The sequence below is a fragment of the Eleutherodactylus coqui genome, chromosome 10 (assembly GCF_035609145.1).
Source record: "Eleutherodactylus coqui strain aEleCoq1 chromosome 10, aEleCoq1.hap1, whole genome shotgun sequence".
Classification (NCBI taxonomy): Eukaryota; Metazoa; Chordata; class Amphibia; order Anura; family Eleutherodactylidae; genus Eleutherodactylus; species Eleutherodactylus coqui.
The window spans coordinates 58,684,462-58,756,550 of NC_089846.1; the positions used below are offsets into that span (position 1 = coordinate 58,684,462).

The 72,089-nt window shown below is 44.8% G+C and overlaps 1 protein-coding gene across 1 annotated transcript; it reads right to left on the reverse strand.

Annotated features, from left to right (window-relative positions):
- Positions 1-24,844: 24,844 nt before the first annotated feature.
- Positions 24,845-28,715, reverse strand: LOC136580494 (tumor necrosis factor-like). The gene is made up of 4 exons (XM_066581096.1): positions 28,228-28,715; positions 27,703-27,748; positions 26,736-26,792; positions 24,845-26,628 (listed from the first exon to the last, which is right to left on the reverse strand). Exons 1-4 carry the CDS (start codon positions 28,390-28,392, stop codon positions 26,240-26,242), a joined length of 657 nt encoding a protein of 218 aa, XP_066437193.1. The 5' UTR covers positions 28,393-28,715; the 3' UTR covers positions 24,845-26,239.
- Between the last annotated feature and the right edge of the window lie 43,374 nt (positions 28,716-72,089).

Here is a 72,089-nt window from a genome sequence, read left to right on the forward strand (position 1 = left end):
GGGTAAAATGTCATTTTTGGCCTCATGGCTGCGGGCTGGGTGGAATCCGCCCATGGATATGAGGCCTAATACTTGCCTAATCCAGCAGGCTGCACTCCTCTGTATGGCTTCCTCATGGTCTTTACTTACGTCCAGGTCCAGCAGTCACATGTGATTGATGCAGCCAGTCATCAACTTCAGTGGGTACTGAGGCCAGTGACTGGCTGCAGTGGTCTTATACTTAGACAGGCACATGACCATTGAATCTGGAAGTGGATGGATACCGCCGGGACAAAGTGTCCGTGGCACACAACAAGTGACTATAACTTCTTTCATTATTTTTTATGCTCTTTAATCCCTTTCAATTGAATCCAAAGCTTAAAGATGGGGATACAGTTAAAAGTGGTTCTGCTGCCAGGGGGCCTGGTGCACTGTTTGTCCTGTGGTTAAAGCCACTCTGATTTCTTCTAATAGGTCTTCACTGGCTCCAAATTCACCGTTCTGTCAGTTGCAAGCCAAGAGTGGATTGACTCTTTAACTCTGCCATATTTCCACTCCTGTGTCCACAGCTTGAAAGTGTTCCCTTGCACTTCTTAGACATTCCCTCTGAACCCCAATACTACAACTTTCCCCTTAGAGGTTGAAGCCTGGTTTTTACTTCTATTATGGTCTTGTCAGAAAATTTTTCCCTATATGGTTTTAAGTCCCCGTTGTCTGAGATGAAAGCCGTCTAGCAGAGGTTAGAGACGATTCACAATTATCAGGGTCGACAAATTAGTGGAGGCCTGTGAATGGATGAGTATAGATTCACTCCAACTCCAACAATCCATCGTTCAACTAGATAGACAAAACCGAGCAGAAGACCCGGTTGTTGAATGTGATAGAGTGGGATCTTCCCTTCATACTTCCCTTTGCTTAGCCAACACAACTTTATACTGACCAAAATATAAATTCTTTCCTAAGGCCTCTAAGATCCACATCATCTCCACTGGTATATCATCTGCACCTTTACAATTGACATATAATGACTAGAAATATCATAATGTGTCCCTGAACTTATACCAGTTTGGACTATGATGGGACCTCCCTTTCTTCTAGAGCTCTCAACTTTGAGGTTGCAAACTTGAAAGCTTGCCGGGATCTCATAAATGAGGTTTCTCTAGAGATGAGCGAACGTACTCGTCCGAGCTTGATACTCGTTCGAGTATTAGCGTGTTCGAGATGCTCGTTACTCGAGACGAGTACCATGCGATGTTCGAGTTACTTTCACTTTCATCTCTGAGACGTTAGCGCGCTTTTCTGGCCAATAGAAAGACAGGGAAGGCATTACAACTTCCCCCTGCGACGTTCAAGCCCTATACCACCCCCCTGCAGTGAGTGGCTGGCGAGATCAGGTGTCACCCGAGTATAAAAATCGGCCCCTCCCGCGGCTCGACACAGATTTATTCTGACATAGAGAAGGGAAAGTGCTGTTGGTGCCGGAGCTGCTATAGGGAGAGTGTTAGGAGTATTTTAGGCTTCAAGAACCCCAACGGTCCTTCTTAGGGCCACATCTAACCGTGTGCAGTAGTGTGGAGGCTGCTTTTTGCAGTGTTGCACTTTTTTTTTTTTTTGTGTATCGGCCGTGCAGAGCATTGCGCCCTGCAGTAATTATACATACTCCAGGGCCAGTAGTGGTGGTGAGGCAGGGACAGAAGACATATATTTATTGAATATAGGCAGTGGGCCTTTCCAAAAACATTTGGGAAAAAAAATCTATTTGGGCTGCCTGTGACTGTCCTCAGTGTACTGGGTCTGTGCTGAGTGTAGTTGTCCTCCTAATTCATACGCAGCCAGCTAAGTGTTACAGCAGGCTTGCGCAAAATTATTTCCTGGCTCTGTGTTGGCTGTTACATCACCGCTGTATTCCTGTCCACAGTGCAACAGTCTGCAGTTATTTTACATACTCCAGGGCCAGTAGCGGTGAGGCAGGGACAGAAGACATATATTTATTGAATATAGGCAGTGGGCCTTTCCAAAAACATTTGGGAAAAAAAAATCTATTTGGGCTGCCTGTGACTGTCCTCAGTGTACTGGGTCTGTGCTAGGTGTAGTTGTCCTCCTAAATGTTACAGCAGGCTTGCGCAAAATTATTTCCTGGCGTTCCGTAAGCGAAGTCAGCCTCCAACCACAGGCCAATAAGCGGCACATTTAATTACAGCATTCTGTTTCTGCACTACTGGTAATACACCATGCTGAGGGGTAGGGGTAGGCCTAGAGGAGGTGGACGCGGGCGAGGACGCAGAGGCCCACGTCAGGGTGTGGGCACAGGCCGAGCTCCTGATCCAGGTGTATTGCAGCCGACTGCTGCGGGATTAGGAGAGAGGCACGTTTCTGGCATCTCCACATTCATCTCACAATTAATGGGTCCACGCGGTAGACCTTTATTAGAAAATGAGCAGTGTGAGCAGGTCCTGTCGTGGATGGCAGAAAGTGCATCCAGCAATCTATCGAACACCCAGAGTTCTGCGCCGTCCACTGCTGCAACTGTGAATCCTCTGGCTGCTGCTCCTCCTTCCTCCCAGCCTCCTCACTCCATTACAATGACACATTCTGAGGAGCAGGCAGACTCCCAGGAACTGTTCCCGGGCCCCTGCCCAGAATGGGCAGCAAGGGTTCCGAATCCTCTCCCACTGGAGGAGTTTGTCGTGACCGATGCCCAACCTTTGGAAAGTTCCCGGGGTCCGGGGGATGAGGCTGGGGACTTCCGGCAACTGTCTCAAGATCTTTCAGTGGGTGAGGAGGACGATGACGATGAGACACAGTTGTCTATCAGTGAGGTAGTAGTAAGGGCAGTAAGTCCGAGGGAGGAGCGCACAGAGGATTCGGAGGAGGAGCAGCAGGACGATGAGGTGACTGACCCCCCCTGGTTTGCTATGCCTACTGAGGACAGGTCTTCAGAGGGGGAGGCAAGGGCAGCAGCAGGGCAGGTTGCAAGAGGCAGTGCGGTGTCCAGGGGTAGAGGCAGGGCCAGACCGAATAATCCACCAACTATTTCCCAAAGCGCCCCCTCGCGCCATGCCACCCTGCAGAGGCCGAGGTGCTCAAAGGTCTGGCAGTTTTTCACTGAGAGTGCAGACGACCGACGAACAGTGGTGTGCAACCTTTGTCGAGCCAAGATCAGCCAGGGAGCCACCACCACCAGCCTCACCACCACCAGCATGCGCAGACATATGATGGCCAAGCACCCCACAAGGTGGGACGAAGGCCGTTCACCGCCTCCGGTTTGCACCGCTGCCTCTCCCCCTGTGCCCCAACCTGCCACTGAGATCCAACCCCCCTTTCAGGACACAGGCACTACCGTTTCCTGGCCTGCACCCACACCCTCACCTCCGCTGTCCTCAGCCCCATCCACCAATGTCTGTCAGCGCACCGTCCAGCCGTCGCTAGCGCAAGTGTTGGAGCGCAAGCGCAAGTACGCCGCCATGCACCCGCACGCTCAAGCGTTAAACGTGCACATAGCCAAATTTATCAGCCTGGAGATGCTGCCGTATAGGGTTGTGGAAACGGAGTCTTTCAAAAATATGATGGCGGCGGCGGCCCCGCGCTACTCGGTTCCCAGTCGCCACTACTTTTCCTGATGTGCCGTCCCAGCCCTGCGCGACCACGTCTCCCGCAACATTGTACGCGCCCTCACCAACGCGGTTACTGCCAAGGTCCACTTAACAACAGACACGTGGACAAGCACAGGCGGGCAGGGCCACTATATCTCCCTGACGGCACATTGGGTGAATTTAGTGGAGGCTGGGACAGAGTCAGAGCCTGGGACCGCTCACGTCCTACACACCCCCAGAATTGCAGGCCCCAGCTCGGTGGTGGTATCTGCGGCGGTGTATGCTTCCTCCACTAAACCACCCTCCTCCTCCTCCTCTGCAACCTCTGTCTCGCAATCAAGATGTGTCAACAGCAGCACGTCGCAGCAGTCGGTGTCGCGCGGCGTGGCAGCACAGCGGTGGGCAAGCGTCAGCAGGCCGTGCTGAAACTACTCAGCTTAGGAGGCACACGGCCCACGAACTGCTGCAGGGTCTGACAGAGCAGACCGACTGCTGGCTTGCGCCGCTGAGCCTCCAACCGGGCATGGTCGTGTGTGACAACGGCCGTAACCTGGTGGCGGCTCTGCAGCTCGGCAGCCTCACGCACATGCCATGCCTGGCCCACGTCTTTAATTTGGTGGTTCAGCACTTTCTGAAAAGCTACCCACGCTTGTCAGACCTGCTCGGAAAGGTGCGCCGGCTCTGCGCACATTTCCGCAAGTCCCACACGGATGCTGCCACCCTGCGCACCCTGCAACATCGGTTTGATCTGCCAGTGCACCGACTGCTTTGCGACGTGCCCACACGGTGGAACTCTACGCTCCACATGTTGGCCAGGCTCTATGAGCAGCGTGGAGCTATAGTGGAATACCAACTCAAACATGGCGCAGTGGGAGTCAGCCTCCTCAATTCTTTACAGAAGAGTGGGCTTGGTTGGCAGACATCTGCCAGGTCCTTGGAAACTTTGAGGAGTCTACCCAGATGGTGAGCGGTGATGCTGCAATCATTAGCGTCACTATTCCTCTGCTATGCCTCTTGAGAAGTTCCCTGCAAAGCATAAAGGCAGACGCTTTGCGCTCGGAAACAGAGGCGGGGGAAGACAGTATGTCGCTGGATAGTCAGAGCACCCTCCTGTCTATATCTCAGCGCGTTGAGGAGGAGGAGGAGGAGCATGAGGAGGATGAGGAGGAGGGGGAAGAGACAGCTTGGCCCACAGCTGACGGTACCCATGCTGCTTGCCTGTCATCCTTTCAGCGTGTATGGCCTGAGGAGGAGGAGGAGGATCCTGAAAGTGATCTTCCTAGTGCGGACAGCCATGTGTTGCATACAGGTACCCTGGCACACATGGCTGACTTCATGTTAGGATGCCTTTCTCATGACCCTCGCGTTACACGCATTCTGGCCACTACAGATTACTGGGTGTACACACTGCTCGACCCACGGTATAAGGAGAACCTTTCCACTCTTATACCCGAAGAGGAAAGGGGTTCGAGAGTGATGCTATACCACAGGACCCTGGCGGACAAACTGATGGTAAAATTCCCATCCGACAGCGCTAGTGGCCGAAGGCGCAGTGCCGAGGGCCAGGTAGCAGGGGAGGCGCAGAGATCAGGCAGCATGTACAGCACAGGCAGGGGAACACTCTCTAAGGCCTTTAACAGCTTTCTGGCTCCCCAGCAAGACTGTGTCACCACTCCCCAGTCAAGGCTGAGTCGGCGGGAGCACTGTAAAAGGATGGTGAGGGAGTACGTAGCCGATCGCACGACCGTTCTCCGTGACGCCTCCGCCCCCTACAACTACTGGGTGTCGAAGCTGGACACGTGGCCTGAACTCGCACTGTATGCCCTGGAGGTGCTTGCTTGTCCTGCGGCTAGCGTCTTGTCGGAGGGGGTGTTTAGTGCGGTTGGGGGAATCATCACAGATAAGCGTACCCGCCTGTCAACCGACAGTGCCGACAGGATTACACTCATCAAGATGAACAAAGCCTGGATTTCCCCAGACTTCTCTTGTCCACCAGCGGACAGCAGCGATACCTAAACAATACGTAGGCTGCACCCGCGGATGGAAGCATTGTTCTCTATCACCATCAAAAACGTGGACCTTTTAGCTTCATCAATCTGTGTATAATATTCATCCTCCTCCTCCTGCTCGTCCTCCTGAAACCTGACGTAATCACGCCGAACGGGCAATTTTTCTTAGGCCCACAAGGCTCAGTCATATAATTTTTGTAAACAATTTTTATACGTTTCAATGCTCATTAAAGCGTTGAAACTTTCACCTGAACCAATTTTTATTTTAACTAGGCTGCCTCCAGGCCTAGTTACAAATTAAGCCACATTAACCAAAGCGATAAATGGGTTTCACCTGCCCTCTTGGTTGGGCATGGGCAATTTTTCTGAGGTACATTAGTACTGTTGGTACACCAATTTTTTTGGGCCCTCGCCTACAGTGTAATCCAATTAATTTTTGCCCACCTGCATAAAAGCTGACGTTACATCAGCTGTCTTGGGCACTGCAATGGGATATATTTATGTACCGCCGGTGGGTTCCAGGGAGCCACCCATGCCGTGGCTCCACACGGAATTCCCATTGCGGAGTTGTACCTGCCTGTGACTATTTATAAAAAAACGCGGTCTGACTGGGGCATGCAGACACCTTGACAGAATGAATAGTGTGTGGCACATAGTTTCCCCATTGCTATGCCGACGTGTGCAGCTATTGATGGCGGTGGCACAGGATTATATTTCTCATTGCTTCTGTACAGCATTGTGGGCTATCGCCCCGTCCCTTTTAAAGAGGGTCGCTGCCTAGCCGTGCCAACCCTCTGCAGTGTGTGCCTGCTGTTCCTCCTCATGGCAGACGCACTTATAAATAGACATGAGTGTGGCGTGGCATGAGGGCAGCTGAAGGCTGTGCAGGGACAGTTTGGTGTGCACTGTGGACACTGGGTCGTGCGGGGGGGGGGGGGGAGGGGTTGGGCAGCATGTAACCCAGGAGAAGTGGCAGCGGAGTGTCATGCAGGCAGTGATTGTGCTTTGTTGGAGGTAGTGTGGTGCTTAGCTAAGGTATGCATTGCTAATGAGGGCTTTTCAGAAGTAAAAGTTGTTGGGGGGGGCCCACTCTTGCCGCTATTGTGGCTTAATAGTGGGACCTGTGAACTTGAGATGCAGCCCAACATGTAGCCCCTCGCCTACCCTATCCGTTGCTGTGTCGTTCCCATCACTTTCTTGAATTGCCCCGATTTTCACAAATGGAAACCTTAGCGAGCATCGGCGATATACAAAAATGCTCGAGTCGCCCATTGACTTCAATGGGGTTCGTTACTCGAAACGAACCCTCGAGCATCGCGATAATTTCGTCCCGAGTAACGAGCACCCGAGCATTTTGGTGCTCGCTCATCTCTAGGTTTCTCTCTGTGTTCAGTTTGTACAGGAGCAAATCACCTCTTACTGAGAAACCCCTCTATTGTCCTCTTGTTTGTAAGGGAACTCCAACAGTCTCGAGTTGTCCTTCGGAGTGGATCTTGCTAAATATTCTAATACCCCCTACCACATGCTCAAAGGTTTACAGATAGAGCTTCTCTGGTGAGTTTAGGGTGTCTTCTTGAAACTTGTTCCTTATTGTACTACATCTACTTTAATTGCCCTCACCAATACACATAGCTACAGGTTCTATAAGACTTTTTGGACACTAGATACTTTTGAGAGATGAGCTGGTACGAAGGTAATGTCGAAGACCGAGGCAGTTCCCTTTTAGTTACTGGTTAGAACTCATCTAATATGCAAGGTGCATTTGCCAATGTGATGTGCATTTGCCAATGTGATGTGGTCCTTCTCCTCACTTCTCATTTCTTCTTGTCATTGATGGCACTTTGACATCAGGGCCCCTGGCAATTTGAGTAAAGATACATATTGGGTTGACAGAAGCCAACATAGACTGCCGGTATATTGACCAACTTTACACTTTTTCCGAGGCTGCTTTTACCCATAACTAAAGAAAAACATTACACCAACTTTATGGGTAAGTGGGGTAGGCCACAGCTTTATTTATTAACTTTATTTAAAACAAATGTTTAATGTATCCTTGATATACTCCTTCAACAATTGAAGTGTAACTATTTTTATCCACAGAAAAACCTGTCCAAAAGCCTCGCCTTTTACAGTGGACTTGAGGACCTTCCGTTTTAAACATCCCAGTCATGAACCAAAACTCTGCCTTGCAGGAAATAACAGCTGTAACGACTTGACACTCGAGTCTGTAATGATAAGATAACAGCCAAACCAAAAATGGGGACGGGCGGGCAGGCAACTTCTCACCTCACTGGCAGAAGGTGACTACTTATCTCTCTATCTATCTCTTATATCCCCAGCTAACTCTCCTTTTCCTTAACCCCTCAGCTCCTTGCACAAGATTGACCAACAGGCTCAGCCTCCCCATTTAAAGGAGCAGCACCTGTAGTCACTGGCCATTTCATTCATTATTTTACGGTCTTTCATAGAATCATAAAATGGTAGAGTTGGAATTGACCTCGAGGGTCATTGGGTTCAACTCCCTGCTCAGTGCAGGATTCACTAAATCATCCCAGACAGATATTTGTCCAGCCTTTGTTTGAACACTTCAATTAAAGGAGAACTCAGCACCTCCCCTGGTAACCTGTTCCACTCACAGATCACCCTATCAGAAAGTTTTTTTCTAATATCTAATTTGTGTCTCCTCCCTTTGAGTTTCATGCCATTGCTTCTAGTCTTCCCTTGTGCAAATGAGAATAGAGCTGATCCCTGTGCACTATGACAGTCCTTCAGATATTTGTAGACAGCTATTAAGTCTCCTCTCAGCCTTCGTTTTTGCAAGCTAAACATTCACAGATCCTTTAACCGTTCCTCATAAGACATGATTTGCAGACCGCTCACCATCTTGGTAACTCTTCTCTGAACTTGCTCAAGTTTGTCTATGTCTTTTTTAAAATGGGGTGCCCAGAACTGGACACAGTATTCTAGATGAGGTCTGACTAAGCAAGAGTAGAGGGGGATAATTACCTTGAGTGATCTAGACTCTATTCTTCTCATAATACATCCCAGAATTGTGTTTGCCTTTTTGGCTGCTGTCTCACATTGTTGACTCATGTTCAGTCTATGATCTATTAGTATACCCAAGTCTTTTTCACATGTACTGCTGCTTAGCCCCATTTCTCCCATTTTGTATGTACTTTTTTCAGATGTAGGAATTTGCATTTCTCCTTGTTAAATTCCATTCTGTTAGTTGCCACCCACTGTTCAAACTTTTCTAGGTTTTCCTGAATACTCTCTCTTCCTTAATGTTAGCTATCCCTCCTAGCTTTATGTCATTGGCAAATATGATCAGTTTCCCATCAATTCCCTCCTCCAGATCATTTATAAAAATGTTAAACAACACTGGGCGTAGGACAGAGTCTTGTGGTATCCCACTTGATACATTCTTCTACTTGGATGTGCAGCCATTTATGACCACTCTTTGAGTACGATCACTCAGTCAGTTATGTATCCACCTAGCAGTTGCCTTGTCAATCCCATATTTGGTTATTTTTTTAATAAGTATGGTATGAGATACTTTGTCAAATACTTTACTAAGGTCAAGATATACTATATCCACCGCATTTCCCTGATCAACCCAGTCAGTGATTCTGTCATAGAAGGAAATTAGATTCGTCTGGCATGACTTGTTTATTACAAACCCATGCTGGCTCTGGTTAATTACTCAATTTTTTCCCAAGTACTTGCATACATGCTGTTTAATAATTTGTTCAAAGATCTTTCCCAGGTATAGAAGTCAGGCTTACAGGCCTGTAGTTTCCTGGATCAACCTTCTTCCCTTTTTTGAAGACAGGGACATTTGCCCTTTTCCAATCTTCTGGGACTTCTCCTGTTCTCTAGGAATTTTCAAAGAATATGGCGAGTGGTTGAGCAATTAACTCCACTGCTTCCTTTAGTATCCTAGGATGTAATTCATCTGGACCTTGAGGTTTGAATTCATTTAAGTTAGCTAAGTGTTCCCTCACCATCTCTCTGCTTATAGATAGCCTGCATTTTTTTATTTTCCCAATACCACAGGGAAGATCAGTTGATGTTCCATCTACTTTCTGAGAGAAAACAGACACAAAATAGGAATTTAAAAGTTCAGTCTACTCAACACTATTTTTAACCAATTCCCCATTTTCATCTTGTAAGCATCCAATAGCATCTTTGACTTTTCTTTTGCTTTTGACATAATTGTTTTTATTGTTTTTGGCCTCTGTTGCAAGCCTCAATTCATTATTAGCTTTAGCTTTTCTGACACTTGCCCTACAGTTTCTGCAGACGGCATTATATTCTTCTTTAGATATTCCCACCCTTTTTTCATTTGATAAACATATTTTTCTTCATTTTTAACATGTGTGCAAGTTCTGTGTTCATCCATCCTGGTTTCTTTAAGTGCTTCCCATTATTCTTTCTTTTAGGGATTGTTAACGATTGTGTTTTGAAAATCTAATTTCACAATATTTCCCAACCTTCTTGGGAATTTTTGTCCTTAAGAACATCCAGCCATTGGATTCTTCCTTTCCTCTTTCTGAGTTCATTAAAATCTGTCTTTCTAAAATCCAACCTTGAGGTCTGAGTTTTCTCAGGTCTTCCTCCCCTTTTTATCCAAAATTCAGGGATAGCATGAACACTGCATCATAAGGTCCCAGCCACCCTTACTTCCTCACCCATTCCCTCCCTGTTGGTAAGATTTAGGTCCAAGATAGCAGATCCCCTTGTTTTTTCTTATACCTTTTGGAAGATAAAGTTGTTAGTATGAGCGAATAAGAATTTGTTGGATCCATTACTTTTACCTGAGAGAGATTCCCAACAAATGTCTGGATAGTTAAAATCTCCCATAATCACTATGTCATGCTTTTTTGAGAGCTTGGCCATCTGATGTAGAAAAAGTTCATCCATATCCTCTGCTTGTCCAGGTGGCTTATAGTAAATGCCTACAATGATGTCCTTTCTGTTGTTCTCTCCTTGTATTCTTACCCAAACAGTTTCTACAGAACTACCATGCTCTGAAGCTTGAATCTCTAGGGACATTAATGTTTTCCTAACATACAATGCACTACCTCCTCCCCTTTTCTTTAGGCCTGTTTCTTATAAATAAGTTGTGTCCATGCCTTGTATTCCAATCATGTGTATCATTCCACCATGTTTCCGTGATGCCTATGACATCATATTTCTCTTCCTGGATTAGGAGCTCCACTTCTCCTTGTTTGTTTCCCATGCTCTGGGCATTTGTGTAAAACATTTTAGTTTGTGGTCGGTGTCTCTTGCTCCTTTACTTTCTTTCTGATTTTTTTGTCTTTGTTCTTTCTTTTTTACTTTTAATAGCAAGGTTCTTAAATGTATTAATTAGCTGTATATTTTTTACCTCGCCTTTTACTTCCCTTCCCATATTGTTCTAAAGCCGGCCCTGTACTGATGACTACCTAAGAGGCAGTGGTGTTGCTAGCACCTGGCATCAAAGTCATGTGCCTTAATTGTTTGGTCCAATGCCATTAATTTCCTGACATAAATGATCACCACATTCAGCTATATCTATGTCTGAATCCCCCACTAGTTCCGCAAGGTGCCTGGGGATCTTCAGAGTCTACCAACATCACTTCTAAGAGAAATCACAGAGGAAAAGAAAGCAAGCACATATAACAAAAGCAAGCACATATACCAATCAGCGACTACCTGACCCAGCACAGTTTTCAGCAGAAATTATAGCAGACACACAATTAACCCCTTAAGGATCAGTCTATTTTGGTACTGTGATCCACATTTGGGTTTGTTTTGTCTTCACTATAACCAACCCATGGCGTCCAAAATGACTGGAATTTTTGTCCCTTGAGGCTGTTTCCCAAGCTGCGATTTCTTCAAAGCGAAAAATCTGAGAGACTTTTTCTCTCCACTGTGCTACTATAAGGATCTCTTTCGTCTTCCAGTAAAGGGCGATGAGTAGTTTTGCGGCTGATAAGAGAGTGGTAGCCAAGGACTTACTTGATGGTCTAAATTGTTTAGAGGGTTTCCATAGGTGTGAGGGTCTCAGGTGTTCTGCATATTTTATTAATCTTTTCAAGAATTAGCTGCCAAAATACTTTGATCATCGAGCAATGCCACCATATGTGGAGGAGTGTTCCCTTTTGGGATTCACATCTCCAGCAAATTTCCTACTTCCCATGGTCTACTTTTGCCATGGAAATTGGCATTCTATACCATCTAGTGATGATTTTGTATGAATTTTCCTTGATGAGCACACATTTAAAGAAACCATGGGAATTTCTTAGAATCTTGACAGCTTCTTCTTTGTTAAAGGTATTTCCCAAGTCCCTTTCCCATTCCCTTAGGAACCAAGGCCTATCTGAGGAGGATTGTAAAAACAAGCCTCTGTATAAATGTCTTACCAGTCTTTTCGGACGTGTGGGGAAAGCTAGTTATGTCCCGAACCACACCGGATCTCTGAGTTTATTGTGGCAGGTCTTCCGAAATCTACTCAAGGAGCTACAGAGAACCACCCTCCCCAGGAAGTCGGAAGAATAACCCAGGATGAGTGTATTGAGGAACTCTTCATTGAATGTTCCAGTGTCTTTTATGACATCGTGAATGGTTAGGTCTTTGAGTCTTGCCCAATGGTCTATTGGCCAGAACGGAGGGAATCAATGATGCAAGGATCATTGGTGGCAATGACGAGTGACTTGATGACTATTGGCATAGTATCCCTAACACTTTAATAGTGCCTTTTGTGATTGGGTTCAATGTCATAGACTTTCTTGTGTAAAGCTCATTTAACCAACGAAGTATTTGTTTGTCCTGCCCGAGTAGGGCTTTTTCTGGGTTGAGATCTGGTGAATCCAGTTTAGGATCCACCAGAGAGATCCATCTTGCGATATGAATTGCTTTATAATGAGTAGATTTGGTAAGCCCACCCCTCCTTGTTGTCTTTTTTGTGTTAGATATGGGAATGCCAGGCGTGGTTTGTACCTGTCCCACATAAACGTCCTGAAGAGTTGATGCATCTGGAAGAAGAAAAAACCAGGCACATCTATTGGGACTGTTTGTAGAATATAGATAATAGAGGGCAGGATATAGGTAGCCAATAGATTTTTCCTACCCATCCAAGAAATGAATGGGAGGTTAAGTTGTTGAAGCTGGGTCCTAAGTTTTTTGAGGAGTGGGGTGCAGTTAACTTCATATAGGTGGGCTAGGTTGGAGGTTAATATTGTTCCCAGGTATTTGATACTTGAGTAATACTAGATAACTGGGCTGACACATTTAGAGCCTCTAATTTCCAAAGTTAATTTTAAAATTAGGCAGTTTACCTAAACGGTCAAAAATGTCCATAATTGCCGGGAAGGCCTTCTCAGGGTTAGAAACCAGCATGAGGAGGTCATCTGTAAAAGCTCCCGTGGTGTGAATAGTGTTACCTACTCTCAGACCCTCTATGTGTTTGTTTTGTCTTATCCCTTTCAGCAGTGTTTCCATCACCAGTGAGAAGAGCGTTGAGGACAGTGGGCATCCCTACCTCGTCCCATTTTTAATGCTAAAACCATTTATGAGTATCCTAGCCGAGGGTTCTGAATAGAGGGTGCAGACAGCTCTGATAATTTGATCAAGGAATCCAAACTTCACTAGTGAGCTTCTCATATAATCTCAGCTGACCCTATCAAAAGCATTCTCGGCATCTGTGCCAAGAAGCACCGGGGGTTTTTGTGTGCTTTGGCGTGATGGATAGTATGTATCAATCTGGAGGTGTTATATTTCTCTTCTCTTCCTGGTACAAATCCTACTTGAACCGGGTGAATGAGCTTAGTAAGGAATGGGGAGATACGATGGGCAATGATTTTCGCCCATAGTTTTCCACATCTATCAGAGAAATCGGATGATAATTGCTACAAGAATCAGGATTTTGTACCCCCCTTAGGGATTATGGTTATGAAAGCCACAAGTGATCGTTTAGGGAGTTTGAGCTTGAGAAAGGCCTTACGGTCGAAATGTTGCTGTCTCTTTGTGATGGGAGAATAAAGGATACATTTTATATAGCACCTTTGTATGCTGCCAGAATTTTCTTCTAGACTATGTGGACTTCTGTAGGAGTGTTGGTTTGGACTCTCCTCTGGCTGTGGCATTCTGTAACCCTACCCAGATTGGGTGATTCCTGGTGTTGCTGACACACATATTTACTTTGTTTAGGGAATTTAGCGCCTCAGAGAAGAGGGTTGCATAATTTACTAAAAATGAGAGGAGAATCTTTGCAGATTTTTTGTATTATAATATGGATAAGACATCTGGACCTGGGCTCTTGCAATTGGGAATTGAGACTAGGACTTCGGTCACCTCTTCTAGGGAAGCAGGGCATGCCACTTGGAGATATCTTCCTCCAATAATTTCGGGAGCCTCAGGGTGTCTAAGAAGGTCTGTGAGAGTTCATTGCTATTGGCCTTCACTTTTTAGTACACAGCACTCATTGAGTGCTATGTAGCCTGGAAAGGAGAAGGCAGAAGCTGTCTCTGACAGCCAAGAATCCGAACTGCTCCTGCTTGATTGCAGGACAGGCTTTAATCCCATGCCGTACTTCTACTATCAGCCAATTAGCCAATGACCGTATATTTACCGCGCTCAGTTCTTAAGGGGTTAAATAGAAATGAGCTACACACAACAGAAAAAAAGAGAGAAACGCTTTCATATTTGCATATTTATTATGCACTATAGACAATTAACACCTTTGACTAAACAGGAAATATGAGATAGTCACAATGCCAAGTCAGCACTGCTCACCGTGCAGGCGGAAAGCAGAAGCTATGTGTCTGCTGAGGGAAACTCAGGACAAGCTCCAGTGATTCAATATTCTCTGTCAGATACAATTTTAGATACTCTTATGTAGAAAAGAATGGGCAAGCTCAGCCCAAAGTCATGTATGGTAGGGTGCTGGACTATAGTTCACTGCTCTCTGTTCATTTCTTGTGCTAATAAATGTACCTTAAATAAAACTTAAAGGGGTTGTCTGGTTACGATTAACTTTTTAAAACATGAGTAAGGCCAGGCTCAAACGAGCATAAGATTACCACATATTACACGTGCGATACACAGTAATTCGCAGGCAATCAAATATATCGCCTTATGCAGTTTTGCTCACATTTTTGTGTAGGAATTGTGTAATACTTGAGTGCAAAAAAGAGCGCAGTATGTTCTATCTTGCCATGAATTACATGCAAGAGAGACCATTGTTCTCAACAGAGGCGTAGTCAATTGTTGCGAAGTGACAGCGCAGGAAAAATGGACAAAAAACCCAAGAACTGCCCATGACAGCGTGCGTGAGATATGTTGTCATGCGGAGTACAATTTCCCTGTGAAACGTGGTGATAGGCCAGGTGATCGCCGGCTCTACAGTGGCTAAAACATTTTGTGACCGACGCTGCGTTTTAGGCATATGACTGGGTGAACCTGACCCCAAATGGGTTAAAAATATTTAAAAAACAGATACTTACCCTGTTTGTCTCCAGCATTCCAGCGCTGCAGCACCGTGATTCACCCGGTCCCTGTTGCCAGTAGAAGACAGGTGCAAATCAGAGGCTATAGATATCCTGGGAGGATATCCATAGCCTAAGACGCCAGGAGTTCAGAACGGTGATTCTGCAGCCTCTGATTGGGAGGCAGCAGTCACATGACATCTGCTCTCATCAAAGACCGGGAGAATCATGGTGCTGCAACGCTGGATCCCCGGGGCTAAGGAGGAAAAGTACCGGTTTGTTTTATTGTTTTAAAAAATTTGCATTATATTATAAAAAGTTAATTTGTAACTCGACAGCCGCTTTAAAGGGCTTTACAGGATTAGGAGAACATGGCCGCTTTTTTCCAGAAACAGCTCCATGCTTGTTTACTGGTTGTGCATGGTATTGCAGGTCTGCTGCATTGAAGTGAATGGGGCTGAGCAATACCGCACACAACCTGCGGACAATTGCGACATGGTGTTTGGACAGCTCCTTTACAGACATTTATAACATTTTCAGTTATTAGAGGAGGTTACTCAGGGTACTTTTCTACAGACTGATAGTTGCCCAACTAATCACTGAAAAGAGCGATTACGGGCGACTGTCAACCCAAAACCCAACAGGGCATGTGAGTGAGACTCGCTCACTTGTCGGAGTCACTTGGTTTTTAGCTGATCTAAAAACCAAGTAACTGCCCATTTAAATAAGCAGACGTTCGTCTATGAACAACTGCCTGTTCACATTGAATGGAGGCGGACGGCCATAAGTGATCTACAGTATGCTCTACCTCCATTCAGTGAGCGATCATGAAAGCACATAAGCTTTCATTAGGATGACTGTCCTGTATAAAAGTACCCTTATTTGGGACCTCCATTAATAACTTCTGATGTCTTTCATCGCAAGTTGTGGGGGGGCTCATGATCATTGATGATGATGATCTGTTCAGTTGTATACAACCCTCAATCACTCTATGGATCAATGTTCTCCATGCATTCCTGTCTTTTACCACTTCTTTCAGTTCTGTAATTTATAGTGTCCCAGAATAACATCCTGGACCCCTGCATAAATGTCATACATGTATTGTCTTATGTGGATGCACTGTGCAAAACTGTTATGTCAATTTTCAGTATGTATGTTGCACAGCTGCGGCGTCTGAGGGGTTAACGCCCATAAAATCATTGCCTGTCAGCTCTGTCTGCTGAATGTATATATCCTACTGTGTCATGTGGTACAAGTGAGGTTATAAATGTGAGTGCCTGAGAGCTGGAAAGGTTGTTGATGATCATCAATCTACCCATGCTGTTGGAAGACCCACAGTGATGCAGGGAAGAACCTTTAGCTTCCTTGCATTGAAAATGGAGAAGGAGAGGCTCCCCATGTTAGAGCTGAGGATCTTCCCTCTTCTCTGATCCGCTGGAGAAACCACAGGGGCACAGGGAGACACCTCTGGTTTCCTAGTGTCTAATATGGAGGAGAAGGAGAGACATCCCTACTGCATGTGAAACGCCTGAGAGAATGAGTGAGTCACTAAATCCCCCTGAGTGAGAGCAACCCCCAAATAATTCTGTATAGAACAACCCACTAAAACAGGTACCCGTTCACACTACATTCATCTTTTTTCTGTGTGTCCGTCCTCTATTAGGGTCACCACACAGAGGTATCATTGAGACGACTACCTTTTACCTCCTCCGGAGTATACCCAATTTCCAGGACCGGTGACATATAGATAATGTGGACTATAGGGCCGTATTGTTCCTGTGTTTCCTCCCAACCTCTGAGCTACTGCTTGTAACTTCATGCAAGTGAATGATACCTGTAATTGTAGTTGTTATTTCAAGTTTATTCAAGTAAAGTTTTACCAGGCCTCAACCGTTCCTGAGGACCCAAGGTACGATACACAAGTCTCTGTGTTTATTACTCCACCGCAGAGAATAACGGTGTGAGAACGGTGGCGTCACGACGTGATACAGGATCTTTATCCAAATTTAAAAACAATAACTAACCGGTGGCTCCATCCCTTTTCCCCCCTCTCCCTGACGGTTGCACAATTGACATGTTCGTGGGGGCCTTGATTGTATCTAGCTATCTTGTTCTTTGTCATCCTTATCGTCTCTTCCCACTGACCTTGCCAAGCATCACTACTGTTTCCAGTGAGCTAGCATACATCAGCTGTTTGATGATTTTGCCCTCTAGTGATATTTTCCGTTTGACACAATCTAACACTACCTTGTTTGTTGTCATGGCGGTCCAAGGTATCCGAAGCATTCCCCTCCAGCACCAGAGTTCAAACGCATCAATTTTCCTTCTGTCTGTTTTCCAGAGCATCCAACTTTCGCAACCATACGTAGTAATGGGAAAGACAATTGCATTGACCGTTCTGGTTTTTGATGCAATGCTAATATCCTTGCTTTTCCAAACCTTTTCCATTCCTTGCATTGCATTCCTACCAAGTGTGATCCGTCTCTTAGTTTTTATGTTCACTGTAACGTTGCCTACCGTGGTAATGACTTCCGTTTTCTTGCTGTTGAGGTCCAGTCCCATACATTTGCTTACCTTTTTAAGGTATTCCAGGTCTCTTTCACTTTCGCAAGCAGGGTGGTGTCATCTGCATATCGATGGCTGTTGACATTTCTGCCACTGAATTTGACTCCGATTTCTAATTGCATCACCTCATGATCGCTTCTGCGTACAGATTGGAAAGGACTGGTGATAGAATGCAGCCTTGCCGTACGCCTTTCTCGATTCTGAACCGGTCTGTGTTTCCATAAGCTGTCCTGACTGTTTCTTCTTGGTATTTATAAAGCGACCTTATAAGCTGTTCAATATGTCCTGAGGTGCCCATTTGCTTCAGACACTTCCAAAGCTTTTAATGTTCGACACAATCAAAAGCTTTGCTCTAGTCAATGAAACTCATGTATACATCCTTCTGATACTCTGATAGGGTCTTCTCCACGATTCAGCGCAGGTTCTCTATTTGGTCTCTGGTGCCACATCATTTGCAGAAACCAGCTTGAACTTTAAGCAGTTCCCATTCAACAATTGTCGCTATGCGTTTTTGTATGATCCTTAGTACAATTTTGCTGGTCTGAGGTATGAGGGCGATGGTGCGGTAAGTGGAACATTATTGAGCATCACCTTTTTTGGAAGTGTGATGAAGACATATCTTGCCAAACCTTTGGGCTACGATTCGGAGCACCAGATCTTCTGACATAGGTCGGTTAGGATCTTGACTGGTTAAAGCAGTTTGGCTGGTATGTGATCAATACCTGGAGCATTCCTGTTTGGTAGTTTTTTCAGGACTCGTGGGATCATTACATGATTATTACACCCTCTAATTCCCAGAATTTAAGTTTCGGTGCACTGATTAGTTCATCAGAATACCTCCAGAGCCTCCAGAATATCTCTCATAGTCATGTCATATCTTAAGAAGCACTATATATCCAGTTTTAATGATGCACCCCCTTTTTTTCATTTTTGTCTTTTTCTCCCCACTTTCAAAAAAAAAATCATAACTTTGTTATTTACCTGTGAACATAGTGTATGTTTTTGTGTGATGAGTTATATTTTGAAATGGCACTATTTAATAATCTACCATAGAATGTGCTGAAAAACTTTTAAAAAGTTCTAAGTTGAGTGTAATGGGACCTTCAACCCCCCACCCCCACCCCCGCAATTTCTCCATCTTTTTTTGGGGGTGAGGGTAGGGTGAGGGGGGGCTTACTTTTATGGTGTACACAGTGTGGAAAAAATGACATAATAACTTTATTCTGTAGGTCTGAACAATTACAACTCTACCAAATGTATATAGTTCTTTTTTTCTGTACTACTTCTAAAAACTAAAATATCTATGGAAAAAAAATAGAATTTTTTTCTGCCCCATCTTCTGACTGCCATAGCTTTATTTTTAATTAATTGTGTGAGAGCTCGTTTTTTGCAGGACATCCTGTAGTTTCTATTGTTTTAATTTTGGAATTCATATGACTTTTTGATTGCTTTTTATTAGATTTTTCTTGGAGATAGGGTGGCCAAAAAAGTGCAATTCTGATATTGTGGGGTTTTTTCCTGACAACGTCCACCACAAGGAATAAATAATGGATTACTTCGATCAGACTTTTATGAATGTGGAGATAACACATATGGTTTTGCTTTTTTATTATAAATATGGGAAAGTGGGGAGGATTTAATCTTTGAATACCTTTTATTTTTTCTAATAATTATTAATAAAACTTTTTTTTACTCTGTTTTGGAAATTTTTTAGCCCCCCATAGGGGACTTTAACTTGTGATTGTTTGATCACTCATACAGTATAAGGGCTTATTCACATGAGTGTGCTTATTCAATGTGTGATGCACGGGGCGGCGTATACGCCATTGGGTGGGGGGAGACAGGCCTCCTCTCCTCCTCACTGGTTCTCTGCAGTGAGAGGAGGCGGGAGCTAGTGTGCTGAGCTCCTGCCCCTCGCCGCTGTTTTCGATTGGAGGGGCAGGACCGGGGCGAGGCTTAGCTCCCATTACAAGGTTGGAATGCCACTGTTATTTGGTAATGGTAATGACTGTATTTTAGGGCCCCTTTATGGCACTGTTATATGGTCATTGTAGTTTATTATTTGGACTCTGTATGGTACTATTATTTGATGACAGTAGTAGTTATATTATTTGGGTTTTCTATGGCACTATAATTTGGTCACTGTAGTAGCTTTTTTTTGGGTCTCTGTATGGTTATTAATTGGGTGTTAGCATTGCACTCTCATGTGGCCATTGCAATAGCTGTAATATTTGGCCATTGTAAGGGTGGCTTCACACGAGCGTGTGCGTACATAGGTGTGCACCCCTGCATGTGCAAAAACATGCGTGTATGAAGGTCCGTGCTCAGCCAATCAGAAGCAGCTGCCTGTGATTGGCTGAGCACCTTAGCCAATCACAGGCAGCTCTCGCTGAATGACTGACAGGTGAGAGCTGCCTGTGATTGGCTGAGTGCCTCAGTCAATCAGAAGCAGCTCTTTCAGCAGGCGGGGATTTTAAATCCCCGTCTGCTAAAAGAACTTCATTGGAAAGCCGGGGACAGCGCAGAGAGATCACGGCTGAGCCCTGGCAGCTGAAGGAAGGTAAGTATGTGGTGTTTATTATTTTTTACACTACTTTGCCTTTTTTTCAGGGAAGGGCTTATATTTAAAGCCCTTCCCTGAAAAACAATTACTGATGCCGGCAGCTGGATTCCCTACTGCGGCTCCATTGAAGACAATGCGTGCATTCCCTATGGTGCGCGCATGTCCTATCTTTGCAGGCACACGCCTGTAAAGCACAGACATGTGAACACACCATAGGGAATGCATTGGTTCTAATAAAAAAACAAAACAAAAAAAATGAAACAAAAACACGCTTGTGTGAAGCCACCCTAATAGCTATATTTTTTTCGGCACTATTCTTTGTAAAGTAATAGTTGTCTTATTTGGGCACTATCATTTGGTCACTGTAGTAGTGTGGTGTCCCAAAGGGCCATTCAGGACAGGAGGCCCACGCTGAGGAGCTGGGATGATAGAGTTGTCACTTGTCATGGTGGCTCTTACCAGACTCCTCCCAGGAGGGATGCATGCAACCTCGGCCAAAGTACCACTAGGCCTCTTCCGGACAACCCTGGGACAGGGATGGCCTATAAACGTGTGGTGAGCTATATACTTGTCACGTGACGCCAATGTTCCTTACCGGAATGAGCCTTTGCAGAAAAATGAAGGAAATCCACACACATAGTAACTCTTTAGTACCTCAGTCCCTGGGAACGGTCAGGGGCTTGCAAAACTTTACTTGTAGCTTTGACAGTACACAGCGTAAAACACACCAGTGCAGGTAGGACAGAAGACTTGAGGTCAAGGAGGAGACTCAGGATGATATCAGTCCTGCAGTGCAAGATATCTGTCAAGTACCGCTCTTGGAAGGATGGGGGTAGGGTCACTCCGCAGACACTCATTTGATAAGGACTTGAATCTCTGCACGGCGGACTCTTCACTTCGCTCGCTCTCTCACAAATGGTTTCTAGAACTGGGGACCTCAGGATACCGCTCTTTCTTCTCCACCACTCTTCACCACATGAGGGTTGAAGGTACCCCCATGTGGCCAGCACTCCACTCCTCTCTCTGTGATGGAACTGTCAACAGAGTAAAAGACCACATCTTGCTCTCAAACACTCATACTTATAGTGTCTAGCATACTACGTGACAGGACATAAGTTGGTACTTTTCCAAACATATCCCAGCCGCATTCAGACTTTAACCCTTCACTTGCTGCAGCTGTGCAATACACATAACAAGAGACCAGACAGTTTGCACAATGCATCCACACAAAAGACATAACATGTATGACATTTATGGAGGGGACAGAAATAGATGTTTCGGGCCACTACAGTAGCTGCATTATTGAGTCTCTATGAACAGTATTATTAAGTCAATGTAATAGCTGCAATATTTGCATTCTGTATGGCACTGTTATTGAGTCACAGTAGTAGCTTTATTATTTCGACTCTGTACAGTATTGTTATATGGACACTGCAATAGCTATATTATTTGGGCTATGCATGGTAACAGCAATAGCTGTATTAGTCTCTGTTCACATTTACATTCTTCCATTCCATTTCAGAACAGAAGAATGAATATAAAACAATCGCCAAAACTGTCAATATGACAGAACTATAGATGAGCGAGTATACTCTCTAAAGGCAATTGCTCGAGCGAGCATTGCCTTTAGCGAGTATCTCCCCCGCTCGAGACTGCAGGTTCGGTTGCCGACAGCGGGCACGGAGCTGCGGGGGAGAGCGGGGCGGAACGGAGGGGAGATCCCTCTCTCCCTCTCCCCCCTCCCCCACTCCCTCCTGCTGACAGCCGCTACTCACCGATCCCCCGCGCCGGCACCCGAACCTGCAGTCTCAAGCGGGGAGATACTCGCTAAAGGCAATGCTCGCTCGAGCAATTGCCTTTAGCGAGTATACTCGCTCATCTCTAGACAGAACCCATTGACTATAATGGGTTCTATCTGGTCCCATGCAGGGGCTTCTTCATTTTACTGGAAAAAGGCTCTGGATGACACTGTTATGTAACGGACACTTGGGCACTCACACACCCTATTCTACCTTGCTTATTAGCAGTCTAAGGCCAGCTGCACATGGGCAGATTTGCATTGCGGAATCCGGAGTGGGCATGTGTCTCCATATTCCTCAGCAAATACCGCCCGCATGCTATGTGAAAAACGCTTTTTCCTCTACACGAGTGGAAATCAATTACGATTTTGCGCTTGCGGAGGAAAAATCACAGTATGTTCCATTTCTGTGCAGATTCCACATGGACGGCTTCCATTGAGGTCAATGAAAGCCGACCGACCTGCGGCCCTTCTGCAATGACATTGCGGAAAGGTCGCAGATTTCCCATCATTGCCTAAAAATGGAAAAAGCTGAGATTTTAAAAAAACAAACCTGTATTGCGTATGTCCGACGGCTCGCCGTGCGGACCATCCGCAGTACAGGCAAAAAAGAAGAAAAGCAGATACGAGCAGATGCTGGCTGGGCACATAGTCAGATTCTGCTACGGGCTCCTGCGTGCTGAATCTGACCCGCTTGTGTGCAGCTGGCCTTAATTTGAAGTTACTGTGCTAATCAGACATGTCCTTACATTTATATTTTGGGAGTCTCATGTATCATCTGTTTATATTAAGAACAATTATTAAGAAGGGTAATTCCACTTGCAGTAAAACAAGAAAAACTGCCTTTACTTGTCCTCATCTGACATAAACTAATCTTCGAATAGTGCACTGTTAACATTGGTTATTTCAAACTTTTGCAACAATTATGAGGTTGGGAAATTGAATTGGCTATGGTAGCAGCAGACATATGGGGGCTATGTATAAACTAGTGAAGAAAGAACTCAGAGATTTTGCCAATGACAATCAATGGGCTCTTGGTTACATTTAAAGGGGTTCTGTCATCTCTTATGGGTTTCATGAACTAAAGTAACAGGCTTATAGAAGATAAAGTGCTGAGTCCAGGGGTGGGTCTCTTATATTTACCTTCCTCACCATTTGTTCACTGTCCGCCCGCAAAGCCGCCACTCTAAGCATCCTGTGGACTATTTGGGAAGAAGTCCTCATGCAGCGACCAAGACAGACACTCGGGACACGAGGCTCACGCAGAGGCGCTGGGAGGGTAGCATTGTTACTTGTCACATTGGTACTTACCAGACTCCTCCCCAGAGGGAAACATGAGACCCTGGCCTAAGTATCACTGGGCCTCTTCTGGACACCCCTAGGATAGGGATGGCCTATACACATATAATAGACTTTCAGGTTGTCACGTGACGCCACCGTTCCTTACCCACCGGAATGAACCTTGGCGATAATATAGAGTCCACACACGCTTTAGTGTTTACGGTCAGGGCCTGGTAAAGCTTTACTTGAAACTTTGGCACTTTACAACTTCAGAACACATTAGTGCAGGCAAGACAGAAGAAGGGAGGTCAGGGAGATAATCAGGGTGATGCTAGTCCTCCAGTCCTCCATATCTGTATGGTGCCACTCCTGGAAGAAGAAATGGCAAACTCTCCACAGGCACTCACTTATTAAAATACCTCTGAATGATGGTCTTGACTTTCTTCACTTCTCATGCTCTCCATCTCTCTCTAATGGCTCCTGGCATTGGGGATCTCAGGAAACCATTCTTCCTCTTCCATCACTCTTCACCACATGAGGGTTGAAGGTACCGCCATGTGGCTGGCACTCCACTCCTCTCACTGTGATGGACCCGAGGATGGATGCACTACCACACCCAAATCACTCATACTTTTAGTCTCTATTGATACTTTTGCAGACATATCCCAGCCAAATGCAGGCATTAACTCCTCATTTGCTGCAGCTGTGCAATACACATAACAAGAGACAAGACATTTTGCACAGAGCATTTACCCAAAAGTCACGACAAGTATGACATTCATGGAGGGGCCAGGAATAGGTGTTTCGCCACTACACTCACATTATATGTACGTGCATAAGTATTCTGCGGGATGCACTGAGTGGTGGCTTTGTGGGAAGATTGGGAAAAAGGGTGAAGAGGGTAATTATAACAGAGGCATTCCTGGACTCAGTGCCGCATCTTCAATTGCTTACCCATGGGAATATTTTCCAAATTTATGCAGTGACAGTCAAAATTAAAGAAACACTGTGGGCAAAACTTATCCACTGTGTTATGGTGAGTGTAGGGCGAGAGAGATGGAGCATGATACAGGATTTAAAAAACACCAGGAATAGATTCCCCATGTAATGCTTCACCCCCTCGGGCCCTACAATATGTACAACACAGTATTTTGCCAATGTGTTCTTTTAATAAATTTGCCTTTTGTCCAAAGTAAGACTCAAGTTTGAATGATTGAAAGGGAAACTACAAAAAATGAATATCATGAAAAGGTTTTATAACCATTTCACTGGTGTAACTGTAGGGGATGCGGTTGCACCCGGGCCCAGGAGCCTTAGGGGGTCCATAAGGCTTCTCTTTTCCATATAGGAAGCCCTGTACTATGAATAAAGCATTATAGTTGGGGACCCTCTTACAGGTTTTGCATTGGGGCCCAGGAGCTTCAAGTTTAGCCTCTGTGTTAAGGGGTTAAGAGAAGTTGGATGGCTCCAAGATAAACTTATCACCCGGGCCCATGAGCCTTTAGCTACCCCCTAGACCAGTGTAAATATAAAATATCAATGGAAATATTCCTATACTATTGGCACTCAAAGGGCATACAAAAAGGCAGAGTTCACAATCATTTAATGAAACTGTATGACAAAATACATACATGTAAAAATTTTCATTTTCCAACACAAAGGAAAGTATTAAAATTAGGATAAGAAAAAAAATAACAGAAATGTGAAAAAATGAAGCCTCAAAATCGGCCCCCAAACAATACAGCCTATATTCCATTGAATAGTGTTACAGGTTAGCAGGACAATAGTCTACATTGCTTAGCAATAGACATGTAATTTTTGATCCTGACTGGTCGTCCATGTTTAACAAAAAAAAAATCTCAGATGTCACCAAGAATAGCTCAGTAATTTCCATAGGAGTGAGTACAGCAACTATCTTCTTGGAATGTTACTTCCCATTACAGTATAATCTATGGTATTATGTCACATGAATAATCAAATGGGAAACAAGTCATTCGGGAAATAGAAAGCTTCCCATATGAAATAATTACACTACTAAGACAGTTTCACACACACCGTTGTTTTTGGAAAAATGCCACTGCATTTTTTAGTCAAAGCCAGAAGTAGAAGGAACAGAAAGGAGGAGTATAAGTCCATCCTTTATATTTCCCATTGCTTCTGAATGCAATTATGGCTTTGGCTTCAAAAACTACAACAAAATCTGCAGTTTTCCAAAAATTTCTGCATGTGAAACCAGCTTAGTACCAATTCTTGGTTCTCGTCAAGCTTGAGGCTTGCTGTGTGTTGTAGGTCCTCACTGATTCTAAGGTCATGTATCAACAAAATGGACTTACATACATTGTATGCATATTTACAATACATCACATCAAAAAACACAAACACCAAACAAACAAAAAAAATAGCTTAAATAAATAAATAAATAAGTAGATAAATAGCTAATAAATATTAAAAATATTAAACAATAACTATGAAGGAGTCTTTCAACCAAGAGGCAACTTTCTTGAGTCTAAGGCCAGGCTCACATGAGCGTATCTCACAGTGTACGGGCTGCGAGATATACGCGCACAGCACGCAGCCAGTATGCAACGACATTGTGTACTGGCTGCGTGCCACCCATCGCCGTGTACTATTCTGGTGTGTAAGCGCGCATAATACGTGCCAAGATATAACATGCTGCAATGTGAGCAGCCGCCTATGGGATATTGGTGCAGCGTATTATAAGCGCAAAACCCGTGTGTGTAATACGTTATTACCATACGCTCATGTGAGACAGCCCTAAGGAGAACATACATGTGCTGCGTACATCCACATAATGAGTAAGTTCATGGTTTGAAAACACGACAGGTCATCATCTCTACATGCTGCCAAGTGATAGGGGATAAGATTCAAGTTCTCAATTCAACCACCAAGTTGTCTGTCCAAAATTAGTTCACTATTGCACTCAACTTTGATGGTCCTATATCAGGGACACAATTGTCCTGTCATACAGCAAGGATTCCAAAGTAGACTTGTGCTTCATTGACGTCCAGAAATTTAACATTTGAAGTTTTGGTGGAAAGCACATCACCCACTTCAAGTCTGAAAAGTCCACCTTGATATATTGGCTGGGTCCAGTTGGAGTCAGATCTCGTCTCGCACACGGTCTTACTGGATTGGAGGATGACCATAGAATCATCAGTTTCCCTGTTTTTGATGACTGAATGGGTGAGTTCTTCCTTTTTCTGACACTTGCCTGTGAACACCACTTGGGTGTAGACAAAATAAACTCCATCTTCTTTAATTTCTAAGGAGTTACGGACAAGCTCTATTCTACCCTCTTTCAAGGCATTTATGGAATGTTGCCATTTTATATGGTCCTTTTCCCTTTTCCCTGTAAGGATGAGTGAATCATTAGATATACCGTACATTTTTGCAATAAAGAAACAGACACTTAAACATTCGTATCTGATTCATATAAATGGAGGATTCATTACTTACCCATCAAATGAGCAGCTGCTCTGTTTCCTTTCATGGCTTGGGTTTGTGGTACAGATTCTGCAAGAACAAAAAATCCATTTAATACAGTTATTACAGTATTTAATGCAGTCTAATCTACAATGCATTTTCCCTTGCTACTGCCATAAACACTGGAAGTCAGGCAAACAGGGGTAACTAAAAGGCCCTGGACCCCAATGCAAATTCTGTAACATGGTCCTCAAGTATCACACATAATTTATAGTACTGGTCTCTACATATAAGATGTTTTGGCCCCCTCAACACCTACAGGTGGATGTTTTAGCCCCCTCAACCCCTACAGTTATGTCACACCCAAAACTAACAAGCATGTCCTATACTGGCCTAGCTATTATCATGTGTTCCCTACAAGTCTTACACCATGACTTGGGAATTGACTATTGTGTAGACACACATGTTTCTGCCTTTTGAGGCTCATCAGCATAGGTACAATACCCCAAAATACTCATTAACCTAAGGCTCCTTTCGTAAACCCTATACTAACGATACATTCACACGGGCGATATTGTGCTTGTAAAATTGCAATTCTGGATGTGAGCCAGATGCATTTTTGCTTAAAAAAACGTATCGCCTCTTATCTATGTACTATTGTTTACGTGCATGAAAAGATCGCAAGTGCTTCTAATAGTTTTCAATGGTAAAATTGCATCGCACTCGCATGCAAACGAATGCAATTTACAAAAAAATCCCATAGGAAATAATGGGACCTTCAGCGAATTTTCAATCTCGCAGTATCAATGCGGACAAAAAGATCGCTCATGTGCATAAACAGATTAAAATCAATAAAATGCGCAAGTTCCATCTATATCGCTCTAGGACGGAACTCGTTCGTGAAACTCGCCGGTGTGAATACACTCTTAATGGAGAAGCGACAAAAAGAATTGATATCATCCCCCCTATGTCACCGAAAATTTGTTTTCGTCATTCTTACCTAAATAATTCTTGATTTGAAGAACTTCTGGCATTTGAAATTCATCCTGAAACAGAAATGAAGGAAACCGTGATTAGAGGCGTAGTTTGGCGGATGCACTCTGGCTTTCATTGTGTTCTACTGAGACACATGGAGGAAGTAGATAGAAAACTTGGTAAACCGGACTGACGAGCTATGTAACTGCTTTCATACCAAATGACTACAAATGCAGCACTGATATTGCCTGCAGTAGATCTGCTTTGTGGAACTGTAAGTACAAGCATGCCCTGCAAGACCGCAGAGCTCTACTCTGGTGCAGGTACTAATTTAGCTACGTACCCCACATTAGGGTGCAATCACTATAAATCCTTTAGAGCAAGAGACATAGAAGATCTGTAAATGTTTGATGTAGCAGTGCTGAATTTGTCCTTTCTTGTTTCGTTCTATATAGATTAGAGCTGAACGCACAAAATCAGTACTGCTCCATCTGTATACACCTAAAGGCACTATAGTAAAACCATGAGTTGTTCTTAAAGAGACACAAACCTTCTTCTCAGTTGGGATGATCTGAAAGTGAAGCAGGGCTAAATAGATGGTAGCCCCCAATAATAGGACGAAGGAGCAGAAGCTGAGCCAATGAAAGCACGATGTCCTTGTTCTTTGCACGTTTCGGACAAGAGGTTCCTCGCTGCACACCTGTGTTAGTTCCATCTTACAGAATTTAGTTATTATTATCTTCTTGTATGCTTTCTAACTCGTATCTTTTTGCCCTTAGTTTAACTCCAAGTAGTTGCTGTTTTGAAGCCTTTTTGTACTTTGCTGGTTCCTCTCTCCTCTGGAGGAATTTAAACCCTGTACTCCAAAATTTCCCGTGACATCAGGGAGGGTGGAAATATTGGTAACACCTTCACCCTGTGCTGCTGCTGTAGTTAATTCTGTTCTCTGTCTCCTCCCTTAGTGGAAAGAGAAACTTCTAAGGGGAAACACAATGACTGTCCTGCAATCTTGGAAAAGAAACTTCTGCTTTTTGAATTGTGTCATATGAACACTAAATGTTTGGACACTGGTTGAGATGAGATAGCAGAGGGTGAAGCTACTAATGGCAAGATAAAGTATTGGCAACATTCAAATGAGGACTTAAAATAAGCTCTAATGACATGTGTGGGGGCAGGAGGGTCCGGCCCAGCATTTGACTCAGCTCTTAGGGATATGCAAATGTATTATGGGGTTGCATAGACTTCATTTATTTCTTCGGTACTGTTGAGGGTGCATTCACACGGGCAAGTTTCACACATGAGTTCCGTCCAATTGTGAAATGAACGGAGCTCAGACATAAAAAGAACCCATTGATTTCAATGGGTTAATGCAGATGGGCAATTTTTCTCTCAGACCAATAGTCCAAGATAGAAAAATCGTAGCATGTCCTATTTTTTAGGAGATTCTTGCTTAACCCTTTAAGGAAATAACCCTTTTTTTCCATTTTCGTTTTTTCCTCCCCCCCTTTTAAAAAATCAACTCTTTCATTTATCCATCAGTGTAGCTGTATGAGGGCTTGTTTTAGCGGGACGAGTTGTATTTTTCACTGGTACTATTTAATATACCATATAATGTACTGAAAAACTTAAAAAAAATTCCAAGTGGAGTGAAATGGAAAAAAGCCCCAGACTTCTGCCATCTTTAGGGGCGTCTTGTTTCTGCAGAACGTCCTGTAGATTTTCGTTTGTGCCATTCTGGCGTACATACGACTTTTTGATCGTTTTTTATTACATTTTTTCTTAAAGACAGGGTGACCAAAAAAGTGCATTTTTGGCGTTCTTTATTTTTTTTATGAAGACTTTCACCATGCAGGTTAACTAATACATTATTTTGATAGATCGGACTTTTACGGACGCAGCGATATCACGCATGTGTTTTTATTTTAATATTTAGTTTCTTTTATTATTTTTAACTTTTATTGCCTTTAATTTTTTTTAAGAATTATTAAAATTTTATAAACTTATTTTAACCTTTTTTTTAGTCCCCATAGGGGACCAGAACATGTGATGCTTTGATCGCTTCTGCAGTATGATGTAATGCCATAGCATTACATTATACCGCGATCTGACAGGCATTCTATCAACAGGCATGGCTTGATAGGCCTTCTGCCATGACAGCCCTAGAGCCTTTCAGAATGCCCCCAGCTGCCATGACACCCACATGGCAACCTGCAATCTCATCACAAGGGGGCTGTACGGGACCCCAGAATATCGGTCAAGGGATTTAAATGCTGCTGTCAGAATAGACTGCGGTATTTAAAGGGTTAACAGCTCTGATAAGCCGATCGGCTTATTGGAGCTGTTGCGGGCTGTCGCACCGTCCTCTCATGTAACTGTGAGTTTCATGAAAATGCAATGCGATTTTTCTTTTTTTGTATTAAAATTTGCATGTGCTGCGATACATTTTTCCTTGCAAACGCAGTCAAAAATTACAGGTTTTCCAGTCTCTCAGATCAATATCACACTCGCCTGTGTAAATACACATGAAAGAAAGATGTCATGACTGGTAACATAGTATGTTAGGCCTCAGTCAGACGAGTGTGTTTTTTGTGTACAAATAGCTGCGTAAAAAGATCGCCACTCGTGTGTGGAAAATTCGCATGAACAGAGCTAAAGGCACAATCTACATTCGTGCATAATTTGCTCGTCACACGCTCCGTGGTGCATGCTGCGTGTTCATGCAGCTGCCTTAGGAGTCAATGGGAACCCCTGTACAAAATGCACTAAAGATAGGTCAGGTCCTATCTTTTCTTGCAGCACGCACCTTAGATGCGAGCATTGTAGCCATACATGTCCTATGTATTTTGCACATCTAAAAGTCGTTCATGTTAACGCTTCAATAGGAAACCATTGGCTCTAATAGACGCAATCTTTTTTGTGCAGCTATTTGTGCTAAAAAATACACTTGTCTGAACGAGGCCTTAGGCTGAAAAAAGACATATGTCCAGAGGAAGGCAAAAAGAAAAACTTATTGAGGTAGAAACCAATTTTCCTCATTTAAGGGAAAAAATTCCTTCACTTCTCCAATCTGCCAATCAGAATAATCCCCGGATCATCGATCCTTCTGCAATAATTAGTATAACATGTATAATTGTAATACTTAAGAAAGGTGACCAGGCCTCTCTTGAATTATTTTAGTAAGTTCCCCCTCACCACGTCCTCAGGCAGAGAGTTCCACAGTCTTACTGCTCTTACAGTAAAGAACCCCCTTCTATGTTGGTGTAGTAACCCTCTTTCCTCTAGATGTAGAAAGCGCCCCCTTGTTACAGTCACAGTCCTGGGTTTAAATAGATGATGGGAGAGATCTCTGTATTGACCCCCGATATATTTACTACTGGCCCTCTTTGGCCCTGATGGCTATTAGGGTCTGCACTCACTTCTTGGGTCCTTCTCCATTTATTCCCCCACTTGGCACATGCCGGCAGCCCAATCCATAGCAACTTTTGGTCACTGGACAACTCTTCATCTGCTTCAGTGGTTACTCTAAGTCCTCTGGTTCTGCTGGACCTTTTCAGGGCCCCTGGCTTTACACACGTCAAAGGGCCCTTCTCTGTACCCCCCAACAGGGAGATGTGGCCTATCATGAGGCTCATGCTGCTCTTCCCATCAGAATAGACCTTGTCACTGGTGATGTGCTAACTACATCACCACTAGAGCCTGACCCTTTGCTACTGTCCCCTTTCCTTACAGGCTGGTGACACGGTAGGTGCGTCACTGCTCACAATTTTCATGTTGTTGAGTTTCTTCCCCAACTTTTGGTGTGCTTCTGTCACACTGATGGGAGAGAGCCAGGCTTCTCCTGGCTGTATCATAAAAGTGCACAGGGTTTCTATTTCATCTAAGTAACAGCAGTGTCTGCTAACTCTTCAGTGGAGGAACAGGGAGCTCCTCCACTACCTTACAGGTGTACTTACTATATTGACAGACCATGCCACTGTTATGGAACTGTTGGAGAGAGGAGGCTAAAACCTGGTTGGTGTCATTCCCTTGTTGGTCCCATGCTGTGCAGGACCCCCTTTCTAGAGGAACTGTGTTGTTAGAATTAGCCCAATGGTCATGGAGTGAACATATTAATATGCGAATGTGGAAGAGGAGCTAGGAAGTAACTCAACCATCTGTGTAACAATTGAAAAACTTTTGAAGACAACCCCAATTTATCACCACTGTTTGGCTCATAGAAGAGAGGTTATTTTATATTATGAGGGTTGCAGCCAAGATTAATGTTCCTCTAAATTAGCAGAGAAACAGAAACGTAAGATCTAAACTAACCTAATAGGAAACTGAAACAGAAGCTCCATGTTATCCTCTAAGAAGTAAAGTTTTATGTTTTTTTTAATCATAATTCTAAGAATGTTTTTGTATCAGCTAATAGCAAATTCTCTTAAAATCTAGTGACCAAATTACAACAGATTATCTATCTATCTATATCTATCTATCTATCTATCTATCTATCTATCTATCTATCTATCTATCTCATATCTATCTATCTATCTATCTCATATCTATCTATCTATCTTATATCTAACTATCTCATATCTAACTATCTATCTCTCCATCAATCCATCCATCTATATCCCATTCCCCTTTGCTATTGTCTGATGAGAATCTATTCAAGACCCCCTCTCCAGATGAACTGCATTGTTAGCTGTGCACAATCATGTAAGACCCCCTTAAAAGCTATATACTTTATAAAAGTATAACACATTAGTCTCTATTTTCACCATTGACTGGATATCATGTTATGCTTTTATATCTTGATAGCTGTCTATAATGTTTATGTCTGCTCATTATACTATGCTGACATATTGTGATAGCTGTGTATAATGATGGTGGATCATATCCCTACCCCTCTAGGTTGTTTAATATAATATATTGTCTATATAGGGTCCATATATATATATATATATATGCATAGACACTTTCTTGTGGTAATAGATATTCTATCTGATATTTTGTGGGTCAGTATAATTTTAATGGTATGTAATAGAGCATTTTGCCTTTAAGAGGGTCTTAGTAGTTTTCTAGTCTAATTGTCTGATCCTCCATATTTATCTACCGTTCAGAGTTTTCTTGATTTTCTGTGCATTATCATGTATAACCTTTCATTGATTTCAATTCGAAAAGCAGATAAAAATGGCTATGGAGTTCCCCCTCTCCCACTCAGTGAGGGTCTGCAGCTCTTGGGTAACAAGAAGGTCATGACTTATCACTCCCAGCATTAACCTTTGGAAGCTGAGTATGAAGTTATTGAAACTACAGCCTTCTAAAATAGGAAGTACAGGGAATACACAAATTGTGTCCTCCCTGCAACACTCCCGATAAGGGGGAATCCCAAATTTTAGATAGCAACCTTAATAAAGGGGAAGGACGACTTTCTTTAGTGTGATAATATTTCTTTAAAATGTGATATTTCATCACAAGAAACTGAACAGTGAGCAACAAAGGAACTTATGTAAGAAAAAGATGGAAGTCAAAGGATAAGTTTACATTACCACTTACTAAGATACTAATAAGATAGATCAATAGATAAACTTCTTGGGCCTCATGACCACGGGGAAAATCAGGCCTGCCGCGGATTCTCCATGCAGAATCCCGCAGCAGGTCCCTCCTTTCCCGCGGACATGAGGCTAAAAAGAAGATTAAACTTACCTGTCCGGACGCTGCGGATCTTCCCTCTGTCGCGGCCGGATCTTCTTTCTTCGGCCCGGCGGATGTGCTCGGTACGCCATAAGTGTGCCGCGCGCACGCGCCGGGCACTCCATTTTCTTTTTTAACTCCTGCTCTCCCACGCTATCTTGCTGCTTTCTGCACAAACAGAATACAGGTAGATTGACTATCAGTGCAATATATATATTGTTTTTTTCTTATGACAAGGGCACCAAAAAGAATTCAGCACACAGTGCCATCTAACCTGAAGTTGGCACTGCTGGCGAACAAGGAGCCTCCTTCCATGATGCCTATACAGCCAATCTCTGGCCTTGGGTTTACTATGGTTTCCTCTCCATTATAAAGCTTGATATTTTATGTACTTTCTTCAGAAGAGAGAGCTGATACATCACTGCTGTTACATTAAGAGCTGATAGTCTCTTATGTTCCCACAGTGTGCAGCTGTCTGACCACTCCGTTGACCACGTTCGCTCAACGTTTCCTGAGTTATTGTTACCTAAAGATCACTTGTAATAGTCTCAGTAGACTTCTAAGAAAATAGCTACTTGCTTCAAAGAATTCCTTTTATGTTAACCTCAAAGGGTGTTATATATTTTTGTAAAATACAGAATATACGGTGAGGAAGAGTTTTATGCTTATCTTGCAACAATAGTAGAGGCAGCTATATAACGGACATTCACTTCAGTGGAGCTGATGGGCGATACCACACAGTCTTATAGCCAAACGGGTTAGGCTTAGAAGATCAAGCCATGGTTTGCAAGATCGTAGCACCCTAGTCAGGTTTATATGGCCTGGTGTAAAGAAAGGCAATTGTGAAGGGAGGATATTTGTCCTGTCCTTTTGACATAGCGGATAAAATCACATTGGCTGTGCACAGAAATGGGTACATAGTGGAATCTGATTTGGCATCAATGGAAGACACTGGTCATAAACTTTTCATCTTGTTTTGTAGGTGTAAGAACTTAAAAGATCCTTTGGTAAAAGGACACTTTCAGGATGCCAGACGCACATGGCTTAGACATGCGCTACAGCAAGATAACCATGAGGGCTCCCTCAGAGGAGCATATGTGTAAATACGCTGGCTGCAACGGAGAGCATTTACACATTACCGAGCTATTTTCACGCTCGAGTCTTGTTCGATTTGTCATTTTTTTAAGCCAATATGTCGCTGAACTAAGGAAATTTCAAAGCTCCAAATACTATCAGAGGGGGCCTTTGGGGCGTAAAACGGACAAAAATAGGGCAGTATCTATCTTCTTGCGTATGTAGAGTTTGCCATTGAGAAGCATACTTACCTCCTCCAGAGGGAGATACTTTGGATAGGCAAGTTGAATGTAGCAGGTTTCCTGGGCTTGAACATATGGAATGATTTGTGGTCATATTTGTTCTTGCATTGTGTATTTGTGTGCTATATGTATCCATATCACCTATGTTTTGCTTGCAGTGATTGACATGTTTTACTTTATTGTTCTTAATAGTTGTTTGGAAGTTGTTTCCTATTTTAATTATCCTATAAATGTGGTATAAGTATATTATCTGTGGTACTCTTTGGGCCAAGAAGAATTGTGAAATTGCTGTTGTCTTGCTCTAGAAATCCTTCCACCATGCTGTTCATTTTAATATGATAGAAAAAAGACTGTCTTTCTGGACTGTGAGGGCTGCAGCCTTCTCCTCCATGTGATGCTTGGACTTTATTGCTTTGCTTGTGTTGTTGAGCACCCCCTCCACAAACTATTGTGCAAAGAATGGACTTCGGACAGCGCCAGAAATTCCCTTTTTGCTTTGCTTCTAAGAAATCTGACTTCTGCATGTTTCAAAGAATTTGTTCTATGTCAAAGTTATTCTCTCATGAAGACAACCTCTATCCATATGTCTTGTTAGGGCAAATGGCCATCATAGATGTAGGGGTTCCCCTGTTTGGAACCCCCATATATCAACCAGAATGGAGGAACACTCTGCATGAGCAGGTCCCACTCTGATGGATTTCAGCTGCCCTTATATTAGATGGACGACCATTCATCTGAATTGCCATCATGGCCATCTGTAGATTAGGCTTGTAAACAATCAGTCTGATATAAACATGGGCTTGTGTCTGTCGAAAGATTTGCAAGGTAGTGTTTGGAACTAGGAATAATTCTAGGCCTTCATTTTAATATCAAAGTGGTTCCACATGTAAAGGACCAGCTGACCCTGGTGTTCAGGTCCTGGGAGCGCGGGCGACTTTTTTCATCTTACGGATACACGAACCACATGTAAAAGGAGCAATCCTGATAATATCCCATGGCAAAAATTATAAAGGGGCTCCTGCTGGTTAACACTGACACAGTCCAGGTATTACAGGATGGCCAGTCATGTGATTGGCCAACTAGTAATACTACATTTTCTCTGCAGTGGCTGCTGTAGGGAAAATGTGTAGATGGATACAGCTTCCATGACAAAATTAGTGATCAATAGTTCACCCAGGGCCCCACTTTCTCGGACGGGCCAAGAAGATGTTGGTACAGCTCCTTCAACCACCTCAGACTGATGATTGCTTGCCTTCCTTCTCTCTCCAGTATTTTGGGGTAAATACCCTATACTCTTCTTTGCTACCTTTGTAGGACCACCCTGGAGAGGATGCAAGTAACCTGTCCTGGACCAATTTTCTATTTGGAGTACTTGAGGATTGGAATTAAAAACACTGTCTTGGGACAACTTGCCAACCACTAAGAGGCTGTCCTAATGTTAGATGTCATCTAAGAAAAACATGTTCATCACTATTAGACAAGCCAATCTTAAAATGGTTTATTTAAATAAACAACTTTTGAGTTTTATGATTACTAAAAATCAAGCTCTGTTATAACATTTGTTGTGGTGGACTGGCATATCAAATATGGTTCAACATCTCAATTAGGTTTGTGGAAAGCTCCTGCAGCTCACCAGTGTTATTGGATCTTATGTTTCATCACTGCTAATTAGAATCATTTAGACTTACTATGTAACATTATGTGCCTGCTAAAATTCCCAGTGTGGAATGTCGACCAATTACATTCAAGGTGCTTTTTGGATGCAGCCATAATAAGTGCATTGAGTCTGGCCTGTGCCATGGGAAGTTCTTAACACGTTTATTGTACTGTATTATCTCAAGCTTAAAATAATTTCCCACTGAGTTCTACTCCACTCTATCATACAAAAACAAATGGTTGTGACTTGAGTAGGGAACCAAATTACAGAGTGGTAATGTAACAAAAACAGGGCAAAAGAATCCCACAAAAGAGTAAAATAACTTGGGATTAGACCACAAGACCCAACTACAAAGTGTTGCACTGAGGTTCGTTGGGCCCACTAAAGCTAAGTGTCAAGTTTTTAGCTCTAAAATCCCTTACAAATGTGGGTTCCATCACTGTTTCGGAGCCTGAGCCCACCAAAGACCCGACAACACTGGTAGCCTACATGCACCCTATCCTGATTAACCCCTTTCTTGTTAGGTTTCTCCCTCTAGTTAGTGGCACCAGACCGTTAAACATGATGCTTATCGTATCGTCAATAATTTAAATACTGTTTAGGCCAAAAAGTTGCGCTCAGAGTACAATTTATTTATTAGAGACAAAGTCACCAAGGATTTGATCAGTACAGAGATTCCATCCAAATGAAATTGTAGAAGTGGGGAAATATGGAAAACATTTTTTCAGCAGTCCAATGAGGTGGCTGTGAGGTTAGGCTTTACTTTGGTGGTATAAATAGAATAAAGGGAACCTTCTCTTGTGGTGTAATTGCAAATGTTTCGAAACCCTCATAAGTGAGAACGGAAATGGAGCAGAATGCGTGGCGATACTTTGTGTAACTCTGCATGAAACTAAATTTAGAGTCTGAGTCTTCACCTTCCTTTTTGATGATGTTTCAGATCTTTAGTTGCCATACGTTCCCTTCCCTGATAAAAGAAGGTGTTATAGATTGTCTACTTTTGTGTGTTGTCACATGAGAAAATTCCCCATTCTGGTGGCAGCCCCACACTTACCGATGTGACTGGCAGGGAGTGGGACACCAATACATGAGTCACTCCTGGGAAAATGTAGTAACCATCTAAATCAATTAGCAACCACCAAATGTATTGTCGAGTTGAGTCCTCCAGAGTGAAAGGCAATGTTTGCAATGGCTCTTTGCACTGGCTAAAAGAAGGATGGCATGACTACCTTCTATATACCCTCCATATGCCTTATAGGAGTTGTTCAGCATTACAAAAGCATGACTGCTTTCTTTCAGAAAGAACGCCACACACCTGTTGTGTCTGGAACTGCCTCGCAACAATTCCATCATGACATTTCTGGGCGGTCAGTCATGAGGATATGGGCATTCTGTCCAAAAAAGATATCAAAAGCACATTCAACAGGAAATACTTTTCCTCTCCTCTTCCTTTTGTGGTGGCCATGGACAAAAGGACAAAAAGAGATCAGTGCACAGAGAACAAAACCAGAAGGAGTTATGGTTGCTAGATAATCTTAGATGTGCAACTCCAAGTAAATTCTAATTTAAGATTATATAGCCACCATAATTCCTTCTGGTTCTCTTCTCTGAGCCCTGGTCTCTGTTTGTCCTTTTGTCGGTGAATGGTACTGGTCCTGGTTGTGATGTGATGTGAATTTCTGGTACTCTCCTTGAGTAGATGTTCCTTCTGGAAGGGGAATATAACTTTGGCTTACTTTATCACTTCCCTGGCTGCTTAGTGTATAGGTACCATCTATTGGAGTGCCTGTACACCAGGTGAGCTTCGACACAATATATCTTTTATGTTTTTCTAGTCCACCAGTCTCTGGGACGCTGTCCTTTTAGATTTTATTAGTGTTTTTGTTTTGTGGCCATGAGGTTGGTCACATTTGTACAACTCATTTTGCATTCTACATTCGGCTGCGCATTTTCGAACGTGTTTGGTGACATTTAAAGACCATGGATCATGTTCTCCAGGGTCAAAAATCTTGGTTTCATTTGGCTTATTATTTCTTCTTTGTATAAATGGTGAATATTTGAGGCCATATATATGAAAGTTGACCCTGAATATGTTAACCTAATCTATCGGCACATGTCAATCTGTCCTGGGGAATGTTCTGACATCTTTGTCCAAAAGTGACCCAAACGTGGGAAAATTATAATTGTTAAAATCACAAAAAATACTTTAAAATATATTTAACATAAAAACTTGATTTATACAATTGGTCTTTTTCTGATGACACATTTCCTTTAACCCGTTTTATCTACTAGCAGATCATAGTATAAGGCGTTGGCTATGTACAGGTTTAGAACCTGGTAGGTGGTGGCAGTAAGTTGTTTTCTGGGATGGGATGTTATTAATTCTCAATTTGGAACCTAAGTGGCTGATGAGAGTAAGATTGAGTAAGTAGGTTAACTTTATATTTACACATATGTTCAGCATACTTAACTCTTTGGTATATCTGGAGGCACTTGTATTGGAGCTTAGAAAGCCTTTACACAAGTGATCTCCAACCTGCAGCTCTTCAATTGTTGAAAAACTACAGAATGCTCTCAGGGTTTGCTTGGAGATGTTAAGTTGAAGAGCATTGCTTTACACCCTTCTTTGTAAGTAGGTGGTAGACCGAAATTGGCCACAGTCTATTCATTCAGTGGTGGGAACATTGGTAGACATTGCATAAGATGTGTGGTAGTTCCTAGTCCATGGACAACCCAGGAGCATCATAGATAGGATTCCTTCATTTAGATTCCTCCATGGTGGACCACGCACAACCATGTATAACACGGTCTATTCATTTGTGACAGGTAAATCCCACTTTTTCACAGCAAATTACAATATATCTATAATGAATGAGATGCCTACAGGAATGCAACTGGTGGCACCGCAAGGGCACTTTGAGCAGAAGTTACAAGTGACACATGGACCTACAGGCACATGGCCAAGATCATGCTGGTGATATGTGACCCCACTTTGGTCCTGTCAGTACACTATATACTACATTTCCTCTAGCTTCTGTAAGGTTTGGGGGGGGGGGGGGGCATGTTTGTATTTTTGTTTTATTGTTGTGCTACTGTTTGCAATGGGATGTGATAAATACTGTAAGACAGGGAGGGCTCGAGCAGCGGCTGGCAATCACCGACTGGAAACCGGAAGGTGGGCAGAGCAGGGCAACTTCCAGCTGAAGAGACATTTATGAAGTTCTTCCTGAGTTGGCATTGAAGCTGAGAGACAGAGGCCCTATGGATGTTATAGTGCTAGTGCTAGTTTCCGGCTCTGTAAAAATATACTGGAGCCTGCCATTTCTTTGGGCCATCCTGCCTTCCCACGCAGTATGAATTAATCATCGGTAGACAACTGCGACACAGTGACTGTGATATAAATCCAGTACCTAGGTAATAGTTCAGACTGGTAAAAAAGGACTAAAAGACATTTTGTTCAGAAACATACTACTGTTATACTCATTGTATCCTATATACAGGTGAAAAGTTAATTATTACTGTGGCTTGAAAATGGGCAAAGCTTCCGGTTCCTCATTTATTAAAGTTCAAGCAGCAATTGTTCGTCTGCTTGCTTATGATGTTTCCCAGAGTCTTTGGTACACTGCTACAGTCAGGACCTACTTCGGATCAAGGCCCAATCCTCAACCGGTCTGGCTAGAGCCAGGCCATGAGGCGTTGATGGCCTCAGCTCCCACCTACACCAATAAAGAAACTATGGTGACCCTTCAGGAGCTGCGCCTCTCACTCCCAGAGGTGCTTTCTGCAGCCCAACTGGGCAGCCGCTGTCTTCAGGACAGCAGAGGGGGCCCTGGCCTGTGCACCTTCACCAACTTACACTTCACTTAAGCATGGCTGAATGTCTGTTGATACTTCCCTGGAGCTGTTGACTTAATATTTGGCAACATTTATTTTGCTATGTGGTGAAATGAACAATGCTTTCGTTGAAGGCACTTGTTAAATTACTTGTAAGTTATCTTCTGTACCTGCACTATTAATAATTTGCATGCAAAATTATTATTATTCCGCCTGTTACTGTAAGCGAGCTAAACATAGATTATATGGAAGCGTTTATATGTAACCCCGCCTCTTCCTCAGAGATCTCTCTAAAGGATAGTTCTATAATAAACTGTAGAGAGAAACTGTAGACACTAGACAGACAAATAGATATGCGATAGATACTGTACATACATAGGTGCAGATCAGGGGCGTAACTATAGGGGATGCAGGGGATGCGGTTGCACCCAGGCTCAGGAGCCTTAGGAGGCCCAAAAGGCCGCTCTTCTCAATATAGGGAGCTCAGTACTATGAATAAAGCATTATTGTTGGGGGTCCCATTACAGATTTTGTATTGGGGCCCATAAGCTTTAAGTTTCGCCTGTGGTGCAGATGAAGCAATTGTTAACATGACATTGTGATAACTCGACAGAAGAATAGGAGATAGATAGAAAGTAGCAGGGGTCAACTATAGTGGGTACAGAGGATGTTGTCACACCTGGGCCCTGGAGCCTTTAGGGACCTACATGGTCAGTCTTTCCCATATGAAGAGACGATAGATAGATAGATAGATAGATAGATAGATAGATAGATAGATAGATAGATAGATAGATAGATAGATAGATAGATAGATAGATAGATATGAGGCAGATATTGCATTGGGACCCAGGAGCTGGAAGTTAAGTATCAGGATATGAGACAGATAGATAGACAGACAGACAGACAGTATTATACATGCTATGTCATATTGAAACAGGTGACGAGGTGGCGATTATTTATTCTGTCATCATTTGTGTCTCTATGGGATCTCTCATTGTTGAGTTTCCTTGGACTTGCTCATATGGAACACCTGGGGGTTATGTGCTTTGTACAAGTCTGATCCAGCAAACGTAACCAAGGATTGGATCCTGCGCTGCCAAGGCCTCGCACACGCTTGCCCTGAATCATAGCATGTCTTATTTCTATTTTTAGAGACACCCCTGCATGAATCATCATTGTCTACTTGTTTGGGCAAATTCTTTATTTCCCCTTCACTTTATTAATGAATGTGTTTTTGTATGTTGAATTACTAATATTCTGTATTTGTCTTGTTAGAACTGAAGACGGAAACATCATTGCGCCACCTTGTAATCTTTTGATTCCTTTGCTCATAGCCAGACGTGGGAGCTCAGATGTGAAAGCTATACCAGACCAGGATACCAATAAGTAACAATTGAATAAAAAAGACTGCTATATTACGTTAAGAGTCACCAGGTATGCCCCAACTGACACATAAAATGAAGGGTTGAAAAGTAGAGTGAGAGTGAATCCATAAACCATGCCAACATTGTCTGAATCATCCACTGTAGGACTGTGCCACAACGTCCCTCCCCCCCCAAGCTTTTCACTATTGGGGACCCTTATCATTCTGTTGGGTTAGGCAGAAGATGGCTTTGATCAAGCAACTAAACTTGCTATGTTGCTCCTATTTACTATGATGATGCTCATTGAAAATGTACCCCATCCAGTTTTGCACTGGATGCAGAATTTTGGGGGACTCTGTAGTTCGTACCCTTAAACCTGGACATTGAGTTTTATGGTAAGAGTCTATCTCATGGCCCCCGGTGTAGTCATTTATTGCCGAGATAAATACAGAGGAGTGTATCAACCTACTGCTACCTAATGTGTATGGCCACCTCTAGTACTTTGAAGGCTGAGATACTGTAGCCATGCAGAACTGTACCAAGTGAAATAAAAAAATGGAGCCAAGGCCAATATCAGGAGATGGAGCGAGGAAGGTACTTGGGCTAAATCTGAAAGAGTGAGATGAAGAACAATGCTCACAATGAAGTTAAAGGAAACTTGTCAACACTGAAGTTCTTTGTGAGGTCTCCTACGCCATCCATGTCACACTGGCAGAGAAGGATAGTGTTATGGAACATACTGTGGCCAACAGAGATGGGCCAGTCTGGCCACCAGACAACTCAGCAAGAACTAGCATGCAGCATGGGAAAACTTTAAAGCTTAATTCAAAAGGTATGATTTAATCAAGAATTATAACCAAATAGGTTTGAGAAAGTGCACCACTTCAGTATTGTATTGGAGTAGGCAGTATTATAGGTGCAGAAGTGATGATAGCTTTCCATAAATGTAATTCTTCCTACTAACAAGTATATGTTGAGAAAATTACCCTAAGGTTTAGGTGAGGTCTGAAAAGCCCGGAAATGTTCACATGGGCTGTCAATGGTGACATGATTGGGTCTCATTAGGTCTCACAGTAAAAGCTCAATGGGGCCTAGGAGAGTGGTGTTGGTCATCACAAAGTGAGTAAAACCAAACCCCATTGAAAGCCTAGTAATCTAGAAACTGAGATAGTGTTAATATGAATGACAACTATTTTTAGCCCCTTCTCCCACAAGTCACAACTCTAAAATTAATTTTTGTAAAATGTATAGATTTTTTTCAATGAACTGTGAATAAATAATGATTTATGTAACCTTTTACATATATTTAGATGTGCTTACTCAGTCTCTACTCTGGTTCATCTGGTTGGAAACCACAACACCTACAAAACTTTCTGATGATGGGTGCGTGGGCACAGACATGGAGACTGAAACATCATCTAGAAGCATGTGGATGAATAATAAAAGTTTTGATGGGCGTCTGTGAACTTATTGATGGCATAGCCAACACTTCAGGAAGTACTATGGCAATCACTTCCTCACTATATAGTATAAAGTCTAGTAACTCAGATCACCCAAAACTCCTCCAGGATGTGAGTGAAGATGGTGTGAACGAACTTCACATGAAGAACATCTTTATATGGTGTTTTGCGTCCGTTTTGGGAGTACAAGCAGATATGTGTAATCTCTTTCCACATTTTGCAATCACTTACTCATTATATAGTATAAAGTCTAGTAACTCAGAACCTCAAAAACTCCTCCAGCATGTGAGTGAATGGGTGTGAACGAACTTCACATGAAGAACATCTTTATATAGTGTTTTGCGTCCGTTTTGGGAGTACAAGCAGATATGTGTAATCTCTTTCCACATTTTGCAATCACTTACTCATTATATAGTATAAAGTCTAGTAACCCAGATCACCCAAAACTCCTCAAGGATGTGAGTGAAGGTCGTATGAACAGACTTCACATGAAGAACAGCTTTATATAGCGTTTTGCGTCCGTTTTGGGAGTACAAGCAGATATGTGTAATCTCTTTCCACGTTATGTATCACAGTGTGAATACTTGTGTCATCACCAGAATATGTCTCATCAAAGTCTTGTCAAATTGTACACCATTACCTGAAAACATGGGTCCGTCTATATAAAATGGAAGTTGTCATCAATAGTATACATAGCATATTTCATGTACCGCTCAAGGGAGAGAGTGTGGCACTCTGAGTTTTGCTCTGGGGCTCTACAATTCTATGTACAACCTTGAGGGTGTCCTTTAGGCCTCTATGGGCTGGGGAGACTGTTATTGTATCTCATACCAATGCACCAACACAATAGCCCCCAAAGCCTCATATTTCAAGGAAACAACTTCACTGTAGGTGTAGTGTCCCAGAACAACATCCTGGTCCCCTCCATAATTGTCATACATGTATTGTCTTATGTGGATGCACTGTGCAAAGCTGTCATGTCATTTTCTGTATGTGTGTTGCACAGCTGCAGCGTCTGTAGGGTTAACTCCTATAAAATCATTGCCTGTCAGCTCTGTCTGCTGCTGAATGTATCTCTTCTGCTGTGTCATGTGGTACAAGTGAGGTTATAATAGTGAGTGTGTGAGAGCGGGAAAAGGTCTGTCTTCTTCAATCTGTGTTAAGGTAGGATTCCATCTTGCCCGCTGCTGAGGACTAACACAGAGCCGGATGGAAGCACCTTTCGCTTCCATGTTGGTGAAGATGGGGGAAGAGGAACGACTACCCATAGCGTCTGGAGAGTGGATGTGAGCGGAATGAGTCCCTGCCAAAGAGAGAGTGCACAACCCCCAGTTTACCAAAACAGGTACACATTCACACCACAGGCATCTTCTTTCTGTGCAGCCGTTCGTCAATAGGATCACCGTAAAGAGGTACTACATTTTTATACCCATGTGGATGTTGCGGGGTGTATCTAGGCTAAGCCAATTTATGAGTAATTTTGTCTGCCAGAGTGTATGTGGAGTGACCCCTATTCTTTTCTTCCTCAGAGTGTTCCCCAATTTCCAGGACCTGTGACGTATAGATAATGTGGACTAAAGGGCTGTATTGTTTCTGTGTATCCTCCCTACCTTTGAGTTCTAGCCTGTAATTGCTTCAAGTAAATGATACCTGTAAATACCTGTTTAAGCAAGATTATTCAAGTAAAGTTTTACCAGGCCTTAACCGTTCCTAGGGACTTGAGGTACTACACATGAGTCTCAGTGTTAATACTCCGCTGCATAGATTAATGGTGTGTGGGGACAGTGGTGTCACGATGTGATATCTACAACAACCCCCCTCATTCTCCATGCTAAGGACCACTAACCCTTTCCTATGCTTCAGGGACCTGGAGTTGGTAAGTGCTACCGTGACAGGTCCCCGCACTACACCCTCCCAACTCCAGCCATATGCTTGGGTAGCGAGTCATTCCCTGCAGTATCCCATGCCTGGGTGTTGCAAAAGATACAGCGGCCCCTTTATCATATTCCTGTCCACGGCTGGGGCGTTGCATAGGAATCTAGTGAAACTGAAATTTTAATGCAAATAAGGGAGATGGAACAATACCTTTGCAGCGCCACCTATTGGAAGACAGCAATATTAGACTCTTTATGATGATGATGATTATCCATTCAGTCGCATCTGACCTTCGGTCACTCTATGGATCAATGTTCTCTTCGTATTCCTGTTTTTCACTGCTTCTTTCAGATCGGCGATTGACATGTTCATGGTGGCCTTGATTGTATCTAGCCATCTTGTTCTTTGTTGTCCTGATCTTCTCTTTCCACTGACTTTGCCGAACATCAGTACTGTTTCCTAAAAAAGAATGCTGCTGTTTGATGATTTTTGCCTCTAGTGATATTTTCGGTTTGACGCGATCTAACACTACCTTGTTCGTTGTCATGGCGGTCCAAGGTATCCGCAGCATTCTCCTCCAGCACCATAGTTCAAACGCTTCAATTTTCTCTTTGTCTGTTTTCCTGAGCATCCAACCTTCGCAACCAAACGTCGTTGACCAGTCTGGTTTTTGTTGCAACGCTAATATCTTTGCTTTTCCAGATCTTTTCCATTCCTTGCATTGCAATCCTACCAAGTGTAATTTGTCTCTTGATCTCAGGTCCAGATTGCCTGTTGCAATCGATTTTGGATCCAAGAAAGATGAAATCTTGGACTGACTCGACTCTTTATACAAGCCTTTTAACAATGACTGGGAATTGAAAGCCAAGCCGGAATCAATACACAGACAGCTGTTTTGGAATTTTTGCCCCTCATCGGTGTGCAATAAGTAGGTTTCTGGCTTTGCTAGAGAGAGGCCTGTGACAGGGGTCAGGAATGCTTTTTTCTCCTTGGGGAGAGCACCTAGAAGGTGAGTGAGTTAGGAAACTTATAAGGCCATTCATGCTCCTCTGGGTAATATGCAGGAGATGGAACAATACCTCTGAGATTTTAATGGTATCCTGCTAAAACAACTTTAAAATCACTCAAGAAACAAAAAACACTCATAGCTCCAGAGATGTAAGGAGGTACAGGCAATTACGAGCATGCGGTTGGTTTATCAGAGATTGAACACAGTATACATGTATTACTGTGAGTAATATTAACTTCCACCTTACTCTTGTCCGTATCACTGGTGTGCCACTAGGGTCTCAATTGCAACCTGTCCCTTCAACTAGTGGAAGCCCACGGGGCCCCCTCCATATACTGTTTCACTGCTGCGGGCCTGCTCTGGGTGCAATTCAGGTTGGCGAGGGACCATTACCTGGGCAGCAGCCTGCAGCCAATTCAATACTGCAGACTCTCACGGCGCGTGGATCTCCCTACCACTGAGAGACTGCAATTGTGATTCGCCACAACTGCAGAGTCATTGGTCGGGCCAACAGTGTCTGATAGTGGAGGAGGGAAGCAGACTACGCGGAGTAACCAGGTATTTTCTGTATAACTATATATGTATAGCTGGTAAAAGTTATGCATCTCCTGTAGAGATGAGCGAGCACCAAAATGCTCGGGTGCTCGTTACTCGGGACGAAATTATCGCGATGCTCGAGGGTTCGTTTCGAGTAACGAACCCCATTGAAGTCAATGGGCGACCCGAGCATTTTTGTATTTCGCCGATGCTCGCTAAGGTTTTCATGTGTGAAAATCTGGGCAATTCAAGAAAGTGATGGGAACGACACAGCAACGGATAGGGCAGGCGAGGGGCTACGTGTTGGGCTGCATCTCAAGTTCACAGGTCCCACTATTAAGCCACAATAGCGGCAAGAGTGGGGCCCCCCCCCTCCCAAAAACTTTTACTTCTGAAAAGCCCTCATTAGCATGGCATACCTTTGCTAGGCACCACACTAGCTACAACAAAGCACAATCACTGCCTGGATGACACCCCGCTGCCACTTCTCCTGGGTTACATGCTGACCAACTGCCCCCCCTCCCCCCCACAGCGCACACCAAAGTGTCCCTGCGCAGCCTTCAGCTGCCCTCATGCCACACCACCCTCATGTCTATTTAGAAGTGCGTCTGCCATGAGGAGGAACCGCAGGCACACACTGCAGAGGGGTTGGCACGGCTAGGCAGCGACCCTCTTTAAAAGGGGCGGGGCGATAGCCCAGAATGCTGTACAGAAGCAATGAGAAATAGAATCCTGTGCCACCGCCATCAGGAGCTGCACACGTGGGCATAGCAATGGGGAACCTATGTGCCACACACTATTCATTCTGTCAAAGTGTCTGCATACCCCAGTCAGACTGGTAATATGTACCTTAACAGTAACCGCGTTGGTGGTAATGTGGTGGTGACTGCGGACCTAGTAGCGCGGTTTTATTTTGTTGGTTTTCGGAATGTGGCCAGGATTAAGTGGGCCGTGGCGGGGGGATGTTTTTGAGGCACTACGTGTCCTCTCCACATGTCCGTGGTTATATGCACCTTAACAGTAACCGCGTTGGTGGTAATGTGGTGGTGACTGCGGACCTAGTAGCGCGGTTTTATTTTGTTGGTTTTCGGAATGTGGCCAGGATTAAGTGGGCCGTGGCGGGGGGATGGTGGGGGGGCTCTCTTGTAGTGTCGGTAAAGGTGAAATTCTTGGACTGCCACCAGACGAACCAATGCAAAGGCATTTGCCAATTTTTTCCCTGTTGGAGGAGGAGGGGGATGTTTTTGAGGCACTACGTGTTCTCTCCACGTGTCCGTGGTTATATGCACCTTAACAGTAACCGCGTTGGTGGGAAATGGCCTCGCCGCCATCATGTCTTTGGGAAGCCTCTGTTTCCACACCCCAGAGACATACCATTAGCAGCGGTATAGGCAGAGCCCATAATTCGTAACATTTCAGCCGTTGCATTAGGACAGGCCCCACTAACATATCACTAGCAGCATTATAGCGGGAGCGCAGTCTTCGTTCCATGTCAGCAATAGTAGCACTCAAGACAGGCCCCAGTAACAATTCCGAAGCAGCAGTATAGCGGGAGCGCAGTCTTCGTTCCATGTCAGCAATAGTAGCACTCAAGACAGGCCCCAGTAACAATTCTGAAGCAGCAGTATAGCGGGAGCGCAGTCTTCGTTCCATGTCAGTAATAGTAGCACTCAAGACAGGCCCCAGTAACAATTCCGAAGCAGCAGTATAGCGGGAGCGCAGTCTTCGTTCAATGTCAGTAATAGTAGCACTCAAGACAGGCCCCAGTAACAATTCCGAAGCAGCAGTATAGCGGGAGCGCAGTCTTCGTTCCATTTCAGTAGCTGCAGTATAGCCAAGGCCCAAGTTACATTTATGTAGCTAAAGTGTAGGCCAACCCCACACACACTTCTATACCATGAGTGCAGGCGAAGAACATACAAATTGCTATGATTACACTGTAGGTGAGGGCCCCAAAAAATTGGTGTACCAACAGTACTAATGTACCTCAGTAAAAATTGGCCATGCCCAACCAAGATGGCAGGTGAAACCCATTAATCGCTTTGGTTAATGTGGCTTAAGTGGTAACTAGGCCTGGAGGCAGCCCAGTTTAACGAAAAATTGGTTCAAGTTAAAGTTTCAACGCTTTTAAGAGCATTGAAACATATAAAAATTGTTTAGAAAAATTAGATGAGTGAGCCTTGTGGCCCTAAGAAAAATTGCCCGTTCAGCGTGATTACGTGAGGTTTCAGGAGGAGGAGCAGGAGGAGGAGGAGGAATATTAGACACAGATTGATGAAGCAGAAATGTCCCCGTTTTGGATGGTGAGAGAGAACGTAGCTTCCATCCGCGGGTGCAGCCTACGTATTGCTTACGTATCGCTGCTGTCCGCTGGTGGAGAAGAGAAGTCTGGGGAAATCCAGGCTTTGTTCATCTTGATGAGTGTTAGCCTGTCGGCACTGTCGGTTGACAGGCGGGTACGCTTATCTGTGATGATTCCCCCAGCCGCACTAAACACCCTCTCCGACAAGACGCTAGCCGCAGGACAAGCAAGCACCTCCAGGGCATACAGCGCGAGTTCAGGCCACGTGTCCAGCTTCGACACCCAGTAGTTGTAGGGGGCAGAGGCGTCACGGAGGACGGTCGTGCGATCGGCTACGTACTCCCTCACCATCCTTTTACAGTGCTCCCGCCGACTCAACCTTGACTGGGGAGCGGTGACACAGTCTTGGTGGGGAGCCATAAAGCTGTCCAGGCCCTTAAAGACTGTTGCACTGCCTGGGCTGTACATGCTGCTCGATCTCTGCACCTCCCCTGCTACCTGGCCCTTGGAACTGCGCCTTCTGCCACTAGCGCTGTCGGATGGGAATTTTACCATCAGCTTGTTCGCCAGGTTCCTGTGGTATAGCAACACTCTCGAACCCCTTTCCTCTTCGGGAATGAGATTGGGAAGGTTCTCCTTATAACGTGGGTCGAGCAGTGTGTACACCCAGTAAACCGTAGTGGCCAGAATGCGTGCAACGCGAGGGTCACGAGAAAGGCATCCTAACATGAAGTCAGCCATGTGTGCCAGGGTACCCATACGCAACACATGGCTGTCTTCACTAGGAAGATCACTTTCAGGATCCTCCTCCTCCTCCTCCTCCTCCTCCTCAGGCCATACACGCTGAAAGGATGACAGGCAAGCAGCAGGGGCACCGTCAGCAGTGGGCCAAGCTGTCTCTTCCCCCTCCTCCTCATCCTCCTCATGCTCCTCCTCCTCCTCCTCCTGAATGCGCTGAGATATAGACAGGAGGGTGCTCTGACTATCCAGCGACATACTGTCTTCCCCCGCCTCCGTTTCCGAGCGCAAAGCGTCTGCCTTTATGGTTTGCAGGGAACTTCTCAAGATGCATAGCAGAGGAATGGTGACGCTAATGATTGCAGCATCGCCGCTCACCACCTGGGTAGACTGCTCAAAGTTTCCAAGGACCTGGCAGATGTCTGCCAACCAGGCCCACTCTTCTGAAAAGAATTGAGGAGGCTGACTCCCACTGCGCCGCCCATGTTGGAGTTGGTATTCCACGATAGCTCTACGCTGCTCATAGAGCCTGGCCAACATGTGGAGCGTAGAGTTCCACCGTGTGGGCACGTCGCACAGCAGTCGGTGCACTGGCAGATTAAAGCGATGTTGCAGGGTGCGCAGGGTGGCAGCGTCCGTGTGGGACTTGCGGAAATGTGTGCAGAGCCGGCGCACCTTTCCGAGCAGGTCTGACAAGCGTGGGTAGCTTTTCAGAAAGCGCTGAACCACCAAATTAAAGACGTGGGCCAGGCATGGCACGTGCGTGAGGCTGCCGAGCTGCAGAGCCGCCACCAGGTTACGGCCGTTGTCACACACTACCATGCCCGGTTGGAGGCTCAGCGGCGCAAGCCAGCGGTCGGTCTGCTCTGTCAGACCCTGCAGCAGTTCGTGGGCCACGTGCCTCCTATCTCCTAAGCTGAGTAGTTTCAGCACGGCCTGCTGACGCTTGCCCACCGCTGTGCTGCCACGCTGCGCGACACCGACTGCTGGCGACGTCCTGCTGCTGCTGACACATCTAGATTGCGAGACAGAGGTTGAGGAGGAGGAGGAGGGTGCTTTAGTGGAGGAAGCATACACCGCCGAACATACCACCACCGAGCTGTGGCCCGCAATTCTGGGGGTGGGTAGGACGTGAGCGGTCCCAGGCTCTGACTCTGTCCCAGCCTCCACTAAATTCACCCAATGTGCCGTCAGGGAGATGTAGTGGCCCTGCCCGCCTGTGCTTGTCCACGTGTCCGTAGTTAAGTGGACCTTGCCACTAACCGCATTGGTGAGGGCGCGTACAATGTGACGGGAGACGTGGTCGTGCAGGGCTGGGACGGCACATCGGGAAAAGTAGTGGCGACTGGGAACTGAGTAGCGCGGGGCCGCCGCCGCCATCATAGCTTTGAAAGCCTCCGTTTCCACAACCCTATACGGCAGCATTTCAAGGCTGATAAATTTGGCTATGTGGACGGTTAACGATTGAGCGTGCGGGTGCGTGGCGGCGTACTTGCGCTTGCGCTCCAACACTTGCGCTAGCGACGGCTGGACTGTGCGGTGCGAGACATTGGTGGATGGGGCCGAGGACAGCGGAGGTGAGGGTGTGGGTGCAGGCCATGAGACGGTAGTGCCTGTGTCCTGAGAGGGGGGTTGGATCTCAGTGGCAGGTTGGGGCACAGGGGGAGAGGCAGCGGTGCAAACCGGAGGCGGTGAACGGCCTTCGTCCCACCTTGTGGGGTGCTTGGCCATCATATGTCTGCGCATGCTGGTGGTGGTGAGGCTGTTGGTGGTGGCTCCCCGGCTGATCTTGGCGCGACAAAGGTTGCACACCACTGTTCGTCGGTCGTCAGGCGTCTCGGTGAAAAACTGCCAGACCTTAGAGCACCTCGGCCTCTGCAGGGTGGCATGGCGCGAGGGTGCGCTTTGGGAAACAGTTGGTGGATTATTCGGTCTGGCCCTGCCTCTACCCCTGGCCACCGCACTGCCTCTTGCAACCTGCCCTGCTGCTGCCCGTGCCTCCCCCTCTGAAGACCTGTCCTGTGTAGGCGTTGCACACCAGGTGGGGTCAGTCACCTCATCGTCCTGCTGCTCTTCCTCCGAATCCTCTGTGCGCTCCTCCCTCGGACTTACTGCCCTTACTACTACCTCACTGCAAGACAACTGTGTCTCATCGTCATCGTCCTCCTCACCCACAGAAAGTTCTTGAGACAGTTGGCGGAAGTCCCCAGCCTCATCCCCCGGACCCCGGGAACTTTCCAATGGTTGTGCATCAGTGACGATAAACTCCTCTGGTGGGAGAGGAACCACTGCTGCCCAGTCTGAGCAGGGGCCCGAGAACAGTTCCTGGGAGTGTTCCCGCTCCTGAGCATGTGTCATTTTCATGGAGTGAGGAGGCTGGGAGGAAGGAGGAGCAGCAGACAGAGGATTCAGATTTGCAGCAGTGGACGGCGCAGAACTGTGGCTGAACGATAGCTTGCTCGAAGCACTTTCTGCCATCCAGGACAGGACCTGCTCACACTGCTCATTTTCTAATAAAGGTCTCCCGCGTGGACCCATTAATTGGGCGATGAATGTGGGGACGCCAGAAACGTGCCTCTCTCGTAATCGCGCAGCAGTCGGCTGCGACACACCTGGATCAGGAGCTCGGCCTGTGCCCACACCCTCACTTGGGCCTACGTGTCCTCGGCCGCGTCCACGTCCTCTAGGCCTACCCCTACCCCTCAGCATGCTGTATTACCAGTGATTTGATTTCACAGGCAGGAAAGAAATTGGCGCAAGCCTGCAGGCCAAATATAATTTTTTAACTTTTTAAAAAAAGGAAAGGCCCACTGCCTCTAGTGAATGAATAATAAGTTTAATAACTGTGTTGCGGCCCTGCAAAAGTGTCACAGAACTTTACTGTTGCAGAGTTATTAACTGTGGCAGAGCAGGTATTTCCCAGACAGGAAAGAAATTGGCGCAAGGCTGCACTCAACCGTAGCTGGTTGCATCTGATTTTTTTAGGTTCTCCACGCAGCACACACGTACCCAGAGCCCTTAGGACTGACAGAGGCAGGGCAAATATACTTTTTTCCCTTTTGTTTAAAAGGAAAGGCCCACTGCCTCTAGTGAATGAATAATAAGTTTAATAACTGTGTTGCGGCCCTGCAAAAGTGTCACAGAACTTTACTGTTGCAGAGTTATTAACTGTGGCAGAGCAGGTATTTCCCAGGCAGGAAAGAAATTGGCGCAAGGCTGCACTCAACTGTAGCTGGTTGCGTCTGATTTTTTTAGGTTCTCCACGCAGCACACACGTACCAGAGCCCTTAGGACTGACAGAGGCAGGGGAAATATACTTTTTTCCCTTTTGTTAAAAAAGAAAAGGCCCACTGCATCTATTCAATGACTAATATAACTGTGTTGCGGCCCTGCAAAAGTGTCACAGAACTTTACTGTTGCAGAGTTATTAACTATGGCAGAGCAGGTATTTCCCAGGCAGGAAAGAAATTGGCGCAAGGCTGCACTCAACCGTAGCTGGTTGCGTCTGATTTTTTTAGGTTCTCCACGCAGCACACACGTACCCAAAGCCCTTAGGACTGACAGAGGCAGGGCAAATATACTTTTTTCCCTTTTGTTTAAAAGGATAGGCCCACTGCGTCTATTCACTGAATAATAAGTTTAATAACTGACACTGTGTTGCGGCCCTGCAAAAGTGTCACAGAACTTTACTGTTGCAGAGTTATTAACTGTGGCAGAGCAGGTATTTCCCAGGCAGGAAAGAAATTGGCGCAAGGCTGCACTCAACCGTAGCTGGTTGCGTCTGATTTTTTTACGTTCTCCACGCAGCACACACGTACCCAGAGCCCTTAGGACTGACAGAGGCAGGGCAAATATACTTTTTTCCCTTTTGTTAAAAAAGAAAAGGCCCACTGCGTCTATTCAATGACTAATATAACTGTGTTGCGGCCCTGCAAAAGTGTCACAGAACTTTACTGTTGCAGAGTTATTAACTGTGGCAGAGCAGGTATTTCCCAGACAGGAAAGAAATTGGCGCAAGGCTGCACTCAACCGTAGCTGGTTGCATCTGATTTTTTTAAGTTCTCCACGCAGCACACACGTACCCAGAGCCCTTAGGACTGACAGAGGCAGGGCAAATATACTTTTTTCCCTTTTGTTTAAAAGGAAAGGCCCACTGCCTCTAGTGAATGAATAATAAGTTTAATAACTGTGTTGCGGCCCTGCAAAAGTGTCACAGAACTTTACTGTTGCAGAGTTATTAACTGTGGCAGAGCAGGTATTTCCCAGGCAGGAAAGAAATTGGCGCAAGGCTGCACTCAACTGTAGCTGGTTGCGTCTGATTTTTTTAGGTTCTCCACGCAGCACACACGTACCAGAGCCCTTAGGACTGACAGAGGCAGGGCAAATATACTTTTTTCCCTTTTGTTAAAAAAGAAAAGGCCCACTGCGTCTATTCAATGACTAATAACTGTGTTGTGGCCCTGCCTACACAATTCTGTGCCTGTAGTATCAATGCAGGGTGCAATGCTCTGCACCGCCGATTTTGAGAAAAAAAAAAAAAAGCAACACAGCTAATAGCAGCCTGCACAGTACTCCACACAGTTAAATGTGGCCCTAGAAAGGACCGTTGAGGTTCTTGAAGGCTACACTCACTCCTAACACTCTCCCTGCCTAAGCACCACTTCTGTCCCTAATACCGGGTGCAATGCTCTGCACAGCCGATTTTGAGAAAAAAAAAAAATTTCTCCACTGCTAACAGCAGCCTGCACACACGTAGATGTGGCCCTAAGAAGGACCGTTGGGGTTCTTGAAGCCTACACTCACTACAAATACTCTCCCTACAGCAACTCCAATAGAACTGGACTTTCCCTCAGCTAACTCACAAGGCATGTGTGGCGAGCCGCGGGAGGGGCCGACTTTTATACTCGAGTGACATCAGATCTCCCCAGCCACTCACAGCAGGGGGGTGGTATAGGGCTTGAACGTCACAGGGGGAAGTTGTAATGCCTTCCCTGTCTTTCAATTGGCCAGAAAAGCGCGCTAACGTCTCAGAGAGGAAACTGAAAGTAACCGGAACACCGCATGGTACTCGTTACGAGTAACGAGCATCCCGAACACCCTAATATTCACACGAATATCAAGCTCGGACGAGTACGTTCGCTCATCTCTAATCTCCTGTTTATAGTGATATTGACCTTGCTGGTATAACCTGGGTATTTCCTGTATATGATTGCACACTTTACACACAATTAAAAAAAAACACACCAAAAATATGCATTTGGTTTAAAAAAATACTGCATGTTTTGTTTAAATCTACACGCGGTTTTAGAGTGCATTGAGTTTTTTAAAATGCACTTTAATTTTCATGTAGTCTAGGAAATGAGTCATGTTTGGAAAGCTTATTCCAAGGGCTAGACCGTGTATGTAAACTTGTTTTGCAGCTGTATGCAGCATGGTTTAGGTATGGATACAGGTACAGGTAAAGTTTTGCATCCCGGGCTCTTGAGCCTTTAGCTACACCCCTGTCTCTGATGACGGGTGCGTGGGAACAGACGTGGACACTGAAGCATCATCTAGGAACATGTGAATGAATAATAAAAGTTTTGATGGGCGTCTGTGAACTTATTGATGGCATAGCCGACACTTCAGGAAGTACTATGGCAATTACTTCCTCACTATATAGTATAAAGTCTAGTAACTCAGATCACCCAAAACTCCTCCAGGATGTGAGTGAAGATGGTGTGAACGAACTTCACATGAAGAACATCTATATATAGTGTTTTGCGTCCCTCTTGAAAGTACAAGCAGATATGTGTAATATCTTTCCACTTTTCTCAATACATCTTTAGTGATGAAACTTTCAGCGATGTATCACATTTTGAATGCTTGTGTCATCACCACCATATGTCTTATTAAAGTAAGGGGACCAGATTCTCCCATGGTCAAAGCGGGACAGTGGAGTGTAATCAGGGGGCGGGGCTTATCCTGACGTATGATTTTGCCTCTGTCGTTATAAAAAGTACAGAGCCGTTTAAAAAAAGACAGGGAGCAAATAACCCACAGCATTTCTGCATCCAAAAAACAGTCAAAATCCGTGCTATTGGTGCAATTTTTGATAGAAAATTAGCCGCGTACCCACAACTGATTTCATGCTATGCAGCGCTCCCCCTCACCTCCTCCATAGGCTTTCCGCTGTTAGCGCTCCCCGGCTTCTGATTCCCAGCGGCCTGTAGTGGTCACACTTGACCTGCATCACCTGATCAGTGGCACAAATCAGTTTGATTTATGCTGCTACATACAGAGTGGCCTCAGTAGTAATAGTGACCCCACAGTGGCCTCAGTAGTAATAGTGACCCCCACAGTAGTCTCAGTAGTAATAGTGACCCCCACAGTAGTCTTAGTAGTAATAGTGTTCCTCATAGTGGCCCTAAGTAGTAATAGTGTTCCCCAAAGTGGCCTCAGTAGTAATAGTGTTGCCCACAGTGGCCTCAGTAGTAATAGTGTACTCCACAGTGGTCTCAGTAATAATAGTGACCCTCACAGTGACTCTCAGTAGTAATAGTGACCCCCACAGTGGTCTCAGTAGTAATAGTGACCCCCACTAGTGGCCCTTAGTAGCAATAGTGACCCCCCACACTGATGAAACCCATGAAACTTACCCTCTTCCTGGTCTTCAGAGTGCCTCTGCTCCTCCTCTTCTTGGCGCTGCTGCAAGAGGAAGTTTGTGTGCACCCGCAGCAGCGCCTCCTCTCTTCTCCTCTCCTCTTGCAGAACTAAAGGGAGGAAGATCTCGGATGTATACACTGAACGTGTGACATCAGTGTGTGCATCCACCGCGGCGCTGCAAAGTGGTTACAAGCTGGGAAGCTCGGCACCCTGGCTTGTTATCACTATGGTAACCAGATGTCCAGAAAGTGGGACAAAGATGGGACAAATGGCTCTCCCACCAGGAGGCGGTACAGAGGTCCCAAAATCGGGACGTCTAGTCACCTTAATTAAAATCATGTTAAATGGTACACCATCAGCTGAAAACAGACTTTCCCATGGTCTCTACTCACCTCTGGGTCCAGCATTTAAGCAAATGACTGCTGAGCCCAATCATAGAGTCTCAAGGAGTACCGAGACCAGTGATTGGCAACAAGTGGTCATGTGCTTTGATGGGCACATGACCACTGGATCTGAAAGTCACTGAAGTGGTGCATACAAGCAATAGATGAGTATAGCTGTTTATTATTTTTTAACCTTCTCACTGTTTTTCAAAATGCATCCACATCTGTGGAAGAACAAGCGCAAGCAGGGAATGTCAGAAAGTTGCCCAACACCCTGGGAACACCCTTCTATAGCTCAAGAGACATTCTCTTGCAGTATCATGGTGAGAGCTGTTCTGAAAGCCTTCAGAACAGGATACTGCTCTCTAGGCCTGGCTGGTTTATACTACTTATTTTAGAAGTAGTATAAAGCTTAAAAAAAACCAACTAAACACTTATTCTTGTGGAGGAAGAGACCCGAAGAATTAGAGAAGGTTGCAGACAGAAGTCTGAATGGTGTGTTGCTCCTTAGACTTTGTCCTGCATTGTCTGCCCACAAATTCCTACTTTCTTTGTTTAATTTGTATCTGGTCTCCTAGCAACATGCATATGAATCCGCCTACATACACAGTATTAATTGCTCATGCACTGCGGATCAAACCCACCCATAGAGATCAGTGAAGCTCATACGCACGGAATCTACAGTAAAATAGAGTATGCTGCGTTTTTTCTGCCACTCGCAGAATCCACAATTCCTACCCGCAAGTGTGAACGAACGGGTGAAAATCCATGCATTTCAATGCCCCGTATATTACCACATATCATACGCATGGACAGCAGAATTCACAATTCAAATTCGCTCTTCTGAGGTCGGCCATATTCATTGTGTTCAATAAGAGACATAAACAGTACAACTGTTTGTTATTAGTTACATTGGAGCTTATTACTAATACTGTCTAAAAGTTAGACAGTGCAGACTAGACAATTTTAAAATGTGCCAGATTTATTATAGTGGCTCTGCTGAATGATACATCTGTCGAATTTTAAGACTGTCTAGTTTCAGTTTAGAGTACCTATTAGTTGGCCTAGTTTACGACAAAAATTTTGGCGCAATTCACGGTAATTTTCTGCAATTTTTGGTGCAAATTAGGCCACACAAGCTTTTGAGACAAGTTGTAAAAATGACCCAAAAGTATCTAAAAACAGATAGTAAATGTGACACAAAGCATGTAAGACAGTTTCCTGGCGTAAATTGCGTCAATAAAAGTTTTGTATTTGAATAGTAAATACGGCCCATTGTGTTTGTCTATAACTGTGACTTAGATAACAATCAGACTATATTAGTAATCAATGCAGAGGTCCAGGGAATTCCAAAGAGTTTACTTACATTTTCTAGCAACTACATTTCACTGGTGCTACGAGTGATTTTAGTTGCATGAGTACTTTTGCAAGTTGTGTAGTGGCCCAGTGGGTCCTACAGAACACTCACAGCACACTTGTCCTGTCTCACCTGTCTGTATGCCATCCATGTGTCTCCCCTTCTGCTCTAAGCTTAGAGCTTAACACTGATGTCAGCTGGTCTCTCATTGGCTGACAGTCAGGTTGAATTCCACTAGTGCAGAGCCCAAGGGCAGGGAAGTAGCTTCATAAGTCCCTATGCAGGAGTAGGAGCCCAGAAAGTGTGGTAACTGGGATAGGTGATAAAAGGCAGACTCAGCCAAGTGTGAGGAAGGAGAGGTTGCAGTTCAGTTGTTGGAGAGGAGGAGTCAGTTACAGCACGTTTTGCTACCCAAGGTAGAGTGAGGTGAAAACCCACTCCCTTGGCATCCCACAGCGGAGGAAAAAGAAGAACCTTTCCAAGGTCTATCTTCCACAAACAGTGAGTTATAGAGCTACCCGGTGAAGCCAAAGCCAGGATTAGCATTACAGCCAGTTATCCCTCTGCTTCATTAGTCCTTCATTCAAATTCAACTCAATAATTCATCTAAATCCACTAGTGGGGAAATTGTCCAGCTATTTAATCTACTGGAAGGAAAGTAAGAGAGCATTGAAGTCGGCATATCTTCAATTCATTACTGCTTTACCTTCTTGTTGTACTCAAATATCCTGTTTATTGCTGCATTTTGGTACACCTGCTGCAAATACATTTACAGAGAACTGTTTATCCAAGTTGTTACTGCATATTTCAAAGTTATCAAATCTGCACACTCTCAGATTACTAAACTATCCTGGACTTGACAGTGTTATTTCTGCGGCATATTACCCCTAGTGTCCAGTTAGAGTGTTGGCGTCACGTAACAAGGACTAGGCCTCTGCCGTATGCACAGGAAGTTCATTGGGGCGTTACAACCCCCAAATCTTGACATCCTACGAACAGGATAGTTCTTTCTGTGCCATACAATCATAAAATCAAAATGTCGGTTATGGAGATAACCCTGATCGCAACCAGACAGCCATTGATGACCCTGCAGACGTTGCTGCACCAGTTAATGCAGCTGCACCAGTGATTGTACCTGCAGAATCAGCCCCTGCGACTACTAGCACCCCTACCTTTTCACTGCTAACCATGTCCTATTGCTTAGGAGCACCATGGTGGTGCTCCTACGTACAGTGGTGAGCGCCACACTCTTAGACAATTTAAGGAGAAAATGGGAACAGTATTCCGCCTGTACTCATTAGCCATGAAACAGAAAGTAGAAGTTCTCATAGGCCAACTAGAAGGTCCCGCTGCCAGAGAAGTCAAAACATGGCCACGTGAGTACATTTTGGAAGACATTATGGATAGGCTGCAGACTATCTTTGATAAATACACTATGTCAGAGATAAAGAAACGCTTCTTTAATAAAAGACAGAAAGTGGGGGAGACTCTGACGGAATATCTACTGTCCCTGCAGGAGGACATAAGGGCCGTAATAAGGGCCAACCCTAAAGAGGCCGCTGGTGCCGAACAAGCTCTTAGGGAACAGTTTATTGAGGGCTCATTAACAGAGACTCTCAGGAGCCAGTTGAAGGTGCTGTCCGTGCAGCACCCCAATAGCACATTTTTGCAATTTAAAGAATTGGCTATCACTATTCTGGGTACGGAGCCCCAGACTGCTGAGGGGGAGGAGCCTAAGATGGGAATGAATGTGTTCTGTGACGAAAGCTTGCCCCGCCCCTGCAAGAGTGACGTATATAAGCAGGCAGAGCAATCTAGCAGTGATATGTCTGCTCCACTGTTAGAGATGCAGAAACAAATGACGGAGCTGACTCGCAGTGTTTCCGTGCTGTGTCAGAAAGTCAGCGAGCTAGAAAGCCCACGTCCAATACCCAGCCATTGCTACCTGAGCGTCGGTTACCACCAGGACCCTATTGGTTGGCTGGAGCTTAACTACGCCCCTCGCGGCCATTTTCTGATCATTGCCACCAAAACGGACTTGATATAAATACATGCTACCATTTAAACAGACAAGCCCTGGGCAGAAGGACTGTACTCCGGGAAGACAGACAATAGGTCCATATGTCACAAAGGGCATTTCCAAATATGTTAGTCCCCGTCCAGAAGTTATGTTATACATGGACGGTATGCCCCTGCCTGCACTCATTGATACCGGGTCACAAGTCACCACTATCTGCAAGCGTGACTTTGAAAAGTACTGGTCCCTAGAAGTTCTCAGCTGTCTGCCTAAGCAATTAATCAATGTTGTGGCGAGCAACGGCCTGCCCGTACCAATAATGGGGTACTGGGAACCGACCGTTATAGCTGGGAAAGTGGAACTACACCAGCAAGGGATACTGGTGGTAGATGTACCTGACAAGAATGCACCAATCATCACGCTGGGCATGAATATATTAAATAACTATTATACAGAGATGTTGAAATCGCTGCAGAGTAATATGCCCGCAGCGTCCCAGGCCCAGCGAGTTGTATCAAAGACCACTATAAAAGCCTTGTCAGCTCAGCAGCGGTTTGCCAATCCACAGGGTCATTTGGGAAAAGCCCGCGTGAAGGACATCAGACTAGTTTTAGTCCTGTCGGAGTCTGAATTTGTCTTCTGGTGGCAGACATATCCAGGTCTGCATGGTCGTGCTTCTGAGGCAATAGTAGAGCCCATAGATGGTCACCCATATTTACTGGCTGCCGGAGCCTGACTACTGTGACCAATGGGAAGATGCTGGTCCACCTCATCAATATTGGGAATATCCCTGCACAGCTGAACAAACATACTGCTGTGGCACAAGTGTCCCTGCATGAGCCCACTGATGTGTTTGAGAGTGAGACTGACAGTGTGTTGCAAGGGGCACAGTCCACATAGGCATGTTCCCCTCATTCTCCCTCCTGGCTCTCTGAGCTACAGATTGGAGATGCCTAGACATCTCTTGATCAGGTGCAGGTAATAAAAAATGTGGCTATGGAAAAGAAAGATGCTTTTATCTGACATGGCCTTGATTTTGGCCTGGTCATGGACCTCTGCCACTCTATCCACACCAACGGCCATGTGCCAATTAAATAAAGATATAGGCCTATCCCACCTTCCTCATATCAACAAGTCAAAAATATGATTCAAGAAATGAAGGACCTTCATATTATCCGGGAGAGCCTTAGTCCCTGGGCCGCTCCCATAGTACTTGTAAAGAAAAAGGATGGAGGCATCCGCTTTTGTGTGGATTACAGGAAGCTTAACAGTGTGACACACAAAGATGCGTATCCTTTTCCTCGTATTGAGTAGTCTCTGATGGCCTTGGCTTCTGCTACGTATTTTTCCACTCTGGATCTAACCAGTGGATATTGGCAGGTACCCATGAGTGAGGCAGATAGGAAAAAAACTGCCTTCACCACCCCTATGGGGCTATTTGAATTTAATTGCATGCCCTTCGACCTCTACAATGCCCCTGTTTTTCTCCAAAGGCTCATGGAAAGGTGCTTAGGCCATAATAATTTTGAATCTGTCCTGCTGTGTCGAGATGACGTAATCATCTTTTCTAAAACCTATGAGGAGCATACCCAAGATCTCAGTGAAGTATTTCAGACTCTCATTGATCATGGCTTGAAAATAAAGCCATCTAAATGTCATCTGCTACAAACTAAAGTGCGCTGTCTCGGACACATTGTCAGTGCCGAGGGGGTATACCCAGATCCTGATAAACGATTTTTCTAGGGTTTGTGGGGTATTTCAGGTGCTTCATCCCCAAGTTTGCACAGATTGCAACCCCATTACAAGAAGTTTTGCATGGGCACTCAAAAGAGACTTTTAGGAGACCCATTGCCATAAACTGGGAAAAAGAGCAAGATTGGGCCTTCGAGGTCTTAAAAGAAAAGCTAACTACTTCCCCCCTTTCTGGCTTATCCTGATTATGTGGTCCAGTTCAATCTCTATACGGATGCCAGCTTTAAGGGCTTAGGCGCAGTGTATAGCCAGGTTCAAGAGGGCAAGGAAAGGGTCGTCGCTTATGCTAGCAGCTCACTAAAAGGTGCTGAAAGAAGTGATCAAAATTATAGCTCCTTCAAACTGGAACTTCTTGCGCTAGCCTGGGCTGTGACTGAAAAATTCAAAGATTATCTTGCTGCCACCACCTTTACCGCATTTACAGATAATAATCCAGTTGCCCATCTGAACTTTGCAAAACCAGGGGCATTGGAACAAAGATGGTTGTCCCGCCTAGCCAATTTCACCTTCCAAGTAAAATACCACACAGGAAAGAGTAATACTAATGCTGACGCTCTCTCTAGATTACCCACTGAATTAGACAATTTCCCTAATGATGACACATGGGAAGACATTGAGATGCCAGACTTTACCCTAGAGCAAGCCCACCAGAACTGCCAAACCAGTTCCTCTAATCGCCCATCAGACACAGAGGACACTTTAAGAAAATGGTTCTTACTGCAATAAGAGAGTAGGACCTTTGGAGATCTACAAGAACTCACAGGAGCCATCCCAAAGAATATTCTATGCAAATCCATGGACCCCGAGCTACAGCGATTGTGGAGACAGAGGAAAAGGCTGTTTCTGAAAAAATATATAATTTACAGAGGTTCCATTGACCCACCCATCTGGACACCACCTACACCAAATAGTAATTCCCTGCAGAGATTCCAGTCAGGTTCTACTTTCATACCATGACCAGTCCGGACACTTTGGAGTCCACAAAACAGAAGCTGTCATTCACCAATGGTTCTATTGGATCGTTATGAGAAAGGATATTTAGAAGTGGTGCCAAGGCTGCACAATTTGTTAAACCAAAAGACGAGCCCAAAAATTCCCCTCCTTACAGGTTGTCTACCATACAGTACATTTCTCATGTCTTTATTGCATTGACTGCTATGAATTTTATTTGTGCCTTTGAGGAGAAGAGCTATGCAAGTGCCCCAAAGCAAGTTGGGAGCTAGGATTCTGTCCTAACCTAACCAAACTACTCAAACTCTCGGTTATACCAAAATCTCAACTTTTGTACTGTCACACATACCTGGTAAGCACACCTTTCCGCCCCTCGCAGCTCAGTACAGCTGAGGGCGGCTGTGTTTTTAAATAGGGGGGAGCTGTAGTGGCCCAGTGGGTTCTACAGAAGACTCGCAGCACACTTGTCCCGTCTCACCTGTCTGTATGCCATCCATGAATATACACGGAGCGGTCTGTGGGAGAGACCTTGTGTCTCCCCTTCTGCTGTAAGCCTAGAGCTTAACACTGATGTCAGCTGATCTCTCATTGGCTGACAGTCAGGTTCAATTCTACTGGTGCAGAGCCCAAGGGTAAGAAAGGAGCTTTTCAAGTCCCTGTGCAGGAGTAGGAGCCAAGATATGTGGGAACTGGGATAGGTGATAAAAGGGAGTGACAGTGAGCAGTTAGGCAGATTTGCCAAGTGTGAGAAAGGAGAGATTACAGTTCAGTTGTTGGAGAGGAGGAGTTAGTTACAGCATGTTTTGTCACCCAAGGTAGAGTGAGGTGAAAACCCACTCCCTTGGCATCCCACAGCGGAGGAAAAAGAAGAACCTTTCCGAGGTCTATCTTCCATTAACAGTGAGTTATATAGACACCAGGTGAAGTCAAAGCCAGGATTAGCATTACAGCCACTTGTCCCTCTGCTTCATCAATCCTTCATTCAAATTCAAATCAATTATTTATCTAAATCCACTAGTGGGGAAATTGTCTAGTTAATTAATCTACAGGAAAGGAAGTGAGAGAGTGTTGAAGTCATTGTATGTTTATTGCTGCATTTTGGTGTACTTGCTGCAAATACAATTACATAGAACTGTTTATCCAAGTTGTTATTGCAAATTTGAAAGTTAGTATATCTGCACACTCTCAGATTAATAAACTATCCTGGACTCGACTCTGTTATTTCTGCGGCATATCACCCCTAGTGTCCAGTTAGAGTGTTGGCGTCACGTGACAAGGACTAGGCCTCTGACCGTATGTACAGTGAGTTCATTGGGGCGTTACAGTTGCTCTGCACCCTCCCTCACAGAAGAGTGGCAAGCAGTTGCCCTGATAGTGCTGCTGCTGGCCACAAGACCCTCCATTCTGGTAGGAAGAGGTCTGAATAGTGCAGTAGTGCTGCTGAACAAGCCGCCTCTCCACCGGCCAGACTCACAAACAGGGAGAGGGGTCATTGCTGAGGTGCAGAGCACCATTTTGGAGTCCCCTGGGCGTGCCATTTTGCCTCAGCCTTAGTGAGGCTGAAGAAGGGAGTGACTTGATTAGTGAGTCACCTCCAAGAAGATCCAGCCCCTGTGATAGAGAATAATATGGGCTTGACCCAGACTATCCCTAGAGCCTAGAGGAGCAAGAGGCGCAATATAAAAGGATTTAAGCTGTGTAACTGCATCAGACAAGTGGCGCAGGAGTAATAGGAATGTGATGGCAGCCCTTTCCAACAGCAACTGAGCAGTGTGGGCACATTATCCCGATGCTGGGGGGTAGCACATGAGAAAGCCCAATGACCCACCGCTGAACCCCTGAATAACTGTAACACAGATCATCTTAATACTTCACAGGTGTCATGGCAACCAGGGACCTTGTGAACGCCCCCAAGGGCTGCCTTGAATGTTTGCCTATTAACAGATGCCTGTGGCATGTCTTAATAGAATGCCCGTTAAATACAGTATACCACAATACTATAGTATTGAAATATACTATTTAAACATATAAGTCCATTTAGGGGACTAAAAAAGTGAAAAGTTTGTGGAATGAGCTGTAGTTTTTATGGGTATTATTTCAGGTTATCTATAATGAATTGTATAACCTTATTTAATTTTTTGGGTAGGACAGGGTAAAAAACATCAATTTTGCCATTGTTTTGTTCTTTTAAGACGTTCAACACGCTTTTTCTGCAGGTTGGTATGACAAACCGCATGGAAGTAGAGGGACTATCCCATCCCGCATGGGACTTGGTTTCCGAAGGCGCTGACATCGCCACGGAATGAGAATGGCAAAAAGCTGCAGGATTAATGTAAGACCGGTCCAACATGACAGTTAGTGTGTGCACACTGAGGGACAATAACTACCATGGAAGAGTTCAGACTAAGGGAGGATTTCTCCATATAGACTGTGACAATGGAAATTGTGACGCAGTGGTTAGGTGCCAAGTTGATGATGTAGTAAGTGACATGATGGGAGTTAACTGATGTTTATATACGTAAAGTGATTTGTGACAGAGTCAGAACACCTTGGCTATAGCAGCGCTTTACGATCAATGTGAGATTCAAGTGAGACAGAAGTGTACAAGAAACAGTAATGCTGTAATGTAGATGACAAAATATCTAGGGATATTGATTCACACCTATTGTGTGTGTAAATCCGCAATGACGCGGAGCTTCTGAAATTTACACCATACTTGGACATCTATGGTGCATTAGGCTGAGAGGTTAGTCATGCCCTGGACCTTTGGTAATGCAGAGTACAATGATGGGTATCGATCAATATAAGTATGATGGATAGTAAATATGGTTATCGAAGTGCCTTATCACCCTGAGGAGAGGAAAAGAGATGTAACCTCCACCGATGGTGCACTGATCCCGCATGCACGGAGTACTGAGACGGAGATATATCTTACGATTCTGGTTTACTGTGCACTACTAATTACTTGTGCTAACCTATGGAGCAAATGCTCGTAATACCAGTTGGTTAAGTAAAAAGTTATATTATTATAAAAAAAGAAATGCTGTCTCCACCTCAGTTTGTCATCTCCGCGCCATCCTGAACCTGTGTCGCACCACCACCCATGACCGGTTACGATTTTACTAGACCCCTTTATTGAAGTTTATTCCGTAAATTAGCTTTTCAAACACCGTCCAGAGATTACAAAAGCACCTCTTTCCATTCTTAGCAACACCTCTAGCTCCGCCCACAATCCATCATCATGGTTGCTGGCTGTCTGAGCTGGTAGTAAGTGGCTCCCGTGGACAGCGTGGTCTCCGCTGTGACGTGACTGGAGGATGGCTCCGTGTGCGGCGACTTCACCACCAGCTTAGTGTGGTGTTTCATTTGAGTTTCCTTTTGGGGTTTGCTTTGCCCTTTATTTTGTTGGCCAAGTAGGGTTACTTAGGTCCCAGAAATGAGTGCAGGCCCACATCTATCGTAGCGATCAGTCTGCTGTACTAGGCAGGGCCCTCTCCCTCGTCGTCACGTATTTAGGGAAAGACTTCCCGTTTATTTTGTGTTGTTTATTTTTAGTCGCTGCACTTTGGGCTATTATTGTGCATAAACGCAGTTGTAGGTCCAGCACGTCATTTGCAGATGTAACAGGCTTATATCTGGACGGTGGAGTCACGCACAACAGAAATAAAGGTATCTATAGATTCCACATAACACCGCATATTGTACAGTACATTCGTTTATAGCACAAAAAATAGGCGACAGATTTCCTTTAATGCATGCCCCAGCAAGCACTTACCACCACCATTAAAGAGAGATTTACGATCACTTCTCTAAGTGCATATACTCATTGCGTGGGTAGTTTGATCCTAGACCAACTTTCCTCATACAGATGAAACTGAGAAATTTGCTGGCAACATAAGGAGGAAGTATGAGGTGAGGAGAGCGGAACCATGAGAAGCAAAGTCCATGGAAAGAAATGGAGAAGAGAACAGAAAATAGCTGGGGTAGGTGAAATGTAGCAAGCCTCAGTGGGAGCGATGGCTATTATTCTGACTCTCACCCACATGTTCTACAGTGAAAAATGTGGTGGCGCCCTCCAAGAGCAGAGACCAGAACTTAACATCAAGTTCTCCTACCACCACATTTTTCACGGTATCTCCAGTCACCCAACTCTGGATCTAAATGTACCAAAGTGGACTGTATGGAATACCATCTTGTTTGCCTGAAGCTTCAATAAAAAGTGAGTTTTGTTATTTAACCCTTTCCCTGACTCTTGGAGCTCCTTCCCACAAGGGAGAGTTGGGTGACTGGAGATACCGCTTGGCCTACAAGAATTCCCACACTGCTTGTCCAGATTTCTCACTGAAGCCCTGGGAAACACTTTAGAGTCATATCTGTCACCTCTCCTCTTTCTCAGGGCGGCTTCCCACGAGCGTACTTCCGTTACCTGCAACCTTGAGAGGCAGCACACAGCAAGTACGCAGAGACATACTTAATGTGCGCCGCCAACCACCTTGCACTATCTTGGCGTGTATACACGTGTAATACGAGCTAATATAGAACATGCGGTGGTCTTTGTTGAGTGTGTATTTCATGCAATGTGTTTGAGCAGCAACATGGAGGCCTATGGCAGATTGGTATAGCGTATTACGCGTGCAAAACCTGAGGGGCTAGACAGGTGGTGCGTAAGAGTGCTGAATCACAGGAGCTATTCTGTTCCCATGCTCTAAACTCTGTCCTTCTCCGATCACCAACTCCACTTTAGGGCTTTTTCACATGGGCGTCGGTTTCACACTCTAATAACTACACAAAAAGTGCGGTTAACTGCCCAAAAAATATCACAAATGGACAATTTCCCATAATTAAGTCCCGAGTTTAACTAGTGGTGAAATTGCCTATTCACACAATCGAGAGCTGCGTGTTGCGTGTTATCCAGTCTATGGAAACTCCTGCTCATCGCGCACCAAAGATATGCCAGGTCCTATCTTTTCTCACAACACGGACCTTAGATGCGAGCATTGCAATCACACATGTCCTATCTTTTTAAGGTGTACGTTTTTTTGTGTGTCTAAAATTCCTTCATCTGAACATTTCTATAGGAAACCATTGGTTCTAATAGACACGATTTTTTATGGGCCTATTTGGGGCAAAAATGAGTCCTGTGTGAAAGAACGCTCATACAGATGTTCGGTATGATCAACAGAATCATCACAGTAAGGCCTATTTCACACGGGCGTCTTAGCACGGCTATTTTGCCGCGATAAAATGGCCAAAAATCGCAACCATCTGAAGCACTGGATTCCAATGCATTCATTTAGATGGCCGCTTTTTAGCCACGTCAAAAGATTGCGGACGCGATAATAAGACATTGGGGCCTCAATATGCCAGAAAAGGTAAGTCTTGCCCTATCCTTTGGCCTCAATTAGCTGGCGACTCCCATAGGCTTCTATGGGAGCTGCTGGCAAAGGGAGTAGCAGAGAGTTTACCAGTGGCTGGAGCTGCTAAACCATGTCAGCTGGCTCTATTGAGCCAATAGACGTATTTTAGCAGATTTATGCCAGGCAAAGGAATTTCGGGCTGTGGCATCTATACACCGCAACCAGCCATGTGAATGGATGAGAAAGTGACAGGTTTGTCTTTTTCTTATCCATGGGAAGAGGAATCAGTGTGGCCAAAGGGCTCTGTCTGTGGACAGAACCGAACTGTGCTTGTCAGACCCCATTGACTATAATGGGGTCTGCCCGCTTTCTGCCCAGATGCCCGGCTTTTAGAAGGAAGAAAAAGCACTGCATGCAGCACTTTTTCGTCGGGTGTCTTCAGCCAGGTCTGCAATGGAACCTCTGACTGGAGGTTCCGATAACAGATGTGAAACTGGCCTTATAAACAATTTCGTAACACAACTTCCCCAGAATTATATTAACACTTTATAGTGACAAGTCTGGATCACTACAAAACACAGCGATACAGCGATTTTGTGGCGCTAAAAAGTAATGCGACTTCATAGCACCACTTGTGAGGATTTTCAGGGGTGGGCTTGAAATATAAGTACTACCCCGAAAATAAGCAAAAAAAACCCTAAAAAAAACATACATCACCTAAGAAGTGCTGTCTGGCTCCACTACGTCTTCTCCCTGGTTCCTGGCACTGGTCTTCAGGCATGTCTTCTGGCTGGGGATCACTGCCTCCAGGAAGCACTGCCTCTGACTTGTGATGTGATGCAACATAGAGGAAGACTCCATAGGGAAACGGGCTACAAAATATTGCAAATGTGAAGGAACCCATAGGAAAGTATGGACTTCACATACATGCAATATGTAGCATTGTCGTAACGTGATAAAATCGTGCAACTTTGTCGCCTATGTGAAACAGGCCATACTGGCAGATGCAAAGCAATTTTCAGCCAAAGATGCCTTGAATCGCATCCTCCGCAGTAGTCTCACGTGAAATTGAAAACCTTGTATCATACTTACATGCAGATTGCGTGTCATTTTACTGTGATTTATAGCTGCGTTTTTTAACACATTGTACAGCCTTTTGACAGCGCTTTTTAATGCATCCCATCACTGTGATGGCTGATGGGGTGCATTAAAAAAATGTAAAAAAAAGGTTAAAAAATAGAACACACAGTGCTCGAAAATAACAAGGTTACAAATGCCACATTCGAGTACAGGTTTGAGAAGCCCCATTAAGATCAATGGGAGCGTTGTACTGCAATTATCCCCGAGTGCCACGCTAATCGCGGTAAAAAGGTGTGTGTGTGGGAGCTGCCTAAAGGTCCCATTGAAATCATTGGGTGATACATTCTGAGGAATGCAGAAAGATAGAGCCACGATTTTTTCATGCACCACGACATAGTGCGAGAAAACATCGCTCGTATATATAACTCCATTCAAAAGAATGGATCACAGAAGGGGAAATAAAAAATTAAAATACTCTTTGTGTGAAAAAGCTCTCAGACTGCGCATGACAGCATGCGTGAGATATGCTGTCATGCACAGTGCTAAAACTCTGCCCTACGCAACGATAGTCTGCTTACTGCTGTATTGGCCCAGAGTTAGTGGGGCCCGTCCATAATGTTTTATGTGTGTCTCGTGTTATTGTCTTGTCAGTGTCTTTTGTGTAGTATGCATTTGGATTATGTGTATTGCACCTCTGCAGCACTGAATGGGTTAATATCTGGGTTATGCTTGGAAAATGTATCGTTGTGTATGTCACGTGACTATGTTTTATATATGTGTTTACAAGGATGCTATGCTAGGCCATAGTTGAGTTGAGTGGAGCAGAGTTGAGTAGAGTACAGGAAAGGAGTCTGCAAGTGAGTGAGCCACACAGATATGGATTGGTCTGTGTGCGTAGAGCAGTGGTCCCCAACCTTTTTGGCACCAGGGACCGGTTTCAAGCAAGATCATTTTTACAAGGCCTGGCAGGGTAGGGCGGGACATGGGCGGGGCTTTGGTTATATGGGGCGGGGTTATGAAGGGGGTTGGAGTTTAGTGCATACTTATTTATTTATGACATTTAGAATGTCCTGGCAGTACACACATAGGGCAATATATAATCTATCCCCCCCACCCCCAGCACACACACATAGGGCAGCATGCATGTTATCTCCCCCCCCCCAAGCGCACACACACACATAGGGCAGCATGTATGTTATTTCCCCTCCCCCCCAAGCACACACACATAGGGCAGCATGTATGTTATCCCCCCCCCAGCACACACACATAGGGCAGCTGGTATGTTATCCCCCCCCCAGCACACACACATAGGGCAGCAGGTATCTTGTCCCCGCCCCCAGCACACACCCATAGGGCAGCAGGTATGTTATCCCCCCCTCCAGCACACACATAGGGCAGCAGGTATGTTATCCCCCCCTCCAGCACACACACATAGGGCAGCATGTATGTTATCCCCCCCCCAGCACACACACATAGGGCAACAGGTATGTTATCCCCCCCCAGCACACACACATAGGGCAGCTAGTATGTTATCCCCCCCCCCAGCACACACACATAGGGCAGCAGGTATGTTATCCCCCCCAGCACACACACATAGGGCAGCAGGTATGCTATCCCCCCCTCCAGCACACACACATAGGGCAGCAGGTATGTTATCCCCCCTCTAGCACACACACATAGGGCAGCAGGTATGTTATCCCCCCCCCCCAGCACACACACATAGGGCAGCAGGTATGTTATCCCCCCCCCCCCAGCACACACACAGGGCAGCAGGTATGTTATCCCCCCCCCCTTGTGAGGGTATATATATATATTGCCAAATGTTTTTTATGCTTTATACCTATATGCAAGTTCTATTCAATTCCAAATGAGAAAAAACTTATATGTCGCCTTACATCAGATATTCCAAAGGCCTTGCAAGGCGAAGACAAAATGTATCTTGAACAAAATGTATCTTAAAACCCAGCAAAGGAAGAACCAGACACAAGGACGCATACTTGGCTGTTTTTCCAGAGGCGCCGTAGCAAGATAACGACTGTTTTCACTGTCTCAGGCCGGAAATCCGGACTTCCCATATATGGTTATGAGCCCATCACCCATTCCTGGTGATGAGACAAAGGGTATAAGATCTCATGTAATCTGGAATAAAGCGCGAAGCGCAGTCATGTCCCGTGTGAGAAACTATACCAGACCTCCGTGTGGTGTCTCTTCTTACCGCCGGCAACGGGGCAAGTGGGGTGGGCCTGATTGGTGCTGTACTTAGAATTACCCTGACAATTTGGCGCCCGAACGTGGGGCGGTAAAACACCGGAGCTTACAACGCATTCCACCCGGATCCACGCCACGGAGAAGCCGTCCTGCTGCAAACCGAGCCTGATCAACTCACAGAACTCCAGGTAAGACCAGCATATATTTATGTTGTGTTTTACGCTGAGAGTCTTGCAGCAGGACTGACTATCTGTGGTTTGTGACCGGACGGGTTGGGTTAAGAGTTCTACACGGTAACTCGTGTGGGCTCCGGGTTTGCCGTCATGGACCACTGAAAGTGATATGCGCACCAATAGGTCACCCAGAAACTAGTCTGTAGTTTATTTGTACTTTGAAGTCCATGGTGTTTTAACGATAGTGAAGGTTGTTTGTTGTATTTAGTCTCACAAGAGAAGGGACCCTCGGTTGTTTTTCCAGTATATAAGGGACTAACAATTTGAAAATTAAGAAGGATGCATGCTGAGAGGGATGCATTTTGTGAGACAGGTTTCATAAGAGAAGGGACTCTCGGTTGTTTTGCCATATATATATATCCCAGGCTGACGATTTGATTTAAGAGGGATGCATTTTATGAGACAGGCTTCATAGGAGAAGGGACCCTCGGTTGTTTTGCCGGTATATAAGGGGCTGACAATTTGGAATTAAGAGGGATGCACTCTATGGAGCGTGTTATTATTATTGTTGTTGATGTTCTAATATGCGTAAGATCTTATTAAAGAAGACAGAGCCCTTATGGGCTGCCGCCGTGCGGATGAATTGGTGGAGGAGAATTACAATTTGTAGAATGTAAGAAAACTTATGAAAATGTGTGACATCGACCCGCACGGTAGATTA

Bases quoted from the DNA above. Each gene is read 5' to 3' on its own strand.
- LOC136580494 (XM_066581096.1), bottom strand. From the start codon at position 28,392: ATGGAACTAACACAGGTGTGCAGCGAGGAACCTCTTGTCCGAAACGTG. The intron at 27,749-28,227 runs GTTTGTGTCTCT...TTTCTGTTTCAG, and splicing joins TCATCCCAACTGAGAAGAAG to GATGAATTTCAAATGCCAGA. The intron at 26,793-27,702 runs GTAAGAATGACG...TTGTTCTTGCAG, and splicing joins TCAAATCAAGAATTATTTAG to AATCTGTACCACAAACCCAA.